Source organism: Phalacrocorax carbo, chromosome 8 (assembly GCF_963921805.1).
Source record: "Phalacrocorax carbo chromosome 8, bPhaCar2.1, whole genome shotgun sequence".
Classification (NCBI taxonomy): domain Eukaryota; kingdom Metazoa; phylum Chordata; class Aves; order Suliformes; family Phalacrocoracidae; genus Phalacrocorax; species Phalacrocorax carbo.
Genome location: NC_087520.1, coordinates 2,406,072 through 2,471,710, shown reverse-complemented (window position 1 = coordinate 2,471,710; position 65,639 = coordinate 2,406,072). Strand labels below are relative to the sequence as shown.

The 65,639-nt window shown below is 46.0% G+C and overlaps 1 protein-coding gene across 4 annotated transcripts; it reads right to left on the bottom strand.

The window, feature by feature from the left end:
• Nucleotides 1–33,493: 33,493 nt before the first annotated feature.
• Nucleotides 33,494–65,252, bottom strand: P4HA2 (prolyl 4-hydroxylase subunit alpha 2). 4 transcript variants are annotated; one of them, XM_064458283.1, is made up of 17 exons: nucleotides 65,184–65,252; nucleotides 63,801–63,889; nucleotides 55,892–55,991; nucleotides 53,490–53,586; nucleotides 51,207–51,358; nucleotides 49,545–49,682; nucleotides 48,060–48,299; nucleotides 46,154–46,365; nucleotides 45,184–45,360; nucleotides 41,541–41,611; nucleotides 41,209–41,308; nucleotides 40,036–40,089; nucleotides 37,613–37,672; nucleotides 37,481–37,546; nucleotides 35,306–35,374; nucleotides 34,760–34,856; nucleotides 33,494–34,014 (listed from the first exon to the last, which is right to left on the bottom strand). In XM_064458283.1, exons 3-17 carry the CDS (start codon nucleotides 55,971–55,973, stop codon nucleotides 33,944–33,946), a joined length of 1,686 nt encoding a protein of 561 aa, XP_064314353.1. In that variant the 5' UTR covers nucleotides 55,974–55,991; nucleotides 63,801–63,889; nucleotides 65,184–65,252; the 3' UTR covers nucleotides 33,494–33,943. The 4 variants fall into 4 exon arrangements, 3 of the variants coding, with proteins under 3 accessions (XP_064314353.1, XP_064314352.1, XP_064314351.1); XM_064458282.1 differs by lacking the exon at nucleotides 37,481–37,546; XM_064458281.1 differs by lacking the exon at nucleotides 37,613–37,672.
• Between the last annotated feature and the right edge of the window lie 387 nt (nucleotides 65,253–65,639).

The following is a 65,639-nucleotide window of genomic DNA, read 5'->3' as shown; positions in this document are numbered from 1 at the left end:
GATCAACACTCCCGCCCAACTTGGTGTCAAACTTACTGAGGGCACACTCGATCCCCTCATCCAGATCACTGATAAAGACATTAAACAAGACTGGGCCCAACACTGAACCCTGAATCACACTGTATCCCATAGCATCTCCAGCAGCCACAGCGGTGCCAGGGATGTGCAAAGTCCCGAACCACCCACTCACTATGAAGGCAGCAGAGATGGGGCGAGCATCTGAGTCTCAGGTGCAGTTCTGCTTCCCAGGTGTGTAATGCGTGGTGGCACTGGAAGGGTCCACACTATTCCTGAACTCACTAAAATTAGAACAGGGTTTTCTTAAAAGAGACCAGCTGTGCACCACGGTGACTGGTATTCGTGTCTGTTCACCTGCCATCTGGCTGAATTGATGCCAATCCCTTGACGGCACAAGGCAAAGGTGGCATTCCTCTGGCTGCTGCCCCACCAAGGTAACACACAGTGGTTTAACCTGAACTCTGCAGTAAAACTAATCTGCTGATTGTACAGAAACACTGGGAATATCAGGGTGACTCCAGCAAGGCACGAAAACTACCCCAGTTCCTGCACCAGCAGAGCCGGGACACACAGACAAGGGAGCACGATCTGCTCAGCACCTGACTTCTGCTTCCAGGGCAGTTCATCCAGCAAAGGCTCCTAAACGCTGCGGGGAATGGCGGGGAAGATGCCTCACTCATCAAATGATTACCGACGTGATTGAAAGCAAAGGACCGAACAAGACGGTGCCTCAGGGGAGGGAGGTGCCCGGCAGCATCTCCAAGACCTGGTTTATAGCTGACACGACGGTGGCGTCCGATGTAATTAATACCATGCAGGGAAACCGCTGGAGTTTAAATATGTGTTCTGTGCAACATCAGCTCAGGGACCGGTAGGAAAATGCCACGAGTGCAGGAAAAGCAGCATCCATCAATTTGGATGGCACGTTGGTGTGTGCCTCACCTGCCTTCGCCTTAGGGGAGGAGGAGCACCTCAAAGAGGACAGTCACTATGGCTATGTACCACTTGATTTTTTTTAAGGGCAGGAAAACCTAATGCACATTAAAGAATGTTAATTATATAGTAAAACTCCTGCAGTATTGAAATAGCAAAATATAAATTACGGCAAAAACATGTAAACAAAAAATTCTGAATTTTTGGATAGTGGAGAAGCAACGTCCTGCAGGCACGATCCTGGCAGTTTTCACCCCTCTTGGTGTGAGCGCAGAGGAGCTGTGCAGCAGGGCAGCAGCCAAGGGCAGCCCGCTCTCTTCCCCAGCAGGCTCTGTGGGGCTGGGGGGGGCAGGAGAGGGCTCTGCACACCCAGGACCCACCATGGCCTCCCCAGAGCCCACCCTGAGCTTCAGGAGCAATTCTAGCGGAATCCTCATCAATGGGATGCACCCCCATCACCCAAACTTCCTGCAGACAAAGTGTACGGAGACACCGGCCAAAAGGTTTCAGCCTCTCAGGAGAGCACAGAAACTGGGCAAATGCTCCTTAAACAGCAGCGAAGGAGCAGCTTTTCTGCCCCCCCACCCCGAGGTGCTGAGCTGCCCCAGCAGCCCTTGGCTGGTCCCTCTCCCCCGCACGCCGCTGGGCTCACACGGGCACCGCGAAGTCTCAGGAGGGCTCCCGAATGTGTCATTTATATGTGAGCATGGTACCCCCGAGTTATTCATGGAGCACCTTATGACAACCACACAGAACAAAGCAGAACAAATTACTAAAGATGAGAGCATTATTTAGTGTAATTGCAATATTAAGTAGAGTAAATGTGAATGTAAAGAGCTGAGAGACATTTAAGTAGCCCCGGTTTATCTTGCACCGAACTTCAGACAATATCAGTTCATAAAACTACTTCAGCATCTAAAATCAGAATGAGCTTAAAGATCTGAATTACGTAGCTCCCACTGAACTTCTCGGGGAACCCTTCTTTTAGAAACAAGTTTCCTCAATCAGATAAGAAACTAACAGCTTCCATTCTACAGGTGACTACTCGCCCTCAGTTTAGGCATATTTGTGGTGAAGTATTAATCATTTCCTTGCAACAGAGCACATATAAAAGGAAGCCAGGAGCCAGCAGTACCCAGTCCAAGGAGGAGAGCGCAGTCCCTTCACCACGATGCTGTGCCTGGTCGGGGTTTTGCTGTCCTGCGGAGTGCTCTGCATCGCGTCCCCCCTGCCAACCGCTGCGGGACCGGGCTGCACCGCCACCTCCCTCATCCAGGAGACCCTCGAGAACATTCAGAAACTAAACTCTACGGTTGTTCAATTTTCTTTGTGTCCCACGTCTGACTTTTCGCACTAGGGGAGAACCTGCTAACGTGATTTTTATCAATCTCTTTCAGGGCGGCGGCAAAATGCAGCATCTGGTAAGATCACTTTCTGGCTCACATTGCAATGTTGTGTGCTTGTGGTGTGGCTAGCGTGCTTTTTGAAATGCAAGGGGAAAGCAGCTATTGTCAAAGCCCATTCGGGTTGTCTGCAAGCTCTTATGCTCTTAAAATAAGTCTTAGATGGTAACCGTGTCATTCACGGGCTTTGCGGGAGCGCTGTGCTGGAGGGAGCCGAGCTTGTGGGTGCTGAGGGGTGACGTGCAGGGTGTGCTGAGAGGTGATGTTGGCTCCCTGAGACCAATCCTCCGCTGTCCATACTTATCGATGCAAAGTTATCTCCCTGAAAAACCAGTGCTCAGGGCGACTGCCTTCAGTACAGCGGCGCATAAAAGCTTGCTTCCAGCCAGCGCCGGTTATCTTTCTTTTTATGGAGTGGATAGAACTGACCACCTTCTGAAGTCAGGTGGAGGCAGAAGCCTTTCTGCCATTGGAAAGTGGGGGGATCGGCTGTCCCCTCTGCCTTTTCTGGAAAAAATTAGCTGTATTGTTAGAGACCAATGCCCGCAATGGCATCGGCAGCACAGCTTCGCGGGGGAAATGCGTGAGAGGCAAAGACCAGGTAGCAGGGTTGGAGGTCGGAGGTGCTCCTCAGCATCGCTGCCTTCCCACGCCCGTGTGCTGCTAAGGAGGCAATTAAAAAGCAAAAGGTGACCGATCCTGCCAATTTCACCTCCACAGTCTCGCTCTGCAGCTTTTGAAGGCAACATCAGCCTTCAGCAGGAGGAAAACACTATGTTGCAGGTTGGTTCCCTCCTCTAAGTCCAAACTTAGTATAAAATCTTGGCCTCAAATTATTGTGCAACATTATTTCTTGTAGTAGGCATTTTAATTGCGTTAACGTGATGCAACCAATTGTGCCAGCAATACAGTACAGAAAAGACAAAAATTAATAACTTTGTTTTTCCAGAACATGACGGAGAAGGGAGAGAACATAATCACCCACCTGGAAGGATTTATTGAAGTCCTAAGGAGTAGCAAAGAGAGGCCGAAGGAGATGCTAGTAATAGCCCAGAAGCTGCAGAGAATCACGGATGCTGTAAGGTCATGCTGCTGGTGTGTGGTACGTTTGGGCTGGATTTTCTGCCTGCTATTTTATGTTGTTTAGATGACTATAAAGGATGCTGTGGTGTTTGTCCTGATTGCACTGAGAGCGAGTGCCTGACTGAAGCACGCAGCTGCCTCCCGGTCGGGTGGCTGATGGAAGCAGTTTCCAGCCAGCAGCTGTCACTTGGCCGTGGCCCCGGTGCCTCTTCTGCTGTGCTCTGCCGTGCTCTGCTGCGCTCACCTCTTCCCGATGTCTCCTTGCTAGGAGAAAGTCCACCATTTGGCAGAGGTGCCCCGGCGCAGAAGGGGACCAGAGCCCCCGGTTGCTGCCCCAGCCCCAGGGGCGGAGGCTGCTCTCGCTGTGGGATGGCTGCACTAGATACAACTTGTTGTCCCACCCCATTATCTTCCTCAGAGCCTTCGTGGCCTTAAAATTAATTATTAAGAAAAAAAAACAACCGCAGTCAGGGAACAGAATGCAACTCGACGTGTCCAGATTCTGCTTTTTTAACTCTTCTCCTTTCTGTCTGCCCCAAGGAACAGAAGGTGTTTCTAATGGAAGAGGACAACTTTTTCAGTAAATTGGAACATTTGTTAAGGTTCCTGAATCATAATAGCCCTTTGAAGTAAACAGCGTAGTCTTCAAAGAAGATTGAAGCAGCCCCGGTCCAGCCTTCCAGGAGACCTGAGCTTTGCATATCCTCATTTGCATATCCTTACTCCATTGTGCAAGGCGATTTGAGATATTATTTATTCATATATCTATTAATATTTATTTATTTTATTTATTTGTCAAGATATTTATTTTTACAATGAAGAAATGCAATAATTATTTACTTTCATAAAACTGCCTTTTAATGGTCTGTGGGGAGGAGCCCTGTGGATCCAGCTTTGGATTTGCTGTCACACTATTTCTCTAGCAGTCTATCCCAAGCCACATCGCCAGGGCTCGGCTCTGCATCGCCCCAGTGCTCTCAAAGCCAGGGCAAAACCACCCTATGGGATGGGGCCGGGGGCTGCCGGTGCCAGGCTGGAGACGCTCCCCAGCATCTTCACCTTCCTCTTGGCCCCAGGACCAGCCCCGGGGCCGGGATGCAGCCTGCGGCACAGCCGGTCGGCTGCCAGCCTCGGCTGCCCTGAGCTGCCACCAAACACGACCGAAGGCGGCTCTCAAAGACGTCAAACCTTAGCAAACCCTTGAAAAGACTGCTTGCAAACCTAAGGCACAGCTCGTACCCACCTAGAGCGTGTGAATGTAAAAATGACTTTCACTCGGTCTTACGAGTGCTGCGTATGGAGAAACTGCCTAAATTAAACCTGGTGACTAAGAGCCTGATGCGTACTATATTCCATTTATTTTCAACCAAATAAAGTCTTCATACAATATGCTTTAATGCTGTCACACTCTGGCAATTTCAGCATTTTGTTCCTGCAGCTGAAGTTTCCAGATGCCTTCAGAGCAGTTTCACATCTCTTTAGGAGGTATGGGGCATGTTCAGAGGAGAGTCTTGTAAAATTCTTGCAACTGTTACTTTTAAAATTATGCTTAAGTGCTTATACTAACTGAAGAATATTACTACACTAGGAACGCAGCGACAATCATTTTAAAATGTAAAAAAATGTGAAGTGAAAATCGTGGAAACATGACTGTTCTCACAGCTGTGTGCTGCTGATACATCACGTGTATATTTTTTACAGTTAAATATTTGGGAAATTTGTATGCAGAACTCTATGAAATGTAACCGAACTCTACCAGAATCTATGCAAAATAAATCTCTTGCACAAAGGTGTAACCTGCAATTTTTTATTTTGCTGTGTTTTATGGTGAGTTAAGGAATGTTCCAGCTAAAAAAAAAAAAGTTAGATCGATTGAATCGGGGTCTTCTAGTTGTGAGGTTTGGGCAGTTTCGGGGTGGGGTGGGGTGTGTCTACTCAGAAATACATAAGCTGGTGATGTACTCCGTAGATGATCGATACCCCTGTGTAGAGGATCACCTGAGGTCCAGATACCGCCTAAGATCACTCGTGTTTTCAAATTTGAGCAAAAATAGCACTTCAATAGTTTTCAAATTTGGGTAAAAATAGCACTTAAATAGCTAGTTGGGATTGGGTTTCTTTCTTTGCTCTCACTTCATGGCAAACACTGCAACATCTCTCCTTTTCCACCTGGTTGGATATTCTGATTTCAGGCAGATTCACCCATAGAGAAGAAAGCAAACATTTAGCGAACAGCCATAAAAATCCCATTAGGGGCTGGGATGGGGGAGCAGCACTAGCCCATGGCGGTGCCTGCATCCCCGTGGGCCATGGGGGTTGTTGGGCACACACCTTCCCCTCCAAAGGGATTCTCCCACTGGAATTTCACCTTCAGGAAGCAATCCTAGCCCAGCCCATCATCTTTATCTACTTTTGCAGGCATCACTGAGCACCTGAAAAAATGTCCCGAAACACCGTGATTCATGGAGAATTTAGCCTTGATGTGCTTGTGGGATCCCCCAAACACCACGCTGCCTGCAGGAAAGGGCAGGTTGAAGAGGCAGGGAAATCCATGCTGAGATATATAGGGACTCCTTAAGGCAACTAACATGTCTGAAGAATTAGCTAATATTTTTAATAACAGCTGCGGAGGAGTTTCTTGAGGGCGGGGGAAGGCAGACACAGTAGTCATCGTATTAACAGGGAGGAAAAAACCCCACAGTAGGTTCAGTCATCATTACCCTGCCTCCCCAAAATACTCAAGAATAAAGCATTAACCAATACCCACAAAAATACAGAGTGCATCAAGAAGGAGGTTCATCTTTTTTAGCGGCTTTAGGTCAGAGCAGCTCATCCTGTGAGTGGGCGAGAGGGCAGAAGGAGGGTGACACCGGGAATATAGCTGTGCTTTGGGATGGTGCCCTTGTTGCCCCTTAGGAGAGCCTCGTGAGAGACCCGACGGGATGTTCTAGCCCCGGCGCCACAAGAGCATCATACGGCCTGCTGAAAAGCTGGTCTTAAAGAATCACACACAGAATCACAGAATCCCAGGTTGGAAGGGACCTCAGGGATAATCTAGTCCAACCTTTCTAGGAAGAGCAGAGTCTAAACAAGATGGCCCAGGGTAGTCAATGGCCTCCAGCTCAAAGGCTGAAAGCTCTTTGGAGAGCTGGATCACGATCCAACATACTGCATCCAGAGCCGCTCTCTTGTTTGGGATTGGGTGCGAGAGAGGGGAACGGTTCATAGAATCACAGAACCATTAAGGTTGGAAAAGACCTCCAGGATCATCAAGTCCAACCGCCAACCCAACATCCCCAGGCCTCCTGAACCATGCCCTGAAGTGCCACGTCTACATGTTTTTTGAACCCCCCCAGGGACGGTGCCTCCCCCACCTCTCTGGGCAGCCTGTGCCAGGGCCTGACCGCTCTAGCAGTGAATAAATTTTCCCTAATATCCAACCTAAACCTCCCCTGATGCAGCTTGAGGCCGCTTCCTCTCGTTCTATCCTCTCACAAGTAACTTGGGAGACCAACAATCCCCTTTCAGGCAGCTGCAGGAGCGATAAGGTCTCCCCTCAGCCTCCCCTTCTCCAGACTGAACAACCCCGGCTCCCCCAACACCCCCAGTTCCCTCACTGTGGAAGCTGTGTTGTGAAGTTACAACCTTCCAAGGAGGAAAGGGGCCACGACCCTGCGGGATGCGAGGGAAAAGCACGGCAAAAGGCTCGCTTTGCTTCCAAAGCAGGTTTTACATTTGGTCGCACAAATCTTCTGAGAGGAAGATAAAGCAGTGGGCCAGGACTACCAGGAGATGCCGTGGATGTGCATGGTGGGGAAGAAAAGTTGGAAAATGGTTCCCTTAGAGCAGACTGAACCCGCCGTCATCGCTGCCGGGTGCTTGGGGTAGAGCAGATACACTTACCCCAGACACTACCTTCCCTATCGCTTGTTAAAATGCTCTCCGTATACGCATTAAATTCAAATTAAATTGCTATCACTATAAACCAGGTCTTCTCACCCAGGCAACTCTTCAGGCTCTTAGGCTGGTGTAAATCACAGAGCCGGCAGCTCACCTTGCTCCAGTTACCACACACGCTCAGGATGTGCTGAGGTTTGGCAAGTGTTTCTTCTCCAAACATGAGAAAACAAAGACCTGTCTGCAACTAGCAGAGGCTGTTCTCTAGGTGGCAGCCCTTGCTTGCTGCATGTCCCTCCAACGCCGCCGGACGGACGGCGTGAGCTGGAGGAGACGGGAGGAGAAGAAAGGCTGCGGGTTTGTTACTCGCTCAGGCTTTTAATCAGCTTTTCTCAATATTATTCCAAAGAGCTCAGCAGTGCCATAGAAAGGTGAAGGAAGATTTCAGACTAGGAGGTCTCTGAACGAGCCTGAAAAAAAGGCTCGTGTGCCTCAGGCTCACCTGCAGCGCCCCAGCTAGACCAAAGGATAACTCCCAGTCCTTACTGCTCATCATTTTTCACTATTTTGAAGAATTTTGTGCGCTTGCTTGCTTACGCCAGCTTCTCAAAAGTCCCTCTACCAACACCCTTGGAAAGTCTTCAGCTGGTTACAAGTGTGAGCAGTCCTGTTTATAATATCTTTGTTATAAAGCAGCTTTTTGTTACCAAAAGGCTACGGATCAAAAGGGTTTAATGAAGTACAGCAGATTCTTGCCCCCGTTACAGAAAGAGTTGAAAGTAAAAGGGGCGCCTGCGACCCTGTCAGGCCTAAAGCCCCTCCGAAACGCTGGCTGTGAGCAGGAGTCAGTGCGCGGGTGCGAGGGCACGGCGCCTACATCCGGCCCCTGCAGCATCGCTGAAAGATGCATCTCGTGCACCACGCAGGCAGCTGCTTTCTTTAAGCTTCAGCCTACCGATAACATCTTGTTACTTCTCTCCAACAGTTTTAAAGCTATTTGACATTAAGCCAGGGCATATTTTCCAAGTGGGTGAGTATTAAAAGTATTCTTCCAAATGGTATCTGGTGTGAAAATCATTCAATAAATGGATTTAGTAGGTCTCATTATTTGCCTAATGGCTTAGGTGAAAGTACAGCCTACGTAGTAGTTTGTATCTGGTAGATCTGGTTATTAAATCCTTGGACAGAATAAGATGGCGGTTGAACCTCTTGCCAGCAGCTTCCCCTGGGGCAGATGATCCAGAGAGAAGAGAGAGAAGGTGCGGGGGAGAGGCTGCCCTGCCCTCTCCTCTCCCTGCTCCAGAGGTGCGGAGCAGAACAGACTCCCGAGAGATATTGAAGTTTGCACAGGAGAAAGTACAGAGATACCTTTGCTGGGCTTTTACATCTTCCTCCGTGCCAGTTTAGCATGTTTAAACATTCATTTTAGTGACTCATTTTAATCAGTTCTACATCAGGCTGTTGGCTGAAAAGAGCTTGCAGATGCTAAATGCTACCTGGTCTACTAACAGCCGGCTTGGGAAATGAGGGGGCCTGGACACCAGAGAACCGAGAGCAGTTTGATACTAAAATTTTGCCTTTTGAGAGAATGATTCAGGCCTTTCACCAGAGAGATGAATCAAAGCAGGGCTGGAAAGTGCAGCCGTGACAATCATTTCGCATGTGGCTGTTGCTACAAGAACCTTTTACATAGCACTGGAAAAGGTAAATAGCTGCTCTGCAAACTGGAGAAGTTAAATGAACGGTGAATAGCATGGCCATGGTTAGCATGCAGGCTTGTGTTTTCTAGCAGGGCCAATGCAAAACGTATCTAGGCAAAGAACTTAGACAACATCCACTCTCAAAAGTTCATATTACACTTAGAAGACTATCCAAAGTGAAGTGTATCCCTGACTCAGCAGCAAAGATTTCCCTAATCAAATCCAGTAAAACCCATCTGCCACCTCTGCATTTTGCCAGACATTTTCTATGAAATACTCTACCTAAAAATCAAATATAGATTTAGAATAGAAACTGGACCGTATGGGAAATATTCAGGCCAGACCCTCAGCCGGCACAGGTTTATAGGGATATTTGCAAAGCTCAGTGCTGATGTGCTCCAGCTGAGAGTCTGGCTCTTCGCTAACCCTTTCCAAACAGCACTTGCCAAGCGTATTTCTTCTGGCACTATAAAAGACTTCCTCACAGCTCTCTGCCGGCGTCAGAGCTGTTATCAAGCAAACAGCAAGGTGAGGCAGCTCGGGCGTTCCCGAGGAGGGTTACAAAACCTCCCACTACGCTGCCAGGTTGGCACTATTGCTCACCATTAGTGATTTCCCTTTTCTTGGTGGCTAGAAAAAATTTCTCACTGAGAGCTCCCTTGATGACACTTCTTTTATTAACCGTAGTATTAACTGCCATCCATCGTGGAACAAATTAGGCTTTGTTATTTTTTCTTTAGAGCTCCATTATCTTAGAGTTATCTAAGCCCTGGCTTTGCAATCGCTCTGGCAATTTCACTCTTCAAACACGGAGTTATCTAGAAGGGAGCTCCCTCATGTGTTTGCTCTTAGCTGATTGCACTGAGGAAAGCCACAGTCCTCTGAAAGCCGGGGAAAACCTGGCTCCCCTCCTGCGGGCACGCCAGGGTCCCAGCCCCGAGCATCCCCCGCCGCGCCGCTGTACAACGCTGCACTGGCGTTTCAGCCCCTCTCCCCGCTCACTGGTATGGCACAAAGCACCTCATTTCCTTTGTGAAATGCTACATAAGGGCCCAAGTATCATTAACGAAGCCCTGAACGTTTCCCCTGAGAATGAGAAGCTGCAGCTGACAGCTGAGATTGAACATTTGCACAGCGCTGTCATAAAAATTAACGGCGTCAGGGTAAGATCCAGCCCTCGCGCTTACTAATTACGATGGACAACCAACCTTTTGTCTTCTTTTCAGGCCAAAGCAAAGATATTTGCCATAGAGAAGATATTTGCAAGGCCGCTATACGTGTCTGCGCGCCCCTCTGCTCCCACACGCCTGCCCAAGTCGCACTCTAGAGATGCAGATGATTGATTAGGTCCTACGGGCTCCATCTTCGGCTGATATTAGCTCCAGAGGCACTGAGATCTTTAAACTGCAATAATTTACACAGCAGTACAGGATAGAGTCTCATCTGATGGGGAACAATCAGTTTCATGGCTGTGTTACTAGCAGTAGAGTAATTTTCTCAGATTTTAATATGTTTTTTGGGGTTTTTAATGACATCTCACACGTCATTAGCGCCCTTGCACATTGCTCTTGCTTGCACTGAAGCGTCGCTCAGGAGTTAGAGGCTTTAGGAAGATTACCAGAACATTAATCGTAAATGTTTCCCAAATCAGATATGCCACTAATTTGACTGTTCAAGTTGTTGTTGCTTTTCTATTTTAATGATTTATGAATGTGATAAGATAGCAATCACATCCGGCACTTACTCAGCTTCTCTATATAAGCAAGCTTAGCATCTGCCAAGGGAGACGAGCTTAAATTCAAAGCCCGTTTCACATAAAAAGAGTCGCGCTCCCAGATATAACACCTTTAAAATGTATCTTCACCTGCTCTTGCTACTCTTTAGCTCTGGGGCGTCCAGCTACTTTCTTCCTCTGAAGGAAACGCCGCATCTGCAGAACAAGACTAATTCAATTATCGACGAAATGCTTTGCTTGCTTAAAGCTGAAAAAGAGCACGTAAATGTAAATCCTCTTTCATTTTCCCCGCCCCAGGTTTGCTTTTCGAGATGAATTCCAATTTGTAACTAACGATTTCTGTCGTTTTCAGAATTCGTTCTTCAGACCGCTTCACATAAAGGTAAGAAGCTGTTTCCTATTCTCTTATTATCACTCCGAGGCTCCGAAGGGAGCTGGAAGCGTAACCTCTGGCGTAGCAGCTCTGAGGACGTTTAAGGCAAGATGCGAAATACCAGCTGAGACGGGGTTGCCAGCGGGGGAGCCCAGCCAAGGGGCCAGGCGGGGAGGCAGCTTCAGGGCTCGACTCCCCCCTGTCCCCTTAGAGGCAACTGTGCTCCTTCTGCTGCCCCGAAATACCGACACAATGTCATGTTTTTGAAAGCTTATGCGAATGTGGCTAATACCCCGTTCTAATGGCTAGCTACGATAAACAGCGTGCCCTACCTCCGTTTTTATCGGTTCTTTCTAATGCTTTTCCGGAGAGGTTTCTGTTAGTGAAAGTAAAGCCTGCTCTCCAAATGACTGGCAACATAAGGAAAAATGGTTGAAGCAGCTCTCTGTAAGTGTGCTACTTCCAAGGCAAAGGCAAAAAAAAATATCGCTGTCTGATTTAGGTGGAATCGAATCAAATTCCCAGTTTTGTCACATTCACCATTGACAGAAACTGGGCCATTTTTATTGCAAAGTTTCCAGTTATAATGGTTATGAAGACTGGACTTACAATATGACTTCTAAAAAAAAAAAAAAGGTATAAAAAGGAAATCAGATAAAAGAAATTAAGATTTCCAGAGAAAAAGAACAGTTGCCATATTCAATATGATTTATCAACAGTTCTTTTAAGGAAGAAAAGCTTTCTGCTTGTAAACCGGAGGAACACTATTTACTTTCCCTTTTTTCTCCTAGAACTCAAGCTGCGCACATAATACCACCGAAAAATTTATTAACGAACTGAAAAAGATACCCCCGTGTAAGTGTATGAAGATAGTTGAAAAAGATATGGAAAAGCTAGAAGAAAACTGTTCCATGTTGAAGGTAAGCTTTTGCTATTTATTTGAGTTGAGTTTCAAACATCTTCTTGTCGTTATCCGTTTATCCAGGTTTTTTACACCTGGTGATTTTGCCCAAATGCCTGGTAGCTCGCTCGGACCCTCGCCGAGCAATCCAGCAGCTGGAAAGCCATGGCCCCTCCTCCGGCCGGGCAATGCTGCTGCAGCCACCGCACCGCGCCGAGGCCTTCCCCTTCGCTTTTGCATAGCAGGGAGGGTAAGGCATGATTCTCTCATGGAATCTATAGATACGCTGAAAAAATATCAGGGCCTCGTGGTTTAAAAGAAACCACCGAGATTCCCTGAAAGTTAATTTCCCCAACGGAATTAAAGCAGCATCAGTGGAAGCTGTTGAGTAACACTTTACCTGTCGCTTAACTTCTTGCTCGCTGTTTGGTAAATTCGAATCCAAAATTGTGAGATTTTTTAACATTAAAAAATTGTTCCTCCTTCAAGGAAGGATTTCCAGGTTTGTCTATCACGCACAAATTCATTCTTGTACGGACTATATTAATATAGTTCATTTCGACCTGCAGTAATGAAGATTATTTATTAGGTGCAATTAATAATGACCTGTACAGCTTGTCCTTCAGGAGGAACAGGGCCATTAATAACAGAAAAAGGAATACTACACAGAAAGGTATCTGCCTTTTGAATACAGAAGACAAAGCCAGAGAAAATAACGGAATAGAAAATAGGGTTTGCACGTGTTCTGCCAATGGCTGCACTTGCAGCAGTGGCTGTGCTTAGGCATCCCCCTGGAACAGAGAAGCAGGCTTTAGGAAGAAGACCAGACTTGCATCACTTTGCTAATGACTGCACGTGGAACCGTGTCTAAATCTATCCTCTAAGCAAATCCTTGCTGAGCTCCACACCGCTGCAGCTGGATCCCCTTCTGCTCAGCGCTAAGAACGAGCGCGGTGTGATGTTGCTGGCATCCCACCGTGCGTCCTGCCCTCCCCCTCTGTCCCAAAGCCTTGGATATTATGAGAGGAATGGTTTGACTTGACTCTCCTTCTTCCAGTTTGGCAGATAACACCCCTGCCCCAAAGAACAACCCAGAAAAACTGGCAGTTCCGTGAAAGTCAAAGACAAATAGCAAGGTCTTATTTGACTCATGATTTGTAAGAATTGTGTGAAATGGTTTGGGGCTCGTGAAGGGCAGCTAGCCGGCTTCACCCTCCATCCCAGTGAGCTGAGGAAGCCACGGAGAATGTGCAGCGTTTGGCTGGCGTTCCTCCGTAACTCGCGCATCAGGATCTACTCTCTTCCCTTAGGAATCTTCATCCAGCGACAAAAGATGCTTAGAGACGGCAAAAACAGATTTCCCACGATTTAAAGAGAGTCTGGAAGAATTCTTGAAATGGATCAATGGGAATAACAACTGCAGGAACATCATGGGAAGTGAGTCGGGTTCGTATCTGGATGGCAGATGCAGATGCCTTGGCCTGTGGGAACACCGCAAAGGCTTGCACTAGGGAAGATCCGCCCCGGCAGCGAGGAGGGTGGGTGGGTGGGTGGGTGGGTGGGAAGGGGGGGGAAGAAATGGCTGTTGCAAATCAGAGTCTTTGCTAAGTGTTAATGCAAGTAGGTGAATTAAAACTGTACACGGCAATTAAAACTTTATGTAACAAGCACGGCCAAGTATCGTCATTTATGTCATGCACGGTTATCGAATGTGAAACGCCGTTATGTCACCAGAGATACACAGTAAGGCTTGAAGCTTGTGGGTTCTTTGCAAAAAGGAACAGAAAACCCAACCCTGACCCACAGACCATGAGACCATTCAAAAGCTTTAGGGACTGGGGCCAGGAAAGGGTTCCTGTAGGCGGGTGCTGCCGGGTGGCTCGAGGGTCAGAACGTTCAGCGGGGATTTATGGATCCCAGCACAACCCTGCAGAGCAACCCCTGGGGAGGGGAGAGACAGGACACCCACCATTCTCAGCGTCTTTAACCCCACCCCCACCCCCGAACTAAAAGATTTGCTTTTAATTTTTACTGGTTTACGAGGAGCCTTGACATAAACCCAACCAAATAAACCTTGAGGTTTTATGTGCCTGCCACTTCCGTCGCAGTATCTTCTCCCAGCATAATAAATAGCTTTCGATTTTTTCAGTATAGAGCGTTTATACAGTTTATTAATAGATCCAAACTGGCGCTTAATTCCATGCTTTATAAATGATACAGAGCATAACAGTCCTTGCACGAGACCTCTCATACCTCTGCGTAAATCAGTACAAAGCAGGTGCCAGATGCTGCTTTTCTGATACAGATTTGTGCCTCTGCGAAACAGTCCTAAGTCTTAGGCAGAGAAATAAAAGGGAAGAAGTTTTTAAGAAACGCAAACTAGGTGTTAAGAGCAATTCTGGTCACAGCAACACCAGTACTCCCAGTCTGCAATAACAATACCAAGATACCAGGTATAAGAGGTCACGGATGATGGGTCTCCCGAGGGTTGCTTGCCCCATGCCTGTTTCCAGGCGCAAGGGCAGCAGTGATATTCGCAGGCATCACAGATTTCACAGGTTTTCTCCTCAAGACTTAGAGAAGATGGGGGAACCCAGACCGCTGACTTCTCTGGATACAGGTAGAATTACAGTTTGCCACAAAAGCAACCCAAAAGACAATCATCCTGTATCATAATGACTCTAGCTGGTATCAGTTAATCTGCAGTTTTTCTAAGCCCAGCAAAAGGCTGAGACAGGAATTTGAAACTACTGTGATAAAACACGATAGAGTCACCAAATGGTGTTACAACTCAGAAATATCGCAGATACCTGTTTGCAAGATAAATCTTATCTTGGTGCTCAGACCTTCGCTGCCGCTGAACACGCTTCACCGCTCCTGTGCTCAAAGCCTACCTAACGTCCCTGGGTTTTGAGCAAGGGGTTGTGCTGAAGTCACTAACAATCATGGAGGTGACTGGTCATGAAAGTAGGATTTATCACACGGGTAAAACCAGATATAATTCCTATACGCAGACAAACCTGAAGGCTTGCACCGTTTCCCGTAATGCCTTAATCACTAACCAATATCCAGGCTGGAGCGGGGTTGTCAGAGCTGATTTTCGCAGCTGCGTACGAGTGGTAAGAGGGCGAAAGAGGCACCACATTTATAAGTCACGTGGAGGAAAAAACCCTGTCCTGTTGTCATGCTTCAGTCCAAAGTAGTGGCAGGGACTTCTGTGGCATGCTCAGAAGGCCCCAAACCATCAGGCACCTCCAGCGGTGGAGATGGGGCGGTAGGGGTCTCGGTTTAACTATCTGCATCTTCCCGCATTCCATGCAAGGTGAGCGCTTTGGAAACACCCACATCGCAGTGATCTTTGAAAACCGATATGAAACGGTGAATTGACAAAGCTCAAAGCCTATGAAAACACTCGAAGTGCCAACAGGATTTGAATTGCAGCAGGGTTCTGAAGCGCCCTATTCTAACAACCAGGTAAAGGATGAGTTTTTGTGGTTGTGCGTGAAAGGATGGGACCTACGAAAAGAAACAAACCTGCTGAATTACTGTACTTGAATTATTCAAAGCATGTACAGTAAATGCAACCAGTAAATAACCTTCCACTCCGAGCAGCTGCTGAGTAATACCTGAATTTGCTCATATACTCAGCTCCACCTCACCTTCCAGAAGACTTTAAAAAGCACCAGCTTTAAAACCAACCACTGTTAAACGGGATATCTTCCAGTATTTTTCATTCCCGAAACCACTGTTTAATGTCACTTATCTGTGATTTTACCTTAGTCCCCGGGTTATACTTGAAGGGATGCGGCTCCCTCACCCGCCCAGCCCAGTCATTTCAAACTGGTTTAAAACCAGAAAGCCATTGAAGAGCACTTTTAGTTTAGCTTCACAAGCCCTAGAGATGAACAAAAGTGCTCCTGTCGAACCCTATGAGAAAGAACAGATCAAACCACCACATTTTTGGAGCTGGCCTGTTCAAACACACACCTTAAGGGCTGATCCGTATTCGCAGAATCTCACAAAACCAGAGGCAAGTACACCAGTCTGTGTATGAACTGGGATGGTTGATGGAAAAGTAGTGCTATGATCAGAAAGGTATTTATTCTGCAGGGGTCCGTGATTTTAAGGAGTTCTTAGCAGAGAGCACCTTTTTATTACCTCCTGTGGTCAGGTTTGCTGAGATACGTTTGGGTTTTTCTGCTGAGCACCCAGCCTGCACCAGCAGCTCCTCCAGGGTATTAACTCTAATGTAATTCCATTTAACTTTTACAGTTCCGAACACGACACTCGGCCTTACCTCAGAAACTGTGGTATCCCATTGACTGGACCAGAAAGTCCTGTAGCACCCCCAGGATGATTCATATTTGGTTTTTTAAGTTGATAAAGAGCGGGGGGGAACTCAACCACCTACTGGCACTCCTACTATAACCACTCTTAACTCTAGGTCACCAGCCCTGTATAGACGTTTGCTTTTCAATACATCTAATTGCAGGCCTTGCATCAAGCAAACGAAGAAGAGGAAGCCAACTCAGAATTCAGTCTTGACCATTCAATTGAGGTAGGTAGCAGCATTTTCCTCACCAACTTTATGAACGCATCTTTTGAATTTGCAGCATGTCCCATGTGTGTTTCCTGTACACGCACGTTTCCCTTTTACAGCTCCAAGTAGGGCCAGGCCACCTCTGCCAGGGCTCGCACAGCCTAAGGTAACTCCAGATCACGATAGTCGGTTTGTTTACCCCTTTTTCTTCCCCCACAACCTCAAATTACTTTTGTAATAAAAAATACTATTAACTCCTATTTCTTTCTGAAAGCTGGGCCCTGGTTTTGCTCTTAGACAACCGTGGCTACAACGCACAGAAAAGCTCCACAGCTCTGAGCAGGGAGAACGGCGACATCCCAGCTCGTTACACAAGGCTTATGGAAAAAAAACATCAATAATTTAACCTCAGCTTGGAAACTAAGATGCTTGTCTGAATCGCGAAGGACAACTGTAAGGCGATCTCGACGCTTGCTTGCAAGCTGTGTCCCATTCTGTTGCATCACCACCTTCTTTCCAGAGGTTTCCAGATCGCACGCGAGAAGCTTCCGATATTCAAACGGAAGCCCCGCTGATACCCCCTATCACCCCCCCCGCCCTGGTTTGACACGCTGTGGATACACGGGTTTGGGATCCCGGGGGAGCAGGACATAACGTCACACACCCGCCGGCTCCAACGCGCTCATCGGGCGCATGAACCCAGCCCTTCCCTCCCTTTCCACCCGCAGCCGGCTCCTGCCTTGCGTTACCAACCCTTACGAGCGCCAGCAAGAGCAGCTGAAACAAGAGCTGAAACAAAACCTCGCAGGAGGTTTTAACTGGAAACAAGGAACATCGCAAGTTTCTGTTCCGATAGATGAATCAGAATTTGGCTGCAAATTATAAATCGACCTTCAGTTCCTGCACTTCCAGCGCTGGCTGGATGCACATCACCAACACGGCAATGAGCGCGACGATTGGGCCTTCCTTTGCTTTCAGCTTTCTCATGTCACCTCAAAAAATCAGGTAAATAACAACCAAGTAAGACTTTCAGTGAACCCACCTGTCGTTTGTGCCAGTTAAACTGCACGGCTGGTGGTGGGGGGGGGGGTAATGGAAAGGTCTGCAACAGGTTTACTGCGCCTGGTGGTGCCGCCTCTCGCTCTCCGAGGCCAAAAACGCTTCGCAAACAAGCAAAAAATTAATACCACCCCACCGGCCTGGCTTCTTCTAAGATACCAGAGTGTGTGTCGTCATAAAACAAGGAAAGGTGGGCACAGTTTTTTAAAAAAAAACCTCAGACGCAGGTTATCCTTAACATCAACGTTTCTATGGAAAAAGGAAGAGCAGAATTTAGGATGATTACTGATACCCCTCAGCGATCTGAAATTGCCTGTCGAAGCCCTCCCGCTCTCAGTTATAGCAGAGAGACTTGCACAAGCCTAGCCCACAGGATTTGACCCAAAGGAAACGCAGTCAGATAACTTCAGCGTGTAAATTATTTCTTCCCACGACTTTATCAAAGAGTGGGGAAATACAAGAGGCGCTGAGGTTACTGTACCTGTTTATCATAGCAGAACTATTTTGGGGTTGTTTTTTTTTTAAAGATACACAGAGCTGTTTGCCACATGCTTGAGTCGCAAATGCTGTGAGCGTAGCGGGCAAAGAATATATTCTTATTAAAAGAAGCCGCACCCTTCTTTAATAAAAACAGCACTAACTACAGGACAAAATGGAAAAGTCATTTAAAAGTAACATATTAAAAAATAAGTCAATGGAAGAAGTGGCAAGTATTAAATCATTCCTTTGAGCGAACGGCCCGTGAGTAATCTGTAGACTAGAAGTACCGTTACCATTGACAGTAACCTTATGTAAAAGGAATAAAAGAATTTATTTCCCAAGGACTTGAGATCTACAGAAACCAGTCTAATTCTGGTCAGAAACAATCGTGAACCAACCCCAACTCTCTATATCCAATTTCCTAAGTTGAGTCTTCATCCAGACTTTGGAGCTTTTTAAGAACAATGCTCTGAGCATTCTCAAAGGCAATGGAAAAAAGAAGAAATCTGGATCTAATATTCTTGGCAGCAGCATAATCTTATTTCTAACAACTTCCATAAGTACCGGCTCTCACGTCTTGAAGTGTATTTTATCTGTGATACACGTCACGTGCAAGGGTTTTAAATTTTTATCACTTGTAATTAAACATTCCTACTCCGTCCCCATGACAGGGTCTAAACTTTCGGTGCAGGACAGAGCTCAGTAGGAACCTCCTTGACTAAGCGCAGTCTTAACCACCTACCATGAGCAAACAAACAAAGCAGAAATAATGGGAAAGTCCCTTCCCTGCCTCCCTCCCCCTCAGCTATCTGTAAAAGCATCACCCGCGTTATCTCTCTGATCTGGGCTGCCAGCAATCCTCCTCTCAGATAAGCGCAAGGCCCGTCCTACCGAGCTCACTGCTAAGCCAGCACTAACCCACACCTTTGGACGCCGGTAACTGGCGTCCACCCGCCGTAAATCCAGACACATTATCCTCGAAAAGCCACAGCCGCCCCAGGACCCGCTTGCAGTTTCAAACATGCCAAAATAACGGTTGTTCTTCCTCAGCTTAAATACTACCTTCAAAAAAATGGCATATTTCGAATAAATGGTGAAAAAAAATTCAACAGCTATGGCCACGGGTGCAAAAGGTTTTGCCGGTGGCCAGAAGGCCGCTGGCTGTGTCTAGCGATCTCCAGATTACATCACGGAAATAAGCTTACCTTTTTGCTTCGTTTCTCTCGACAAGACGCCACCCAGAAAAGAGTCTCTTGGGATCATTTACTGAAAAACACAGCCTATGATGGGAGAGGTTTAAAAATTATTTAAGCTTTTAAGACGTTATAAAGGAAGGTTTATTAGCTAGAAAATAAAAAAGAAAGAGGTGTGATGCACTGAGACAGACCTCCCACAGATAGAAGCGTGCGATAAGGTTGTGGTTGAAGAGCAGCAGGAGCTGAGAGCACAGGCAGTGGTCATTGCTGTGCCTCAGCTTCCTGCGCCATCCACTCTTCATTCCCCGAAAAGCATCATAAAACGAAATTAAAACGAGCTTACTGCAGCCTCTGAGATGAGTGCGGTGCTGCTGAAGGGTTGGGGACGGAAAACCCTGGATGAGGAATTCTGCATCCCAGGGATGGGTCCTGCCTTCCGCCGCCTTCCCAAACCACACTGCCGCGACCGGGGAGTCTCGCTGCAGCGCCTGCGTGGTCCTCGTCCTCCGCCGGGCTGCTACGGCAGGGGAGGGGCCGGTCCTGTAGCACCAGGTCTGGTCTGCAGACTGGCAATCCAGCAGAACGTACAATGCAATTTCCAGAAGCTCAAACGAGCTTTTAGTTCTGTGGTCTCGCCAGGATTCAAATCAATCATCAGAAACATCCTTCATCCAGTTGTTACTCACTGAGCTTCTCGGTTCTGCAGAACACATCCTTACTTGGCAGCTCTTCTGCTTCTGCAGCTTCCCAGCTACAATAGCATCTCTTTAGTTGAGTTAAGATGCATTAAAATGCAACGCTAGGTACTAACTATTACCACTACAGCTAGTATTATTTATTTGCAAGGCAATTTAAGTTATAGTTGATCAATTTAATAATGCAGCACGCCACGTAGTTACACATCTACGAGCGATGCACGTCACGTGAAGACCTTTGCTCATGACTGACACTTGCAGAAGCAAGGGCTGCTCTGCCATAAAACATCGCTACTCTAAGGCACAGTTCTAACAAGCGTTGTAGCTGGTTCCAAGTAGTTTCTGCAAGCACTGCTTCGCGGCTGGCACAGCTCTCTTTTATACTAATGAAACAATAGCTCTTCATAGTAAAATTCCATTTTCATTTCTAGTCCATTTTAATGGGATTTTAGTACTGATTTCTACATGTAGACCTCAGCCAGGCTTAGCAATTCAGCGGGAGGCCTGCAGCAAACAGCACGAGCACAGCTGCTGGGAAAGGGCAGGACTAAGCCCTTGGAGAAGAGCAAAGGGTTTCTGCTGCCACGACCTCGGCCAGCCCCGCAGAAAGCTCCTGCACCGGCCGCCGTCCCTTTGCCCCGGCTGCACTCGGCCACCTTGCCTTTAACAATTTAGTCCTCTCAGAAGTGTGAAACAGCGTTTTGCTAGTAACAAGCCAACGAAACTGCGAGGTCCTCCTTACCCCCGTATTCCAGGAACACCGAAACAAGGCAGGGCTTAAGGTGAGAGATGCTCTCAGGGGAAAACGTTTTTAAAAGTCAGACTGAGATCTGTCTTGCCTTGATGTGCTTCCACCGCAGGATGACTCAGATCACACCCCGCAGCCTTTTCAGCTCAGGGCAACCCTACCGTGGGTTGTAAAAGCTGCTGAAAGGGGGCAAAATGTCCTATATTTACTACAGGTAACACGCCAAGGAGGCAAGGTCATTTCTATTTCCTCCCAGCTCCTGAAAGGGTATTGCGTCAACTTACTGTGTAGACAGAGCATAATTATTGAATGCTTTGGCTTGTCCTAGGGAAAACATCTTTTCTGCTGTGCAAGTCACCACTGTCGCTGTGTCCGTTCGCCCCGGCCGTGGCTCGGGGGCACCACGGCACATTGACCTGCCAGTACAGCACTGGCTCCTCAAAGGCAGTACGGGGATGAGAATCAGCCACAGGTAAGAAGCCAGGATTTTCTTAACAAGGAATTTCTTTTTAATAATACTTGGTCTATTTTAAAGTTGTTTTTTTTTTTAAATAAAAGTACTTTAAATAAAGGAAAGCTGAGTTCTAGGAAACAGTTCAGCCCTGGAGCGGTCAGACAGTTGGACTAGATGATCACTGCAGGTCCCTTCCAACTGAACTACTCTATGAATTCCTCCCTCCCAAGCCCCGAACACCCTTTCTCACACTATTTGAGCTGCAATCTGCAGCTGATGTTCTGGCCGACAGCTCGCCCAGCTGGATGCGATCAGCCTCGCCACTCCCCGCAAGGCTTTCGAGCAGCGCTTTGTGTGTACGTGGCACCCCGAGCACGGGTCGGTGGCACTTGCGCTTACAGAGGGCCCGGAGCAGGGGACATCCCCCATGCAGGGGTCTCTTCGAAGGCGGCTGCGGTCAGGCCTGAGTGAGGGGAAGCGTTTGACAGCGCTGGCTTCGAAGAATTTCCCAAATTAAAATTTTCCGAAGAACTAAATTCAAATTGCAAACCGGTTGTGACTTTACACGGGGAAAATAGATGGGTCAAGCGTTCAGCTACGTATCAACAGCCCAGGAAGCTTTTCTGATGACACTAGCGTGGTTGGGTAGATCCTTATTTTGAGCAAAGGGATTTCGTGGCCATCTGTGTGGCCTGAGACACATGAGGGATGCGATCTGGCAAATATTTAGAAGAAAAGCGGAATTAGTACAGCACTGCTGGGGTGACTCTGGGCGCTCTTACAGGGCCGAGGCTGTAGCTCCTTCCAAACCACGCGGCGTTGCTGCTCAGCCCCTCTGGGTTCGGGGCTGGCTCACGGGAGTTATCTAACCCCCGCATCGCCCCGTCTGCATGCTCGGCTCCGCAAACCCGGATCCTCACACTGAGAAGTGCTGAGTTTTCCCACCTTTAACTGATAGAGCTGGGAGATGCGATCACCTATATCTGTATATCAAGCCTGAGAGCCACGCTGAGGAGTTTCTTCAAGAACATTTAGTACCTATTGGTGGTTGCTGTGAACAACAACATCTTGCGTTAGGCTGCCTTTAGGCAATATTTCTTAGACACAAAAAGCTTCCTTGCCCGTTGTATCCGTTTTCAGCTCTTGCGATAATTTTTTGTGCTAGCTCAGTAAAAACCAGACAGCTGCCACTGAATAGCCACGGAAATGAAGGAAATTATTTATTCACAGGTTAGGTAGGAAGATTACGCACTTGTTCACCCCGGCCTGATGGTGTAATTTCTGATCTAACAGAGGGAAGGGTATTTTACTAGTTATTTGCCAGTCCCTACAGCTTCTCTGTCGCAAGGAAGGGTCGGATTCAGCCCATCCTGTGGTGTTGACTCCAGCGAGAGCTGGGAGTTACCTGCTCTGCTGGGAGCTGTCGAGAGGCCCCTGGGAGGCACCAGCTGCTGTCGCTGGATCACAAGCCTGCGATGATGCGGGGTGAGCGATGGCAGAGCGGATGACTCCTGTGACGGGGGTGCCCCATCGCTCCCAGAAACGCCGTGGGAGCAAGCCCTGCCATGCAAGTCAGGAGCTCTGACTTGAATCCGACCTCAGCCTTGAATCCAAAGCCAATGCGCTGGCTCCAGGACTCGTTGCCCAGGCTCTTCCGTAGCCAAGAGAGAGGCAGACATTGCCAGGATGCGGCCATCTCCCATGGGAGATGCACAACCCCCCCAGGCCCAGCAGTACCCGCTTTCCTCCCCCAGCTGTAACGGGGCACATGGGGAGATGATCCCGCCAGGCTGGCACGAGTCGGGCAGCGCGGGAAAGGGAAGCCAAAACCTTGTACTAAAATAACCAGGAGAGCTGGAGGAAGAGGAGCACTCCTGGGAGCACCAGCCCTGCTCGAGGCAGCGGGGAGTGGGGTTTGACAGGCTTGGGTTTTTTTAAGTCCAACCTCCCAGCTGGGTACAAGACACGCTTCTGACTTTCTGAACTTGGAGCCGCTGTTTCTGAAAGACATGAAAATGCAGCCACAGAGAGAACAGTGCCCTGGCAGGAGCTGAACGCCAAGTGTAAAAAAAGAGGCACTGATTGCAAGATGGTTAGTAAGCAGCCTCTGATCTGTGTGAAGCTTCAAGTTTGTGGTTTCCCAGGTATGAGCTAAAAATGGCTTTCAATCATGAAATCATTTCCTCTTAACAGCTCTCCGGTTCTTTTCTTGACCAACAAAAGCTGTGTCTTGCAGCGCTCCCCATCTGTGTTCCAACCAAGGAGGCAAACGCTGCTGTCAGGCCCTAGATTTCTTGGTTTTATTTGCAGAATCAGTGCCATGATTTAAATGCTTTTTCACCCTAGGCTTTCCCAAGGACTCACAAATTGCTAGAAACAAAATCAGCCATAGTGGCTCAGAGCCCAAGAGGAGACAAGCACGGTCAGCACCAGCGGCAGCCGTCGAGGCCGGCGCAGGCGATGGGGAAAGGAGAGTCGGGTGAGGATGTGCTGAGTTACTCTCCTGACTGAATTATTGCAGAACCAAAGGTGCGGTGCTCACAGGGGTGATTCTCCCTGACGCTTTCACTTGCTTTCGGAAGGTGTAACAGCTATTCAGCTATGAACGTTTTCGCTCATCTTAATTGTAAAAAGAAAATATTTAACAGTAAGATCTAGTGGCACGAAGCAGAAATCTGTCTCACAGAAGCAGACCATCCCAATGCTGTCAGTTAACACCGCTCTCCCACTCCTCAACTCTCCCAGTGAGCAGCAGCACAGCAGTGGTTAATGCACTGACCGCGCTGCTGCACACCTGGCACCGCTCCTGCAGCCACCCGCTGCCATCACCCATCGCTCACGAGATGCAGCTGGCGACCGGCACGCTGCCCCAGCCTTTGGCATTGCTGCCTGTGCTCATCGGGGTCAAATCAAAACTCATAATGATGGAAATATTACTCTGAGCTTGTGTAAAAGCCCCCGCTGGCACCAGCTCCGTCCCTGGGAAGGGCTGGCCGAGGGGTGCCGGCTCAGCCCCCCGCAGCTGCTGTTAGCTGAGCCGCTGCCGCGAGACGCAGCTCTGCTCGCCGAGGAGGCAGGTGGGGCCAGCTCAGCCTACAGGCTTTGGCTGCTGCCCTCCACCTTTAAATGCACCCGAAGTTGTTCAAATGCTTCTTGTGTACCACTTCAAAAACAACTACAGCTTGCTATTTCCTCTTTCCTGTGAGTAAAACCGTGGTAGTTATCTACAATATCCAAGTTATCATTTACTTACAGCAAAACACACAGATGAAAAACCACAGCAATACGGCCTGTGCAAAGCTTCTGACTAAAAGTGCCGGGGGGCGGCTCTTTTTGCCCATGGGCAATGCAATCACAAGCCAGCTCTTCTGGGAAGGAGTAGTCAAAGATGGGAGCATGGAACAATTCTGGTGCTCAGGTCTCGCTCACTTGCAATACCGAGGCACTGAGCAATCTGAATTTCTATACGACAGGTTAGTGCAAGAAATTGTTTCTTTTTAGTGATCTGCATGATGCACAAACTCATTCTTGCTTGAATGTCACACAGTAGGACGTTTCCACCCAGCGACAGCGCCCCAGGCAGCTCTCCTCTGCCTGCGTGGTGTGCCTGAGCTGCCCCGTATCCTCCCAGTCCCCAGGGGTGGCAAGCAAAACTCTACTGGATGCAAATTATGCTAAAACTGTATTAAGCAGGTCAGTAGTAAGATCCGGCCTTTCAAATATATTTTCCACAGAGACAGATATTTCATTACAAGTTGAGCTGACTCAGTAAAACAGAAACTCCTCACTTGTTAAAAGATCTGGTCAAATTAGAAAGGTTTTGAAGCATTTGTGCCGGTGCTTTCTCAGCCTCTCCTTATTCACAGGAGCAACTCTCATTACTGTTCTTACTCATTTTTTTTTTCAGATAAATCCAACAGGTGCCTAAACCCCATTGATGTATTCGGTTGCTTATTCGGTGTCCGTAACGTTGCCCAAAATGAGGGTGAAGTACAGATTTTCATGGGATCATAGAATGGTTTGGGTTGGACGGGACCTTTAGGGGTTGTCTCATGCAACTTCCCTGCAACTTTAATCCATTCTGTTTGGATGCAGATGACGATGATCTTACGGAGGTCTCACCTGCAGCAGGAGTGAGAGGTGCCTTCCTGCCGGGGAAGCGAAGCAGCCCTCGCAGCTGCCCCATGCTCAGAGCCACCCCAGGGCGAGCACCCACCCACGCAGACCCCCGCCTTCCTGCCCTCCTCTGTTCACAGCCCCAAAATACTCTGGCAATGCCCTCGCACACAGGAGAACCCACAGCCCCTCGCCTCCGGTAGCCTTTCTCCTCAGGGTGCCTTTTCAAAGCATGGAAAAGCAGCTCCACCATGTCTTTGGCAGCTTTGGGAGGGAGCGTGGCCGGGGGCACGGGGCGGCCCCAGCCCCGGGGAACAGCGAACCCAACACCCGCACCTTCAACGAAAACATGAGTTGTGATGGTTGTTGGGAGATACCAGTAGCGGCGCTGCCCCTGCCGCCTTGCTGCTCCGCTCAGCTGCGCCCTGGGCTATAAAAGACCAGTTCCCCTAACATCTGCGTCCTCCGCACCGAGCACCAGCCCTCCCGGACCCGCCAGCGCCCTTCGCCAGCTCCCGCTCACCCAGCGCTGCTGCTACGGGGCTGCTCTGAGCCAGGAGCACCCAGCAGGTGCTCGTCGTCCCCTTGCCACATGCACAGGTCAGGCTGCTCCCCGACACAGGGGCGTTAGCAGGATCCAGCTGCAGACGAGATCATGCGGATTTTTGCAAGCAGAGTTTGGGAGGGGAGGTTTGTCGGTGAGCAGAGCCTCGGCTGGGCCAATCGACCCAGTAAGAGATTTCCATCATTTATATTGGCAAGGGTAAAACTACGCGAATAGGAGCTCAATGACCTCAGCTGCGTTGCCACCTAATTCAAAGCAGCTCCCTCCCTGCTAACCCAGAGCAGCCCACGAGAGGGGCTGGGCTGCGGAGAAGGTGGGATCTGACTGTGACCAGCTTGTCCAGAGAAAAAGCACATGTTCCCAGCTGCTGGGGAAACTGGGAATAGCCATGTTGGAAGCAGATGAAACCTCTGCACAGTGAGGGAGGGCACCTGCAAGAAGCAGACTCGGCACTTCCTTGACACGGTCGCCCGGCACAGGGACATGCCTCCTACGGCAAGGGCTGCAGAGCTGCCGCAGGCTGGGCCAGCCGCAGCCAGCACCCTCCTCCCTCCCGCAGACGGGCGCGTGTTGCACATTTCGCAGTATTTCTCCCACCAAAATACATGTGTGGAGGCAAAGTGAGACCAGAGGATGTGCATAAATTAACACTTTTTAGGAAGTGACAGTCTAAGGCCACATGTGGTATTAGGGTTTACAGATTCATATACCTCACTGAGTCAGAAATGTTTCATTTGTTCGCCCTCATTCAAGAAGATTAAAGCGGAGGAAATCAACGCAGAACCAAGCGAAAACATTATATTGCGGTAGGACTTGGGAGGCACAGCAGCCGTGGCCGCACGCTCTGCGATGCCCCGTGGGCAGTTGTTCGATGCTCATCAGCTGAGTGCAGCTGCCACGCTCAAATGAAATCACTTACAAGTGCTCCACAGCCAAAGGAACAAGCAGTCCCATGGGCCCAACTCATCTCCTCCAGAGGATGGAGTAAGTGGCAGCATCAGCCACTACTCCAGCTCCTCTTCCAGGTGATGAGTCACTTGGAGACTCTCTGTCCTGGTCTACAACTGGATGCGGGTAGAGGATTGCTGAACCTCGGGAGACCACGGCTGGGTGAGTCATTTCCACCCTGGCCCAGACAAGCAGAGAAGATTCAGAAAGCTCATCACGCCCCATGAGGCCTGTTCTCTGATAGCCTGGATATGCAGCGTGATACGTCCAATCTTCCATCATCTTTGCAGATACAGACGACAGACACCGACTGCAATGTTCTCTGCAGCTATAAGGAATGATAGAGCCCCGAGGCCCCCCCCAAAAAATTACCACCCACACAAGGGGCTGTTGGTATTTGCTCAGCTTGCTCCTGTATAATTTTACGTCACCATCAGGCTTCAGAAGTTGCAAGGCTCTCACCTCCACGTGGGAATACGAGGCTAAAAGGGGATCTTTGAATCCAGGCGCTGTTTTGCAGGTGGGGGCCTGATACAGCAAGCATCGAAGGAGAAAACACCTCCCAGTCAGGGGTCAAAGAGGTGACCCCTCCTAGATTTGGCTATTCTACTTTTTCAATGAATGTACACCAAAATGTCAGTGTAGTGAAACTCTTCTGGTCGTCTTCATCTCCTGGGAGCAGAAGCGTGAGGATGTCCTGAGCGAGAGCTCAGCCAAGCCAGCAGCACAGCCCCACCTGAAGCCTGTCCCTTATCGCAGCACAAGGGAAGGGGCAGCACTCTACCCTTTTCAGGTCACAGGAAGGAAAAGCAGGATTGTTTCATAAACACCACTCAGAGGTGCCCCAGAACAAACAAGGGACTCAGGAACACCTGGGCTTACAGGTGCATTGGATGAGGGCATTTAAGTCTGCCATTTCCTACCCACATCTTGATCCAAAACACCTGGCAAAGTGTATTTCTAGCCCAAAAACACATGCTGCAAAACAGCTTCACCCATGCTCTCATTGGCCAAAAAACAGCCCTACGCAGCTTTTTTAACCCCTCAGTATCTGGGCTGCATGGAGGCTGACAGCAAAGCACGCCATGGGCAAGCGCTTAACCAGAGGTGGGAGCTGTGGCCATGGGGCTGCCCACCGCCATCGTGCAAGCTGTCACCACATCCCTCCTGCCGCTACTGCCCACCTGCCCCAGCAGCTGGGAACTAAAGCTGCAATCCTTCCTCCCATCAGAGAGGTGGGTGCTGCTTCACGCTCTGGATACACCTGCCCACGCACAGCAACACGCTGCAAGGAGGGCTCAGGTCCCCGGGACCCTGGTTTCCCATATAAGTTGCTGATGCAGTTGTGAGACCTCAGAACATAGGAGAAAACCTGATCTCAAGGAAAAGTAATTCTTCAGCTCTGTAGCAAGTTTTGACCCAGTTGATGCTTGATATCAAGTGAGCAGCTTGGCTTTATCCTTGACTTACTTTCAAGGACTCACTAGAAATTTCAAAAGAAACATCCTAGAGCCTATGCTCAAGCCAAAGGCCATCTTTGAAAGCTAGAGAACGCCTGGGAGGCCTTTTCTCCCAGGGCTTTGCAAATAAAGTTTGTCTTTGTGGTGATTCTGTGTGCAAAACAGTAAGCAGAGGCGGGTAACAGGCCACGGACTGCCTGGCTTTGCTGAAAGGTCAGCTTCCAAACAGCACTGCAGAGGGTAGGCCAGATTCTCCTCTTACCTGCACAAGCATCCCAGAGGGTACGTGCGAGGCGCTGGGGTTAGCTTTGTGTCTTCGGGTAGTCCAAGATACCCAGCATCTCTCCTGCGCTCATGAAAACTCTCTTTTGTTATTCTCCCTTACTGTGCTTTACTCACCCTCTTCACACAGCAGGTAAACACATGAACACATCCCAGCTACGGATGATCAAAGCTCAGAGACGAGCTGGGGTTATCCTACAATTATTGAAAACTTATTGTTTGTTACGGATGCACGAGCCATCAGCCAGCTTTCCGCGTACATCACTGAGGCGCAAGGTACACGCGGGTTAACCATACCATAACATTACTCTTACTTTGTATGATCTTCACGCTCTTGTCCAAAGACACCAGAACACGCTTTCTTTCTGGGCAGGGTGGCCCGTGACAGTCTGCAGAAAGATCCTGACCTGTGCACTGCGTACCACTGCAAGGTACATGGAAGGCCAGGTATCCACCTTCGCCCTCACGCTGCTGGCAGTGCCCCACAGATGCCTCTCCAGAGTTAAGGCGATGTTGCAGACAAGAGGGAGAATAGAGGCCAAGACAGGAGTCGGATCGAACATAAAAGGATTCCTGGGGCTGCACCGATCTGGAAGCACTTAACCGGCACCATCCTCCTTTTCTGGTTCACCTCCAACTCAGAGGGGCAGCAGACGACCATCCCCAAAGGGCAGCACGGAAGCAGTAACCACATGAGCATTTAGGAAGGGATTATCTGAATCTCTATGGAGGACAAGCGCTGACCTTGTTAAATGAACACATCCTCACCCCACACAGTCTATGGAGCCTTTCCCCTACAGGGTGAGACAGATTCAGTACTAAACATGTGAAATTGGTCTAAATTCCTGCCTTTAAAATCACCTAGAGCTCACAGGTGCCAGGTTTAGGCCCTTTTCAAAGTCCCTGACAGGGATTCCTCTTATTTGGGCCAAAGGAGCACATGCTACACTGAACCATACCCCAGCATCATCACTGGTTACAGGAGGAACAGAAGGAAGAGGCTTGGGGGATAGCTATATCCTAGGCTGCCTTTTATACACCCCACCACCATCCTCATCTCAAAACTTGGCATCATTGAAAAAAGACCCTTCCTCTTCTCCCATTGGGGATTCTATAGCTCAGCTGAGGTACCCAGCTCTTGCACAATATAAACACGGTCCCCCTCCCAGCAGAACACCCCCATTGTGCTCTGTCACGGCTCACGTGGCTTCCCTCGTCCGTCACAGCCAAACCCTTTCTCCACCCACAGTACACGTTTTAGCCTGGATGCCAGTTTCCCCCCTCTAAGGCAATTAGAGAGATGATTTCCCCATGTTTTTCCACTGAGACAGAAAAGAGAAGTAACTTCTAATGCAGAAAAGATAAGTACTTCACCAAGTCTACCCAGCTAATCTTTTATGCTTAGGTGATTTCCTAGCCCAGCTGGAGGGCTGCATAATTGCTCAGTGACACAGCGTATGTCCACACAGTAGTATTCAGGCCAGCAGTTAAGAAACCACATGCTCGAACTGGATGTGGATTACGGGCATGGGCTGGGGGTGGTTGTTGTTCTTATGACTACATAAGCCATGATAAGAGACCATCTTTACATGAGAGTTCACATGGTATCTGCTTTCATCAGTACCTGTCATGCAGAGCAGTGCCTTAGAGACCACATCGGCAAGCTAATGTCAGCAGATGCAACCTGAAGATCTCTCCGAACGGTCCCAAAGCACTTTGAAGCGTCTGGCAGCCACTTGTCCACGGGAAGCCTTTGTAGTGTGTAAAATCTGTACTAAGTACTTAAACCCTGTGAAATAAAGAAGAGTCAACAGGATGTCAGAAGAAAAACCATTTCAGTCTAAGCAAGACTTAAGTACTTACCACGCCAGAGATACACTGGCAGAATATACCTCGATGGAGGAAGGCTTATTTGTACCACCATATGAATCTTCTCTCTTTTAGGTCTAGTAACTAGCCCTTAGGCTTAATTTTAGGCTAATTGCTATATTCTATTCATCCTCGAGAACGAAAGGAGACAGAACAGGGAATATAATCTGCCAGGCTACACAAAGATGCCTGGGAGGTCACTGAATGCCCGTGAGTCTCATACGCTGTTTTCCCTAAAATAGCTACTATTCTTCAGATGGAATTAGCAGGAAGCATATCCTGCACACAGCACACAGAAAAGCTTAGCATTCGAGTGGTTCTGCATCCATGCTCATCACATCCTGCTTCAGGGACAGACTGAAGCAAGGTTGGAGACAAACCGGAGAACATCACAAGAGTTTTTCCCAGAGAAAACAAGCAAGTAAAATTAGCCTAAAAAGATCAGCACAACACAGCTAACAACGGTATTCTCCAGCCATCTACACTATTTCAGAAGTGGGATGTGCAGCTTTTTGGCCAGAGTCCTGATGTGAACTTTATCTGTCAACATACCACGTTGACAGAAAGTCTAGATTCCTCTTCCTCCCCTTGAAATCCAAAGTGTTCCAACCAGAGACCGTGGGTTTGGCTCATCATCACTTCTTCTTCGCATCTGCGAGGCTGTCACATGCCGAATGCTTTGTTATAAAGCAAAACTCTCTATTTCTTAAGTTTATGTTGAACTGAGAGATTTTACTAAGAAAACTAGAGGTCAGCGATGAAATATTCTGAACAGCCAGCCAATAACCACAACATTCATGGCAAGTGAAGGAGCACTGTGAGAGATTAGAGAGCAAATATCAAGCTATGCTGTGTTAGGTCATTAAAGCTTTTAGGAACGAAATCTGACGATTCCTGTAGCTACCTGCTATAACTGTTCACGCAAAGCTTATTTACAAGACTAGATGTTCCTCTCATTTCAGTATCATTAACAACTGGGGCTCAACAAGTCTCTGCCTGGGCAATCCAAGACTTCTCTCTTCAACCAGTTGTTTACATGTAACAGAAAAATTAAAACTTTAATGAATACATGTACTTACGTGCTGCATCTTGCAAGAACAATCAAGTTCCTAAATTGCTCACATGTAAAGCTCAGGGACAAACATATTGCCAAGTCCCACTGCTTTATTACCAATACATAAAACCCTTCGGTTCCACAAGTGTTCCTAAGGAAAAGAGCAGGTGTGTTGCTTCTAATCCTGCGTGACAGTTGGTTTAAGCATTACTTCATTGCAGGTCATTCAGTCACAGAATCCCAGACTGGTGGGGGTTGGAAGGGCCCTCTGGAGCTCATCCCACCCACCCCCTGCGTGAGCAGGCACCCCCAGAGCAGGGGCACAGGGCCGCGTCCAGGCGGGGGGTGAATGTCTCCAGGGAAGGGACCCCACAGCCTCCCTGGGCAGCCTGTGCCCCTGCTCTGGCACCCGCACAGGGAAGGGGTTTGTCCTCATGTTCAGGTGGAACTTCCCGTGTTCCAGCTTGTGCCCGTGGCCCCTTGGCCTGGCGTTGGGCACCGCTGAAAAGAGCCCGGCCCATCCCCCTGACACCCACCCTTCAGATATTTATAAGCACTGATGAGATCCCCCCTCAGCCTTCTCTTCTCCAGGCTGAACAAGCCCAGGTCTCTCAGCCTTTCCTCACAAGGGAGATGCTCCAGCCCCTGATCCCCTTGGCAGCTCTGCGCTGGCCTTGCTCCAGCAGTTCCCTGCCCTCCTTGGACTGGGGACCCCAGACCTGGCCGCAGCCCTGCAGTTGTGGCCTCACTGGGGCAGAGCAGAGGGGGAGGAGAACCCCCCTCACCCTGCTGGCCTTACTCCTTTCCATGCACCCCAGGGCACCGCTGGCCCCCTTGGCCCCAAGGGCCCGGTGCTGGCTCAGGGTCACCTCGCTGCCCCCCGGCACCCCCAGGGCCTGCTCAGCAGAGTGTAACACAGGGCAGTGGAGAAGTACAGGGAAACAAGCATTTACACTGACCGTGACAATTGAAATTTCTTTCATTTTCTCAAGCCAGTTTCATATTTGGTATATTAACAACTGCCCAAGCTAATGGTTGTACAACTATTACCATTTTTGGCTTTAACTTCACCTGCATCACCCATATTCCCATGAAGTCATGCCCATCCTGGAAGCAGCCAGTGAGAGATCCAAAGTCAATCCATGCTGCACAGTGACATACCAATACAACAGTCTGGTCCTAACAGCAAGTCTCTACATTTCTGAAACATTTGCCTGTTTCTTCATAACCTGGCTCTTTTTTTAGCAATTAAAATTCAGAAGAAATGAGAGTTAATTCAGAAATGGGGTTTCCTTTCTATTGTGGACAACACTGTCCTCCATGTGCTGGCACATGGCCATTACACACACGCTAACAAAGCAGAAAGGCAAAGGAGAATCTGAATCCTCGTGTTCAAGAGGCACAGTTATTCCCAGCCTGTCTGAAGGGCAAGAAAAAAAACCCTGCTCCAGCCTACAAAAGTAGATTAAGGTTTGCTTGCAAGCCATCCTACTGACTTCAGTGGGTGTTGAGCTCAGCCAGATCAGGTGCTCCGGGGGTAAAAATGGAGTGTTTCATCAGCAGAGATGCCTATGTTTAGAATCAAGCATTGTCAAGACTTGAAAGTCTTCAAAGGCTTCAGATCTTTGTAACTGATTGCATCAAAAATAGATAGTACTCCACAAGAGAAAAGTTATCACAGGGAAAGGATTCTCCTAAGTATAATACTGAGATCACAGTTGCCATCAGCCCAAGACATGCAGTCTGCCTGCTCCCAGGATACGTTATCATTTCAATACACAAATTAAACCTTTCCAGCTTCAGCAGAAGGTAGAACAGTCGTGTGTCACATGATGGAGCCTTAAATAAGACACTGTCCCAAACCAGGATGTATTTTCTACATAAAAGAGACAACAAAGCACAGTCCCTCAGTAAAAACAAAGGCCAACTGCTCCCTCTAATGAAGCACTGGTATACCTATTAAGGACACAGAATAGAGCATCACTTTATGGAAAGAACATTTATTTTGTTTTAAAATTGGTGATCCATAGAAATACAATAAAATCAACATGTACACAAAAAATTTTAAAAAAACCCTTTGGTTCAAAGAAATATTTAACATCTAAATCTGAGGTACGAAAGGCACAAGACCAGGCACCCAAACATACTGAATCGCCCACAGCACTGTTTGCACCACTAGTACAGAGGCATTTGGGGAGGCAGAAGGCAGCTCAAAGGAAGATGGCAGGGGGAACATGGAAATAAGAGCAACCAAAACACAAGTATGTGTACAATGCCATTTACTTTCACAGGTGTTACATATTTTGATGTCTTTTTTTTGGTAAAGTGCCAGGACTCTCAGAGGAAAAAGGTGGATCATTTCTTAGAAATGAACTGGAACAAACCAACAGTAGAAAAGGAGACAGAGAAACAAAGGCCCGCAGCAGGTAGGGTTTCAGTCAACCTCTGTTCTCCCACAAGGTCTTAAGAATTCGTTTCCTCTTTCGTGAAACCATTTGTTTGAAACTGCAGAACAAGGATGTGAAATTAGTTACCGCCACGTACCAGTGTGTGTATCACCACAACCCAGGTGGTTACTTCAAGTAAAACTTCATCTCTCAGTTCAAGGATCTCTGCTTATACTTCTCTACCCACCCAACAGGGAAGACACAGGAAGATGCAAAGGGCTGGGGAAGAAAGGATCTTTCCAATTGCACGATTCTGGGGCCAAACAGTAACAGTAGTGTGTTCTGGGTCTGGTATCATTTACAGATCAGTATGGTCCAGCACTCCAGGGGAATACCGTGGAGGCTGGGAGAGGTGGATAGGGGAATGGATGACACGAAGCTTGAGAAGCTTCCAGCCATTAGCAGAAATTCCCAGTGTCCAGACATTCACGTTTACCTTACAAGTTCTCCTTTTACAGTTAAAACTATGCATAAATCTTTGCAGAAACAGACCTGATTCTAGTCAGGTGATAAATCAAGCCGTCCTGATGCCGACAAGCTACACAAACCCAGCGACATCCTTGTGCATTTTGTGCTATCAGTGACACAAAACAAACTCACTACAAAAACTACAGCTGAACGATGTAGCTGCTTAATACTACTTGATATCAATGGTGGGAGTTTTCATTAGGGCCTAATGACTCAAGTAGTTAAAATGGCAACACCCAGGTTATTAAATGCTGTTATAAGGGTTCAGTATATCACCAGCTTGGCGTACACATGAGCCTTCCTTCAGGCTTTGTTCCTAAAGGAGCGTTACTTACCCCATTTACACCCTACTAGTACTGGACAAGCTGCATGCCTTGTTCTGTAATCACCCTCACCACTTCTGAAGAGATTGTACCAAAACACTGCTGTTCCCTGAAAAGTGAAATCAGATCTGGATTAGTCAGAGCCTATTCAATACAGTTATTGAGGTTACAGGAAGGAGGGGAAAATGCCTATGAATTCAGTCGCAGGCTTTTATGAAGCATTTCAACACAGGCCACCACTGACAGCACATAAAAACCCCTTTAGTCCCACTATTAATTCAGCCATGTTCAGAGCAGAGAGGAGATCTACCTGAACACAGGTTTTTATTAACAACAGCTCCACACAAACTGTTCACATTATACATTGTAAAACAAAGGAAGCAGCCCTGCAGTCTACAAGATCAGCTACAGCTGCCTTAATACACAGCACCGTGTCGATCAAGGTGCAATGAGCAGCACTTTGTCACATTAGCTGACTTTTAAATGGACGCAGGACTGTACTAGGAGACAGTAACAGGAAAGAAGAGAAATCAAGCAAGACACAAGAACAAACTTTACCTTCTTGGGCCATATTGCTGCCCCAAAATCTGGGAAAACTGTAGCTCCGCCAGCTTCTACATCACTCATCTGAGAAAACAAAGTCCGCAAACTCTGTCCATTTACAACGCTTTTTGCACACACAGTCCCAGAAACTAAAGTCCCCCCAAGCCCTAACGGTCAGAGGTTTCTACCTGCACCTCTACAAGAGGCACCAGTGAGGAAAGGATGCACTTCAACTAGCACGAACTACAGAAGTAACAGTACTTGCTGTTGAAGGCTTTTATTTCAGCTGAAGGCTTTTGTTCAGCACTCCATCTAGATTATATATGCATCTATTGCACAAACCATTAGCCATAAGAAGTTGTGTACCTGCAGTGTTAATGAGCTAGTACTCTAGAACAAGGGAGAGGACTTCAGAGTTAATCAGTTTCAAGAATGGCATTCTAGTTCACAATCCAATTAGCAAGACAAGTGTCTGTTAAACCACAGGTTTCCTCATAAATTGAAACCATGTCTTTGGAAGTGATTTTCATAATTTAGTTTATACATCTTGGTCAGCCACTTCAAAAACTATACCAACTATTAGAAAAACCTCACTTTCTGCACTGTTCCTGTGTTGTTCACCAGTGACATTATGCCACTTGAAGTGCTTTATGCATCTCAAGCTTTGATACATACAGCTACATGACTCCAGAGAAAAGCATCCATCTTTGTGCTTTGCCCTTCTACACTGGAATGAATTTAACCCTGTTGAATTCATCAGTAATAATGGATTCACTATAAATTCTAGACCCAATCCAAAAACCCACCGAAATTCCTGGAAACACTCCCATTACAAATAGAAAGCCTTTCCACTGATTTCAGTGAGTTTCTTTTCATTAGAATCTGATCAAAAACAAGTGAGTCAGATCCAGCTCCCACCAAATTTAAACAGCAGAACTACTATCAATAGACTCCCCAAGTCCCCACATTCTCTGTTGTAACGTGGATTTCTGTTTAAAGCAGATGTTATTACCACTCTGGTGTCCTCCTGCTTGGTACCTACAATAAAAGGGCATAAGATGCCATAGGTGCACAGGTTTTTTGCCCCTTCCAACTAGAAAGCATGTGCATGCAACTTTGCAAGTTAATACCTATGTCTCAGCAACACAACCACTCTTTTTAGTAAGGGTGCTGGTACATGTATGATATGTTCTACGTGGGACATACAAGGGTAAATCACCTTTGACCATGTACAACTGGCAAAGAATAAAGTGCATTCACTTTAAATCAAGGCTTGTCCAAAAGGCTTAGAAGCAAACAAAACCCAGATCGAGACAATTTAAAATTAAAGCCTCTTAGCAGACTTTCACTGCTACTTATTCCAAAGATTCCCCCCCCCATATCAAGTTGAAAGTATTTCCGGTTCTGTTTGAGCTGCATTTCACACTGAAGATACCAGCTCAGCCATCAAATTTTAAATTCTGTGATGAAATATTAAAGTTGCCTCATTCAAAAGACATAGATTAGGATCACCTAATTACTGATATAGTAAGTACAGATTGATAGACAAAATAGTTTTCACAATAGTCTTCTGACACATTAGGCCAGCAGTGGCAGTTATGTTTATGGTTCCAGTGTACATGGTCTGTAGGCTGTATAATGCATGCAACTAGTGAATCTTTTTAATTCTGCACATGTAACCCACTTGCACCGAGTTTATTAGCTATGTCTCCTCCATTTGCTGAAGCAACAGCTATGCCAGAGTAACTCTAGCTTCGACAAACAGCTAAAATGGAGGCTGACAGACCACAACATCAAGTGCTGTCAAACAGTGGTGGAAGAGCATGACTGCCTTGCAGTAAATGCCCAATAGTCAAGTTCTCAAACAGCATACCACACGAGGAGTACCCCAAGCACCCATCTTTGAGAAATAAGCCAAATTCTCCTCTCCTACCATCAGGAATCCAAAGTCAAAGATTTCATAGCAGATTGGCCAAAAGGGGAAGCTAGGCCCTATACTCAAATTTTCTGCTCTGAGGTTAAATACCACCAGAATTCTATCAAGTCAGACGGGACAGCACCTGATGCTGCAAGAATAATGAAATCCCTACTTCCAGATGCCAGGGAATCTCTACAAATAACCAACTGCACAAGCTGTAAACAAGATGCTGCTAAAGTTACACTCAATGCATAAAGGATCATCATACTTACATAGTTTAAAAAAGTGGCCACACGATTTCCAGTCCCTAACCGCTTGAAAGCATCTGGCTCATCTTTCTATAAAATTAAATGAGAAAAACTGCAAACTTCAAGCTCACAGACAGCAGACAAAGAGGTACTTACATAGTTAAGAAACGTCGCTAGCCTATTTCCTTCCGATTTGAGTGTGCTGTCAAAGGGTCGCTGTAACAGACAACAACTTTAACCCAAGTTCCAAACAGGCTCACACTAGTGTTACATATGCGTAGCTCTGCAGAGAGATCCTTAAGCCCAGTTCAAAGAGTTGGAATAAAAAGGAGACAGTTGATACAGGCCAACACTGAAGCCATTACAAATTGCAGCCAGGGTGCATAAACACATGCATATGGCATTCGGATGCTGTAAGAAGTAGCACTGAAGCAATTCTTTAGGGCAAAGTAGAAGCAATGTTTTCAGGGCCTGTGGCACAGTTGTTATCCAAGTTAAGGTTAGCGACAGGCCGTTACTGTACTGGACAGTGATCCAAAGTAAAAAACTGAGGTGAATATGAAAAAAACTCATCTTCAGTTGGCTTTAGGTAACACTAGATTCTTGTAAGTGTGGCAGTGACTCCCAGAAACACTGTCATGAGAGGAGAAAATGCATTTTTTTTGCCAGCAGGCAAAATTGCAGAATAGCAATAACAAACTACTTTCAGGTGGTTGCCTGTCTAGGACTAAGGACCACATCAAAAAGATTAAATTGTCTTTACTCTGTAGTAAACATTGAGTTTTGTTCATTGAAGTATGAGATCATGTTGGTTCCAGTCTAGAAGCGGAAAGAACATCTAGAATACCAACGTGTGTCTCCTCCCTTAACGAAAACGCAGTTGAAAGTTTATTTACATTGCTAATAGGCAGGAAGTCATTTCAGCCAGGAGACATTAAGGTGCATTCTCCTACACAAAACCAATAATCTTCAACATTTAAAGAAAGGCAGAAATCAGTATTGGAAAAAATAAACAGCAAGGAAAATGACAGCCATCTCTAAAACATTAGAGCTCAATCTACTTGAAGCATATTTCAAGAAATAAAAGGTCTTTCCTGAAATGGGTTCATAAAAAGTAAGACTCTTGCATCTGCATATGCAAAGGGATTCCCTGGTTTCTGCCACCGCTGCCAAACCCAGGTCCAGCCATGCATTTCTGAACTTCAGTAGCAAAAGATTTCTCTAACATTTGAGCAACCAATAAAACATCACAACTGTAATGTGTAACTATTAATATGTCCCTATTTGAGAACCGCAAGGGAACAAAAGGCTGATCAGGAGATGGGGAGACACAGCAGTATCTCTGTATTTCAGTACAGAAATCTGTGATGCACAGAGAGCCTGGAGGACCAGTCCAAAACTATGGCAAACTATGATTGCCTTGCCTTAACCGATGACTGCAGCCAAGGTTATGTTCCAAGTGGAGCTCTGCCCCAGCTGCCTAATCCAAAAGTAAAGTCCACCCTGGCCAATTTGATGGCTGAGGTCCTTGAGTTCAAAGGCTTTGAAGAGAATTTAAGAGCATTTGCTTGACTCAGGAAACAAAGCAGTCTTTAACTTAACAGGAAAATTCTCTTAACAGGCCAAAGCTAACGAATATGAGCTTCCACAGTGTTGAAGTTCAGGATTTTTTGTATTTTTATTTTTTTAAATAGCGCTAAGTTGGGTGGCTTTAATTCTGCACTGAATTACTCTGCTGCAGCAATCCCTTCTACCAGGTAAAACCACTGGGACAGCCTGAATTAAGCCAGATTCCACTGAAATGCCACGGTTCTACTGGAAACCAAGGCGTCAGATGGATTTTATATTTGAAACTACCAGTCACCGTAGCTCTTCAGTAAGATTAGCACGTTCGTATACTGTTTTAGGGTGACAATTAAGTATTTCTGTTCCTCTTTTCTCCCCACTTGCAGCAAAACAGAGCTGTTACCTGCCAGGTAGAGCCCTCTAGTGCCTACTGGGTACCTAGCACCAACCAGCTGCAAGTTCTGCTCGCGGTAGCAAGTGCCATCCAGAACACCAACCCAAAAAACCTTCTTTGGACCCTGAAGCTGCAGCCACACTAGCGTTTTGCCAGAAGGGCTCTGACACGTGAAGATTTCCATAATGGCTACTTTTCTGAGGGAAGGTGGGATGTTGTATCCTCCTGCAAAGTGCTTTAATATCCACCAAAAGAGGACTTAGTCAACCTTTCTGAACTCAGAAGCCTCATGGAACAACGTAGACTCACAACCCAGGGCTTGCAGACCTCAGTTTCCAAATAAAGTAATGGAAAGAGCACATTCTAGTGCTGCATGACTATCTTTTGATGTCTCTATACCGTGCAAGGAACCAAGGTGACAAAGATAAGCAGATTTGTTCACTGTTCTCTTGACCTTTCAGCATGAGATAAGGCAGCGCAAAGGCTTTTCAAAAGTCATAATCCACCCATGCAACAGGACTTTACATTAAGTGTTTTTACAGAAAACAGTTTCAAAAGTTTTCTGTCAAAACAAACTGTTCCCCTACCCACTAAGAAAAAATTGGAAGTGTGATCTTACCCTAGAAAAATCGAAGTGTGGCTCATACTGCCCTCCCATTCCATAGTTGGCAACCTACAACGTGGAAGAAGGAAGCATAAGCATCCATTGAACCGCAGGTGACTGCTGCAGAAGATAACATTTGCTATCAGAGATCCAAAACATGCTTTGAGAAACAGCACTTTGTGGCAAGATTCATATCTACAGCACACTTAATTTCTCTTTAGATTGCCAGAAATGAGGTATCTGGATGAGAAACAACTTAAGTGTTCTTTCCCTTTCATAGTTTAAGGGTTTCACTGAGAATATTTCTCAGTACCAAATGTTTTTCAATGGCAGGACTCTTTACTTAACACTACAAAGTGTTTAACATGCATGAGCAGCAATAGTTTTATCACTTTCTTGCTCCCTCTGCTGAAGAGGCGGGAGCGGAGCGCATGTATTTCTCTAGTATGTGTCCAAACTAGGAGATACACAACCTGGAATGAGCCTGTGTCACACATGGATGGCCTGTTACATACACATGCCCATCCAGGAACACAGAAGGCTCGAGGCAGCTTAAATGCACCCCTTTGCTTACTTTTTCTGAAGATCACATAACTTATGATTCGTTATTCTGAGGCTGCGCTTAACATGTCTCCCAGATCACTACACAATTACCTGGTTTCTGTGGATATCCAGTAATCAACACTTCAATCAGGCTCTGAAACAGGAATTCAAGGAGTACAGAGGAACAGGCTAAGGTACAGCTGTTCTTGCAGTGCTGTACCACTCCTACTCTCCCTCCTCTCCCCAACAGACAGCCAAAGATCAGACTTCATATGAGAATATAGCAGGTCTTTGAAAGGTTCAACTAGGAAGAAGGTTCAACTTTTGCAGACTTGAAAGTAAGTGGCAAGCATCTCCCCCAAAACAAACCGGTGAATCACAGATCCCTGCAAAAAGTTCTCTTTTATTTCTTTGATATCTCCATCTGCCTCTGCCTGGCACACAAAGGGGAAACATCTACCTGCCAGGTCCTTACAGCTAGCAGCAGCTGGGAATACCCCACACTCCATACACACTTCACTTCCTCCACGTGCTGCAGCAGCAGACAACAGAACTCCTAAGGGGGACCGGATAAGAGCCACCAGACCACCCCGGCCAGCAGCTAGTTTTACTAGGGTGAAGGCTGGCAAGACAAGTGGTACCAACCTGCAATAGTTCAGCTGTTTTCACTGTTAACCCTGTGATCTGCTGCATTCGTTGGTTCACCTTGGCCACAACAGGATCATCATCTTCCTCCAACCATGAGCTAGGATAAGGGGAGGATTCAAACATGTTATTTTGGAATACCAACCACAACAACCCATTTCCCAAGGCAGAAGGATTCTTCTGCCCTCAGCCAGATGGCTAAGGGCCATTCACCATGCATTTATTGTGCAAGCTTTTGCTGCATGCAAAGCACTTCAAGTTTTCAGCTGTAGGTAGCAGATGACAGCTGTTAAGCACAAAAACCTTCAAGCTAAGCTCTTCTCTATGCTTACCTTTTTGATACCCTGTAGCTAGCCACTGTAAGGACACCAGTTTTGGGATCACGTACTGTGGCTCGTGCCAGCTGTGTCAAAAAAAATCCCAAGGGGGAAGAAACAGATCAACTACAGGTTAGAAAAAATTTCTCTCATTTTAACCAAAATCAACACCTATTTGTTCACCTTTGGTATACCACTGGCTGAAAGTTACAACTCCAACCTAGAGTTTGTTCTGATTTCATGCTAGAACAGTGCGTGCAGAAACACAAGTGCAATCCATCACCTGCATCTGATCCTGGAAAAAGAGTTTGACTGACTGTGCAAGCAGTTATATTCATTAAATCCACAAGTGCTGCTCGCTGAACAGGTTTTGAAGGTACTTTTTTCAACAGCTGGAGTCAATATTAACAAGAGGGAACAACAGAAGTTAACATATGAAGCCCAAGTTCTTGGCAAAGAGGGAATTATTGGATACGCCATAAATCCAATCAGCCTACTCCTCACGTGGACTGAAAAAACCCAACCTCATTCCTCAGTGAAAAAACAACAAGTGAAAACTTTTACAGAATGAGTTATGAATTCTGGGGCAGGGAAATCCACAACGGTAGAAAACTCCTGAGGGCAACTCTCAACATTACAGTGCTCCGATTTTGCCATCTGGAAGATGCCTGGAACATCTAATTCACAGAGCCAGTTTGAGATAATGCTACTCCATTATGAAGGTAACTCTGCAAAAGCAGAGTTCACCTGCACATTTTAAACAGCAAGTAACACATTGTCACCATTAGGCCACATCACCACATTTGTAGGAAAAACCTGGAGCTTGGCAAAACTGATCAGATCTGCTTTGGTGTCAGAACAACAGCCTACTGCTAGCATCGCACAACAGGTCACTTTGGTTTTATGCTTGCAGCTGAGAACAAGAACTGGGACGCTCCTTTCTTTGACTGTAAACTCAGACCACATTTAAATTTAACTCCTGCAAACCACAAACACTTTAAATCATGCCTCCTTCCTTCCACTTAATTATAGGTCACAGAAAGCCTTTTTATTTGCATTTTCTTCAGAGCATGCAGTCATTATTTCCTTCATTTTTCCTCAAATAAGTCTCCAGCCAGCTTTACAATCCATGTCAGCTGTCTTGTCCCTATACAAGGGTTCTTGGCACAGCTGTTCCTGTAATTCTGAGTCACTGTTATTTTGTTCCAGATTTCTCCTGCATAAATCATAACAGAAAAGCCAGGCTGACTGAATGTTGTTCTTCACTTGTATAATAGAGCAGAGCTTTTGGGATATAATTTAGCTTCCCGAACTTTTCATCCCACTGCTGTTTTCAAGCTTGTATATGCTTGCTTGATTTCTGCACCTAGCATTTGATCTAAATAAATCAGAACTAAAATAAGCCTGACTACATTCATATTATTCCATATCTCCTCTGAGAACAGAGCACTACTACTGATAGGCAGGCTTCTTCATTTAAGATATCATGGCAGACTTGTCCCAGTGCTATCGACACCAATAAAGTTAAGAAATTTCTTGACCCTTCCCAGTCAGCTCTGACGTATTGTCTGAAAAGTTGGAACTACTTTTTGGAATTGGAGTAAAAAGTGATTGCGTTTTGCAAATCAAGCATGAAAACCAACTCAAATACAGCTACTCTCAATCACGTACAGATGTTGTTTCTCTACCAAACAAAAAATACTGGCAAGCATAAACTGCAGATAGCGTTAAAATGCTTGGACCCAAAAGCAGCAGTTTCTTGCAAATGCATTTTAGAACGAAGGAAGTGCTCATCTTTGAGCCCAAAACGAACATCCTACTTCAGAGTTCTGTCTGAAAGCTTCCATGATTGTTAACTAAAATTTCCTGGCTGAAATTAAGCTATATTTGTTAAGGACCATCTCACTGCAGGACTTGCGTTTTCCATTCTTTCAGTAGTACTGCAGAATTTAAAGCTATTCCTGCAGCTGAACTATAGGCAGATTTAGGAAAAAAAAACCCAAGGAAATTGTTGCTGTTTTTTAATTGAAAACTTCCTTCTGAATCTTAAGGCTACGATATCTACCTACTCTTACAGGGGCTGATCCATGTTCTACACTACGTAGATTACATGAAGAATTCCTGACATGAGTAATATAAGCAGCAACACTCAGTGAGTGAGACTTAGGACTTTCCATAAAACTTTGAACAAAAAGAAAAAATCACAAAAAATTAATAGCTGATTTATTTAGAATGTGCTAAATTTGATAAAATAGACGAAGTGATACGTTCTGTTTGGACGTTTCCATTTTATCTGAAGCTCTTGAAGTTTTGTATTATGATGTAATAGGAAAAAGTCTCCATTTATGGAGGTGAGAGTCCTCACTGGGACAGGAGTGTTCTGCCAACGCTCCCATAGCTGGCTGGCAGTCATAGATGTCCTGCTTCACAAACATATCAAGTTATTAATGTTCTTAGGAAGCTTCAGTTTCTCCATCTGTTTCTAACTATTTATGTTTACATTTAGATATACATACAGAAGAGTAATTCTTGACTGGAACTTTAGTGTCACATTTTATAGCAGTAGCTAGCAGAGCGCTAAAATGAATCATCTATAAAAATAGGAGTGTTTAGTTTTACATGCTTGTCAGACCTGACAGAGAAGTAAGGCACAGCACCTACTACCGACCTCACAATGCCACACTTTTTTTGACAGAAAGGAAAAACAGACAGGAAATTCCACCTCCAGAAAAATCAGAGGAGATAATTACTAGCTTTGCATTAGATAGCTGCTTTTTATATTGTGTGCAGAGTCACTAGAATTCACACCACGGGCAACAGGCATGGCATCGAAACTAGGGTCCCCACTCTAAGCTGCTGCTTTTGAGTTGGACCTACACTTCACACACTGAAGCTGTCACATCTGCTTCTCTGCTGCCGACAGCGATCTAGCTGGAAAAGTCAGGTCTAAAGCGCTTTGGGAGACTGACTGCATCGTGCATTCATCTTTACAAGGACTCCATCCTTCCCAAGTCCCAAGAGTAGGAATTACTTAAGAGCACTAATGATTTCTCCACTCTGTTAACTGTATCACATTATTCCCAGTGAGCTGTGTGTGGCTTCAGAACACTGCCGTTCCGCTTGTGGATACACCACAGCATCTAAAGGGCCTGCCTCTGTGCAGGTCTAGACTACAGTTTAAAAACATTACCTGAAGCAAAAAACCCAAACCTCTAGGTATTCTTCTAGCACAATTTAAAAACCCCATTATTTTTTCCCCACTTCCGTGGGGATTGGGGCTTTTAAAATTTTGTTTTGAAGTTTGGCTCCATGTCAGAAGGCAGACTTAAGGTGTACTGGACACCTACCCCCACCACTGTAAGCCAGTCAGTCATCTACTGTTTCAGGCCTACTCCCTAGTTTCCCAGAAGGTTTCTAAGCCACTTACTGGGAATTTTGCGTAATCAAGCGCAACAACGCATAAATATCTTCAGAACCCTGGCCTTTATGGTCCTACATCACCAGGCAGTTTTGAAATCATTCCCCTTAGGCTCACAGCTGCAGAGTATCATCTGTGGTATGAAACCAGATCTTTCAAATCTGTTGCTTAGTCTTTGCTAATAGAGATTAAAGCACAGAATTAGCAGTCATTAGTGAGATAGAAGAGGGGAAAACTTACCCTCGGCTTAGCTAGTTGTTTAATTTTCTCAATTTCTTCATCAGACATGACATCATAGTACCGTACAATATGAGGGCTATCCCATTCATCTTCTTCTTTAAAGGGTGCTATGAGCAGATGAGGGTTTCTGTTTCCATCGTGGTACCTACAAAACAGCCTTTTCTGTCGCCGAGGTGTCTGAAACAAAACACCAAACAAAATTTTTGTTGTTTGCTCAACCACTTCTCATGAACTTAAAACAGGCAAGACAAAAAAGACCTTCATTCTACAAACACTAAAAGCCATCAACTGACTAGCAGATTTAAAAGGTAAGCATGAGTGACTCTGCAATTTACTGCAAATAAAAACCAACATACACCACTCAAGATACCCATGAGCAACATCTGAAACACCAAGCTTTAGGAGAATTAAATCATAATAGGTTAGAGATTAAGCAAATAACTACACAAAGAGCAAGCTATAAAAAACAGTCTCATTCTATAATTAAGACTATGCAGGTGGAATAAACGGATTCCTTGCCTTTCACTGAGAATTAAAGTCACATTTGTTGAGAGGTAGTGGAGACTGGTTGGTCAAAATAGTCACCCCAGAAGGACAGGTCTTTAACAAGCAAAAGGGAAGGAATAACATGATTCTGTTAAACATGGCAAAGCACAACCAGCTCTCCTAGCATATCTGTACAGCCAGCACTTGAAATGGCTGAGTAGACAGACTGAGAAGAATCCATTTTCAACAACCTTTAAGAGGTACAGTTGAGCGCTGGTTTTCTGCCTAGGATTAACCACTAAAGATAGAGAGGCCAAGGCATAAGGTACAGAACATAAGGTTCTGTCCTCAGCCTGGACAGAACTACATTTAATTTTTTTTTTTAAGAGAAGTTTTTCCTTCTGTGAAGCTGTTAAGACGTCCCACCAAGCTTGATCACCCTTATGCAAAGGCAGCAGTCTAGAAATTCTTGCCTTTCTCTTACCATTTTCACCCCTTCACCTCTGCAAAGGGCCTCATAGATATCACGCTCCGGCAAGTAGTCAAGAGGCCTCTCATAGGCACTACTTTGCACCACTGGTTCTGTCATTGTCATGGTCTTGTTTATTGACTTCTCTTTCTCCTTCTCCTCTCTCTCCTTCTCCAGCAACTTCTCAAAGTACCGCAGATTACCTCCTGCTCTCTCGTGAGTACTGTCTTCATTAAAGAAAAACAGACAGACAAGTGATTGATGCAATCTTAGGAACTGTTAATACAAAAAAGTCTTTGTACCAAGATGGCAATAATTCTTTCCTCCTTAAAGCATTATTGGGCAGCCAAAGGCATTGGCTCCAGTCAGCACTGAAAACCAGCGCTGGGAAGTTTGGTCTGCAGAGGCAAGATAGGCATACTCTGTGAAAGAACCATTTCTGGAAGGATCTATCACAAAACTTGTATTTCAGGAAAAAAGCATAGGAGATGCTGCTCTTCACATTGCGCTCTCTCAACTTTTCTGCCCTGTTCTACCCAAGATAAGCAGACCATAGAGCTCATCAGCAGAGATCAAGCCAGTCTAGTTGTTGCACCCCTCTCCACCATGCCTCTCACCCGCACTGCACAAGCATGCTTTAACCAAGGACTGCGGTGGAGTCCCAGCCAGACTCCAGTGCCAAAGACCTCCTCCGAAGTCAGGCAGCTCAGAAGTACATGTTACCGCCTACAGCGTCCATCTCTAGATGTTTAACAGGTTTATATGGGAGGGATCCTGGATCACTAGCATCATTGGACCTATTATTAGTGATTTATTAATTATGTTGGTATGAAAAAAAATAAACATCATCAATAGATCTTTATCCAGCAAAATGGAGGAACTACTCCCTGTTCACCACAAAGTGTTTCTGGACACTAGCGCCTAGAAGAGTGTCTTTCCCTTCTGACCCTCTCCAAGCTTATTGTGCTTATCTTATTCAACTAACCCAGAAGGCCACAGGAGTAACCACTATTAGAGCATAGGCTAACGGGGGCAGATAAGGAAGTTGAGGCCAGAGCAGAGGAAGCTGCTGCTCCCAGAGGGGACTGCCAAGTCTGTTCCACTGTTTGGTGCTGATAAGGATTTGCATTCTGCTACCAGTGCTAAACCCTACTATTGCAGAAGGAGCTAGATTCAATACATATTTGTTTTATTCTAAATTTTAATCTATGAATTCCAGTGTCTGCAGAAATTAGCCTGATACATATTTTTCAATAGAAAGGCTTCACCCACTCTCAGGATGCAGTTAGCACCTAAATTAAGAACCACAGCTGATTAAAAAACCATACAAATACCTAACACACTAGGTGTTAATTCTAATTGGAGATAAGCTTTTCCAATGCAGGAAGCAGGCAAAGTTGTATAGGAATAGCTGATCTGCCTACGCAAGAGAAAGCAGAAAACAGACCAGAGATAAAAGGAGGTTTTAAGGAATTCAATCTGTTCCAAATATTCAGAATTAAATACTTTAAGATCTCGGGCAAAGTATTCTTCTGGCATTAAAGAGTACCTGCACTGAGGAATAAAGAGGAAGTAAGCAGGACTTTACAGAAGCTACAGCCCTCTGCCTAAATCCATGGTAGCCTTGAGACAACCCAGGCTTTAACCATTATCAAACACAACACCTCAGTACACTGAAGCAAAGCACACAGGCAGACACACACTTGGGCTTTGGGTAATAACAGCACGGACTATAAGATAGCTTGTTAGAGATACTTCATGTATAAGTAGACTTTTTTCCCCAGGACCTACGTTTATTACAAGTCTTCTGGCAGGATATCCTTCCAGTCAGCTCACCAGTATGTATGGGCCCTGACTGTTCTTGGCTCTGTTGCTGGCAACACTCCCCAGTGCTAGAATAGCAGGTTTTTTTTGTTCTTACCAAGGGATATCAGACGTCTGGTAAGCTCCATGGCTCTGTGTAAATCCCCAAACTGGAAAACAGCATAGCTGAGATAATCTAGGATCTCCACTTTGCTGACTGTTGAATCCTCCCCCTCATCATGTTGTTTTAGAGCTTGTTCCATCCAGAGTACTGTGTGATAGTAGTCTCCATCGTTGTAAGCAGTTTTCCCCATACCAAAGCAGTCACCTACTGTCAAAGAGGATCTATACTTTGTTCCTAAAAAAACCAAAAAAGATCTAAGTAGTCCACACAGAAGCATCTTTGCCTTCAAAGACATGGGGCACATTGAGGAGTATCTGTAAATACATGCTTTTATAATCCAAAAAGGCTTCTAAAAGACAATGCTTTGACAATATTTTAGGTTCTGTACCAAAGCGATCACCCTCAGAACTAAGGATTACATTCTATCATAATTCTATGGCATTAATTGCTTTGGAAACCAAGAGAAGTTTAACATAGAAATTACAGTGTTAAGCCAGTGTTCTGTTGTAGACAAAGGCAGAGCAGACTAAGAGCTTAAAAGATTTTACTGAACCTACAAATCAACACTTTTAGATGATCAGAGAAGCCTGACTATATGCAGAACTAGCTTGTCTGCTCTTTACTGGAGATGTATGTTTGTGCATAAGCAAGCTGAGTGTTATTTAGACAAACTGGGTATCCATTTGACTAACCATGCGCCGATTTCCGGTTGCTCCAGCTCAGCAGATGCACAGATAAAAATTCATTTTAAGTTCATCGTTTTAACCTATATATAACAACTAAAACTGCTTTGTCAGTTCATCTACCCACACCCTCATGAAGCCCATTCAGTCTATAAGCAGCCTGTTGCTAGCAACTATAACCTGTTTCAGTAAGTCTCTTGTAAGTAGCAGCAAACACATATCAGGACTCAGCTGCCAAAACACTGAAGCATGCCAATATATCTGTGTACTTTCCAAAACATTGCTCTGTGGCAAAAACTGTTAGTCCCTGTTTCACAAAGAACAGGAACAAAGTGATTCAACCAAAGCCTCACTGGAAGACCACAGCAAACAAGAACAGAGGCCAAGCTTTGTAAGAGCCATCAGAGCAATGAATCTTGAAGCAGCTCCTTCCCTCAGTTCATAAGTTATTGGGGACAGGAAGTACCTATGGTATTTGCTTACACAGAAACCAGTGCAAGAAAGTGTGTTGTCCTTTGTTGTTCTGGTATAGCGATTATGAAGATCAGCATTTTCTTTTAAAGTAATACTAAAAAATGCTACTTGAGCTGATCATTGAAGACCACAGCGCCTTGGCTCAGGTGGGAACAGCCTCACAGGTGTTATCAAAGCGCTGAAGTAGATACTTTCTCAAGCATCTAAACCACATGGACTTTCAGCACCACGGTGGTTCATCACTGCTGAAAAATGATTTTTGGGGAGAGTTTAAGGATGTTCTCATTTGGTTTTAGAGCAGGGGAGACCCTCATGCGCTTACCCGGTAAGTTTCCTCGGGAGAGAGTTTCAGGATCCAGTTTGTACGTGTCCTGCAGGCGCATCAGAGCCTTCGCAGCTCCAGTCTCATCTTCTTCGGTTGGAAAAAACTGACGCTGAATTGTAAGATTTGCAATAAAGCCTTTGCAGTAAGAGGGAAAGATGTTACTTCCAGAGTTTGAATAAATATCTGTACTAGACTAACACAGAAGAGGAAACATCTGCTTTGTTTTGGGATTTGGGATCCAAATAATCCAGGTTTAAAGCCTTTTATTAGGCTCTCAAGTTAAAATGAGACAAAAAACCAATGTTTTTGTGAGAAATACAACTCATGAGCCAGAGATAAAGGATAAATAACTAAACCTGTTTTCATGTGCCACACAATCACTAAAGTACAATGTGAATCTAATGATCTTCCCGATTGTCCTGTATTGTGATTATCCTGTAATGTCTCCTCCTAGCATGCCAGCTTAATAGCTTCCATCAGTTCTCTTGCAATAGCCAGAGACAACTGCAGATCATAGTACAGCACAATGATTTCAGACTCTGTACTTCAACCTGTAAAGGCATGAGAGCTTTTCACATCTCAGTTCAAGGGACAGAGACCCTGATCCAGGATCCCCTAAGTAGGGATAGGACCTTACTGAGTAAGAGGCTATTAAACCTGACAAGTAAAAACAGGTGACATAGAAATAAAATTAAATGCACTACACAAACATATCAAGGCTGTACAGCAGGTTGGTTGGGCAAAAGTGGGGGCAACCAACTGGAGGGAAACAACCCAGCCATTTCTAGTCGTGCAGCAAGCAGAACTGGAAAAGGAAGCCTTTAGAAAAAGAATTAGTGACAGAAGTACTCAATAGAATTGAGTATTTTATTTCCATCTAGAACGACTATTCCAAAAGGCAATAAAAATCTTGGCTGTAAAAAGCTTCCAAGTACCTAAACTTTAGCATATGCAGAGTAGGAAGGGAAAACAGTGTTCTGCCTTAAGGAGTCCAGTAAAAATAAACCTGCATTTTAAAAAAGCTATGGAAACAAATTCAGGCAGATGTTTTGACAATATGATGCAGAAGCAAAGATTATTACTGGAAACATTTGATATAGAAGGATAGGTTTACAGATAGTAATTGTATATAATCCTGTTATCGTCAGACTGACTAGAGCATCTGCCAACTCTTATTGCTAGGGCTGATATGAACTCCTTCACCAATTCAGTGTGGGTCTCATTTTGATTCTTAAATCTTATCTACTGATGAACGTGGTCAAAACACCAGTGATTGCCAAGTGAAGCGGCAGACTGGGAAAGCAGATGAGTAAGTCTTTTTAGAACATAAAGCTCAAGACTAAGTGTAAAACAATAGTTGCCAACACAACTGACCACTTTAGTATATTCTATTCTCCCCAAACAGCACAAGCCAAACAAAAATGTGACAAGCCTAAGACATAAGTTTCTTTCAGTATTGACAGATGTGTTCCAGTGCCAAGTTTCACGCGCTTGGGTAACCAGTAAACAAGAGGCCACTCATTAGTTTAAGTTTCAAATAAACTTGGCAGTAACATTCAAACCACAGCCGAGTTCGCAGCTTTCCAGAATACGAGGAGGACAAGCAATTGTGTTCTAAGGCTACCTCCTATTGATACCTTCTCCCCTGTAACTCCTTACCATTTGTTGTGTCCTGAAGAACCAGGTTTTCCAATTCCAGCCAGTCAGTATTTAAGCGCTTCACCAGCTTATATGCATTTACAGGATGTGCCAGATACCCTTCTGGATCAGAGGTTGATTTGCTAGTCAGTACATCCATCTTTTCAGCCCAGCTGGAAGAAGCAGCATATGCCTCAGTCTGAGAACAATTTATGAATGCATGTCTTCCTTCTGAAGTCATCTCAATTACACAGCTAGAATCAATTTATTGCTGCTTTCGCCATCATAACCAGCTTTGTAGCTTTCAACCTCACAAGGATAAAGCGAAGTACCACTGATTTTTTGCATTACAACAGTCTTTCTTTTAAAAGGAATTTGTTTCCCTGCTTACTATTTTAAACCTTAATACAGTGGGCATGCATCTCACTTGCACTGAGTCTTTGCCATCAATTTTCAGCATAGTTTTTAAAAAAACTTTTCAGCATACATCAGAAAACAACAAGATATAGCACACAAACCCTGTCATTTATCTATCTTAGTAAAAATACAATCATAAATAAAACTAAGCTTTTTAGCTTTATGGAAACCAAGCCATAAGCTTTGATTTTCAGACTGGAAACCCTCAGACAGTACAGTGGCAGTGCTGCCCGTCATTGCACTGGCAGTCGGCTTCAAAGCAGTAGTGGGAAACTTCACCCTTTGTGCTATAGTACATTTAACTGCCAACTACATGGCTGATGCTACAGTGAGTATTTCATGTTATCCCTTAGCACAAACATCTGGCTCAGCTCTATGTTCCCCTCTCAGTACTCAGTAGGAAGAGAACACACTGCTGAGAAGCTAACAACTGAAGATAAGAAATCCCCTTTGAGCCTGTAATCTCAAACTCAGTAAGCCATGAATGAACTACAGTTACAAACAACTTTACGTGAACACAGGTAAATGTTGTCAGACTATCTGGCAGCTTCTCTATACTATGATGTTGCAACAGAACAAAAAATATTTTTCCAGAGATATTTTGCAGGGATATCAGTTTAACAACATAAAGACTGGTCTCATCTGCACTTTTTTTAGTTTAGACTTCCACTACTAATATTTATTTTGCAAAGTAGTAAATACTGCCAAGTTCTAGTCTATTCAATGCTTTTGAATCATGGAACTAGTAGATAACACAGTGAAAAGTGTTACCATATTCAAAAGATAAGATTTAGCACCTGTTACAAAGCACATACCTCATACACTAGCAGGGTGTGAAGGCTCAAATATTGACACAGTGGCAGAATACTCATGCTCACAAATACACCAAAATATAAGTCCACTGAAAATTTAACATATTAAAAAAGCACTTGTATATGTCAGCCCATGAAAAAAAAGACCAGTTTATATAGAGGTTGAAGAGAATGTCAGTTCAACAATACTCAGAAAGTAGGTTGCTTTTCCTCAAAAGGAAGGAGCAGCTTTTCAAGAAATGAATATTTGTGTACACAAGTGACAAGGGATGCATATCATTTCACTTACTCCATAGCCCTATCCCCACTCTACACCCCGAAAGGAAGATCAAGCTGCCACATATAGCCTAGAGTTCAGAAATTCTTTGGAAAGCACGGCTCCATTTAGAGGCACTCAGCTCTTCTGAACCTTGACCTCATTTAGACTATTCTAGTGTCACATCCTATTAGATATTACTTTCAGCTAGGTAAGTATTAACAGTCTTCCTAAGGGGCACAGAAAATATTGGTTGTCAGCAAGAGCCTTTCAAGTGATGTAAGCAAACAGGATAACGTCCAAGATGTGCTGTATCCAGGTCAGCAGATGAAGAGAACAAGGCAGAAGAGCCATCCCCGAGAGCCAAGCCAACATGAGAAGGAAGCCAGGGATTCGGTGTGTGCTCCACTAAATAACACAGCCGGCCCCTGCAAGCAGTGCTGGTGCTGTGAAACAACAGGTAGCACAGAGCACTGGCACCCAGAGGCACACAACTCACATAGACAAGGCTCCTCTGGCACGAGCAGTCTTCTCCACAGGAGCACTGTGATGGTACAAGGACAGGGAAAAGTGGAAAGAGCCCAGTGGACAATAGTCTCTAAACAAGCAGGCAAAGTTTAAAAGATATCTGAAGCAGGACCCTCTCTCTGCAGGTTTATGGGAATAAATGACAACCAATTAGTACCCATGATCTCACTGATTATCTACTGAGGAAATACTACCCAAATCTAAGAGCAAAGAGTGGTGACAGATGTGTAGTGTAGTTGAACACAGATGAGCCATTTTGTCACTCCTCAGCAAGCAAACCTCCCCCCCTACCTTTTAATTTGAGAGAGCTTGTTCTCTTCTGCTCGGATATATTCCTTTAGAGACTGTACCAAGTCTTTCTCTGCATAAATCAGGTCTGTCATTTGACCTAAAAACAGAGTACAAGCAAATGTTAGTCAGACCTAAAAAAGTAACAATTTCCAACGGCAGACAGACTGTAGATGCTCTAGGGCTATTAAAACCACCATGAAGGATAAACAAAAATTAAGGGTGTGCTCTTCAATGCCTCTAAACCACAAAAGCTATTATACATACAGGTCTGGCATTCAAATGCTTCAAGAGGCTTTTAAAATCCCAATTTCAGTGGTTCATGTAGCTTTGCTGTGACTCTTCCACTGCCTCTGAACTGCTTTTAGTATTAAACGTATGCAAAGCTATCAAAACGAAGGTTTAACATTAATACAGCTATTGAGTCAAAGCAATGAAAGATCCAAATAGTTGCCATAGCATCCGTTCTGCATATGGATACAGATTAGGTCACACTAATAATTTTTTAGTCTAACCATTGGCATCACTTAAAATTACAGCTTTTCAATATGGGTAACTGTGGAAACACAACCTAACATTAAACACAGGAATTTCAGCCCAATGTTTATAGACTGACACACACTCTCTCTCCTGATCAGCATTAGTGGAAATCACTAGCATGTCAATCCTAATTGCTATGACAAACTTTGCTTTTCAAAGACCAGACAAGATTTATAAATGCAGCCACAGCTTTGGTTTCAGCATTCCACAGTAATTAATGAGGCATGACTAAGCAGACGGAAGTCAGCAGGCTGTTATTTTCAGAGTTAGGAAAGTTCAGGAATAGGTAAGTGTTAAAAAAAGGTGATTCTTCCCAGCAACTTTGTACAAAAAGCTACTTAGCTTAAGAAAAAATAGGAGAACCAAGTAATACACATGCAGTTAAATACTGTTCAGCCAGCTCCAGAGCATGGGAGCATGTGCTGGGGGTTGGTAGCGAAACACCACTCTGCCTTGCTCTGGCCAAGCAGTTCCACACAGTGGTGCAAGATCAACCACCAGGAATTTTGAGCTTTACCATTCAGAAACACAGCTCCACTGAGCTCAAGGCACATTCTGGAGAACAGCCAGTTGTAGTTAATCAACCTCTATCATCCTTATGAGGGTAAATTCCCCACACTCTTCCATAGGAAGACATTAGACCAAGTGTCCTGATTTCAGCTGGGATAGTGTTAAATTTCTTCGTAGTAGCTAGTACGGGCCTATGTTTTGGATTTGTGCTGGAAACAGTGGTGATAACGCAGAGATGTTTTAGTTGTTAAGTAGCACTTGCACTGATCAAGGACTTCTTCAGCTCCCCATGCTCTGCCGGGTGCATAAGAAACTGGGAGGGGGAACAGCTGGGACAGCTGACCCAAACTGACCAATGGGATATTCCACACCATATATCATGCTCAGTATATAAAGCGGGGAGGAAGAAGAAAGGGGGGGGGACATTTGGAGTGATGGCGTTTGTCTTCCCAAGTAACCGTTATGCATGATGGAGCCCTGCTTTCCTGGAGATGGCTGGACCCCTGCCTGACCATGGGAAGAAGTGAATGAATTCCTTGTTTTGCTTTGCTTCCATGTGCAGCTTTTGCTTTACTTAAACTGTCTTTATCTCAACCCATGAGCTTCCTCACTTCCATTCTTCCATTTCTCTCCCCCATCCCACTGGGGGCAGGGGAGTGAGCAAGTGGCTGCATGGTGCTTGGTTGTTGATTGGGGCTCAACCACGACACCAAGTGACAGCAGAAAAGTAATTTTGTGCTTATTTTTAGGCTCTACCACAATCACACATGGTCATGTCTCAGCTACTAGAACACAGAAATCAATGTCATTATGTCATAAAAATCAGTTTTCAGGATTTATAACAATGCAAGTTCTTCAGCATTTACTTGGTCTTACAAAACACACATAAGTTATGGATGACATTAATTTTTCCTTCCTACACCTAACTCCAGCTTTTTGAGATGACAGGAGATTTCAGGTTTGGAAAAAGAAAATATTTCACATATTTATCACTTAAATTCTTTGCAGAGATCATAAATTCAGGACTAAGCTTTTCAGCATATGGTTTGTGCTGCGTTCAAGACAACAACAGGTGCACATTAATAAAACAGAGGCACTGGCTTATTTTACTGCCAGTCCCCAGAGAAACTTATCACATTGGCCACAATGTGCCAAGTTACCCAAGTGCAAACAAAGTGCCTTGATGCAAGACTTGCAATGCAGAATAGCATCAAGGATGCAGAGTAGCTCTTCTTAATGCAGACAGTATTTGATAGGGCCACATGAAGAAAACCATATGCTTCAACTTTAAAGTTTATCGGTTTTGGCAATCACATTAACTACATCACAACATCATGCATTGGTTCTTCCCATACCTATGGAGGTGAAGAACTCTGCTTCTGTGTGCCAGATCAGGAAAATGCAGGTAAAGAAGACCAACTGCAACCAGGGCTTCATCTTCCAGATAGCTCAAACCTGTAAAAAATTAAAAGGAAAAGGAGTAAAAATTATTAACTTATTGTAAGAGAAACCCCAAGGCATTAATCTTCATCTTCAGTCATTTCACCCTCATGAAAATGATTTCCATCCTTGAAAGACTGAATTCTAATCAGCAAAGCTTGAAAAAAGTTGTCTTTAACCACAGGAGCTGTGACTTAACAGTCTCAAATACTATCTGGGATTGACATGGAAGACACTGCAGTCCATGAAAAGCCCACATGAAGGAAGTAATGGAAGCAATATATTTGACCACAGAGACAGTGAGAATAGATCTTGATCTGCTCAAGGGCAGGAAGGCTCTGCAGAGGGACCTGGACAGGCTGGATCAACAGGCCAAAGCCAACTGTGTGAGGTTTAACAAGGCCAAGGGCCAGGTCCTGCCCCTGGGTCACACCAACCCCAGGCAGCGCCCCAGGCCTGGGGCAGAGGGGCTGGGAAGCGCCCGGCGGAGAAGGCCCTGGGGGTGCTGGCTGACAGCCGGCTGGGCATGAGCCAGCAGTGCCCGGGTGGCCAAGGAGGCCACCAGCCCCCGGGCTTGTGTCAGCACTGGTGTGGCCAGCAGGAGCCGGGCAGGGATGGGGCCCCTGTGCTCGGCCCTGGGGAGGCCCCACCTCGAATGCTGGGCTCAGGTTTGGGCCCCTCGGGACAAGAAGGGCCTGGAGGGGCTGGAGCGTGTCCAGAGAAGGGCAGCGGGGCTGGGGCAGGGTCTGGAGCACAAGTGTGCTGGGGGGCGGCTGGGGGGGCTGGGGGGGTTTAGCCTGGAGAAGGGGGGGCTGAGGGGAGCCCTTCTCGCTCTCTGCAGCTGCCTGAGAGGGGCTGGAGTGAGGGGGGGGTCGGTCTCTGCTCCCAAGTCACCAGTGACAGGATGAGAGGGAACGGCCTCAAGCCGCGTCAGGGGAGGTTTAGGTTGGAGATGAGGGAAAATGCCTTCCCTGCCAGAGCGGTCAGGCCCTGGCACAGGCTGCCCAGAGAGGTGGGGGAGTCACCGTCCCTGAGGGTATTTAAAAGATGTGTAGACGTGGCACTTCTGGGGTGTTGGGTTGACGGTTGGCCTTAATGATCCTAGAGGTCTTTTTCCAACCTTAATGATTCTATGCATAATTATAGACGGAAAATAGAAGACTATACAAAGTTGTATTATATTCCAATAATAATAAAAGCCCAAATTAAATGGTCAGACTTGTAGCATGCTGTGAAACTCAGTTATATAAAAACTGTCTAGAAAGTCAAACAGTGAGAAAGCCAAATAGAGAAATATAACATTTTGTAGTGTATAAGTGGCAGCAATGGTTGGAAAAGTTGAAAGTGAAATTTCCAACTCTGCTTATTCAAAATGCATCAACCCAGCATATTGGCCTCTGGGCACAGCCTTTATGACTTCTGTATTTCAAAGGTTGTGCCAGCTTAGAAACCCAACCCCTTGAGATCGAGACTGAAAGCAGACTGTTACATTTCTAAGAGCACAGCCCACCAAGGGCACTTAAGGGGAAGCCAGTGTGAGCAGACAGGCTAAGGGTGCAGCCAAGTAAGGGATGCAAGGTCTGTACAGAAGAGCCTCCTGGGAGCTGTAATTCTCCTGGTAGACCTGATGGGCAGGACCGCCTCTTTCAGGGGATTTATGAGGAGCCTGCAATGCACTTGGATCAGCCCAGAGCTCACTTCAGAGCTGCCTGTTTGCTGAGCAGGAACAGCCACCACAGCCAGCCCTCATGTACGAGCACCGCTGCTCAGCAAACACTGAGCTCTCCTAACACCCACACACAGTGTCAAAGGGAACACAACTGCTCACCTTAATCCAAGAAGCAATTATCCTTTTTTTCATACCCATTGTAACTGGGTAAACTGGTGGCTGGAAATGACCACTTCCAACCCACTCTTACTCCAAATACGTTAAGGAACATGCAGATATTTGTGGCAAAATGGAATCACTTAAGTCTGATGAGGAAGGGGGACAGAGGGGAGAAGGGAAAGGAAAAATACATGGAATACCCTAAAGTTTCAAGCAATGCAGCAAGTGGGAAGGTATTAAAACAATTCTGGAACAACTCTAGCTCGTCGTTCCCTTGGGCCCCACATATCTGCCTGCACAACATGAGACAGGAGGTGGCACGTGGATATTGCCCCTTCCTCATGGGTTTTTCAAGCCCACAGCATGATAGAAGCCCTCAGTAGAGCTCATCGGTGCCATGGACAGAAACACCAAACACCATCAGTGATACTACCAGCACTAAGGACATCAGAAATAGCTCTGTCCTCTGCAATGCATTATCGCATGGCAAGACGGTTGTTTTTAAATTATTCTTTTGATTGCTTTAATAGGCTACATGAGGAATCAGAAACACTTACCACAACAGTTTGCAAGCATGAGTAAGCAGGAAAACGTCTCACAGCATCATAACTAGTCTTCTCCTTTCCCTCTTCTGTTTCTCACCCCCCCGCAAACCACATATTCCCAAACTGCTTGTTTAAGTTAGTTCAGAACTCGGACATGGGTAATCTGAGAATTGAGTAAAGCTGAATGAATAGTACCATGCAGAGGTCTGCCAATATTAAAAGCCACAATAAGTGATGTAGCAGAACGCACAGCAAGTCAAGAGCACTTGGGAAGTACATTAATTTGGATATATTAAGCCACAACTGTCCATCTGCATAGTCTGTCATCGTTTCACAGAGTGGTTTTTTGGATGCACAACACAAGCCTGGCAAAACAATTACAAGGGAATTTTCCAGTTAAAACAACACAACTCTACATTGTCCGCCCTGCACCTCCCCACCATGTTCTCTCATGGCTGAGGATATCTGCCAAGGAGAACACTTTACAGCTAGCAGCTTGTCTTTATAGCAGATCTTTAACAGCTTTGCCATCCTACTCAGATTTACTTGAGTCAATAAACAGAAACTTCAGTAAACAGAGAAATCAGCTCGTGCTTGAACAAGCAGGACACCTGGCTGCAGGGTTTTCAGATTGTTTGTACACATTCTTTTCACAGCTGTTACTCAGAAAACCAGCTCAAATAATGAATTACAGGAGGCTGAGCATAATGTTATAACCACATTCTTGGACAGCACGAGCATGTGTGCATGCACACACGTATGCATGCCCACCCCACCGCAGCTATAAACCATCTGCTAACAAAGAGGGTAAGAGAGGCAGAAGGGACATTAGCACCTCCTACCTCAGTAACTAAATTGAGACAAATGTTTAATGAGTTTTATTCAAACAGAGAAAGGAAGAACTTTGTTGCATAGAAATGCCAGATAAGAAGTCTGTAGGACAAACACCGCCCACATTCCTGGCTTTTTTCCAACAGCCACAAAGTCATCATGCTGGACAGGTGAATTTAGGTTCTCCTTTTATTTAAGTGAGAATAAAAAGACTCCTCTGAGAAGGCCTAAGCAGAGCCACTGAGCTAGGCTCAGCCTCGGCCTACAAGACCCACCCCCAGTGCAGGAACTGAGCAGGCAGTGCCCTGAGCTAGGGCTACAGGACAGCCCAGGACAAGCAGCATGCTGCCCTGGCTCGTCAGGCTCTGCCACATGCCACCAGCACAGGGATCCTAAGGCCCTGTGCTCCTCGTGGACAAGCACTTACACAACTGCCTTACCCGAGGGACTGTTCTCACTGTAGCAAGAAGCTGCTCCAGCAACACTGATAGAGCTGAACCTCTCTGCATACAGTAACACACACTTAATGCTTTGCTCCTTTCTTTCCCTTAAAGATGCCCAGCCAGCCAACCAAATAGATATTGTACAAACACTTCTTTAGGAGTTTAAGACCTCAGTGAATCATTGCTCCCACTGGAAAGAGTGCTGTCAGACTTCATAGCACTACCAGAAGGAAATAATGTTCTAGACAAAATAGACCAGGATGAAAGTTTGACAAGTTCGACTGAACTCTTTGTTAAATAAGCTTTCTAAAAATTCTTAATCAAGAAGCTATAAAATCATGGACCTGTCTTGTAAAAGAAAAGCTGCTTGCACATCTACCAGGGTTCTCAGTTTTGCACCCACTCCAAATTTCACATCCAGCCATGGGGGATTCAAGCCAGCTCTCACACAAGCCAAAGGGAGGACTTTTCAGGTCAGAAGAGGAAACAAATACCTATTACACACCCAGCCCCTTTAGGGCTCCCTACTTCTGATCAAACTGATAGGCTGCAGTCTCCTTTGTATGCCACACAAAAGCATGCTCCTCACTGAGACAGGAGGCAGCACATCTACCCACATATCCTGAAGCTACAGACACTAGAAAACCATGAACCCCTCTCTTCCCCTTCGCCCCACAAAAGAGCCTCAGCAAGTACCATCCAGTTGGCACAATGGTGTATAAGGAGACTTGCTTTGCATTCTGCAGCTTTTTTTAATGTTATGGTAGTAGCACACATGATAGGTAATTGGAGATGCAAGTTGTACTACCTCATGGCTGACTATTCACTCCTAATGTCAGTTTTCATTCCCAGGTAAGGGTGTGCTCAGAAAAAAACTAGAGAAGAAACCCTTCAGTTGCCTAAGAGTTTAACTAAAAACAGGGACTAACAAAAGTGAGTCCTTCATCCAGGCTCCAAATCCGTACAGCCTTCTTATACAGAAGAATTAAACTAATTGGAACCAACATAAGACCAGTCCGTGTACCTTAAAGAATAGAAGTCACATCCTTTTTGTTTATTATGGCAAATTAGGCCAGAGTGACTGTTGCTCTATTGGGAACTCTCATTTTGATCACATTAGCTCCAGAAAAAACCCACAGTATTCTTCCACTCCACTGCTTTGACACACCAGTGCTTCCTTTGCTGTCCAGCTTCTCCAGGGGAGGTATGGAACTGGGTGTGATACAGCTGCTCCAAACTGCTACCAGCAAAGTCACCTCTATTTCCAAAGACCGGGGCGGGGGGAGAGGAAAGTTCACAGGGTTCATTTCAGCCCCTGTGAATGCATTTCTTCTTAAATCTATATTTCAGTCTCCAATCCACAAAACTCATATGACATTACCTCACAGCCACTCCAAGGTGGATGCAGCTGGATAACACCTAAAACAGATGTAACAGATAGCTCAGAAGTGAGGAGAAAGCACTAAGTGTGCAATACTTCATTGATCCATATGAAATTACAGTCCGAGCCCTGTGCACCATCACTGGACAGCAGACTGCCAACTCACTGCTTCAGAGTGTTACACTGAGCACAGATCACAGCAGAAGTCACTGCTCGTCTGTATCTTAGGTCAGACATTCTCTGCACAATGTTTTCTTCATTACAAATTTCAATTACTCCTAACAGCTCTAGTCTTCTATTTCTTCCAGATTTGTTGTTTAGTTTCCCCCCCTCCCCATACAGCAACAGTTCCTTCCGAACAATTAGGACAGACTGCTATTCCCTGGTTTAGTTCCATTCCTACAGACCTATACCCAGACTTTGCTTACAGGGGAATAAAGTTTGTGACACAAAGTATCATAACTAGATACTGTCAAGATCTGATTAATACCCCATTTTTTTGAACAATTACAATGCAACAACTTACAAGCTGATGATACAAATAAGGGTTACAGCTGGTCTCCTCTTCTGTGCTTGCCTATGCTATCAAAGACACCTGGAAAATCACAGCTAAAATAGCTGCTTCCACACTGTAGCTAAATTTGAAGTATCACAGTGAAATCTAGCAAGCAAATCACTACTTCCAAGTCACCTCAGGCCACAGATGGGTTCTTGGTATGTATACAGCCGAGGCCCACATGCCAGGCTCTAAAGAATGGCCCATCCTCAAACAGCAATTTGAGGTTGGACTCTTGGATGACAGAGGTTTGTTTGGGGCTTCTCCAAATGTCAGTGCCTTCCACCCACTGTCTTATTGCTTGCAGACACAGCGAGAAACACTGACCTGGCTGTGCAGCTGGCTTCATCCCCTTTCCCCTCCAAAAGTACGCAACAACTTGCTATCAGCATTGATGGCTGTAGATAAGGCTAAAGATATTTAAGTGGAAAATAGTACAAACAAAAAAACTGCAAGATTGCTTACATACTTATTTAGAGCCAAAAGATGGGCTGAACTGTAAACAGATTTTCAGGATGTTGCCAAGGAAAGCTTCTCTCAATACCTCTCTGAGAAAAGCAGCCATAAAAAAACATCCAGCTTGTAGAAATATTTCAAGTCTTACAGATTAGCCTGACACATTAGCCAGGAGATGCCTGGCACATTACAGCAGCTATGAAACTATTTTAAAATTATTAAATAGTAAGGAAACATTAATTTTATTCTAAGAAAGCAAACCTTCACAACTGGCTGAAGACTTTGAAACAAGTAATTCAGGGCCAAAATCAATTACCCAATGAACTCAGATGCTCCAGTGTTCAGCTGCTCCTCTCTAACCCAAAGGATTTTGGATTTAAACGCCTGTCAGCACCCCACCCAGACTGCTCTATCATGTCCTGAACCTCCTGTCAGGATTCATGACACCATCAGTGCAGCATGCAGTTAGTTACCTTGCCACAAAGAGCTAGTCGTCAGTCCTACCCAGGGAGATGCAAAAGGCATTGCTCCCTTTCAACATTAGGTGTCTCCTCACAAGTGAGTTCTCGTCTCCATCATCATATAACTGCTCCCCAGCTCCTTCCTCCAGCATATGTAGGATTTACTGCTCAAAACAGCTTATGCCAACACCGCTACCTTTCTTGCCAAAGGGCTTAATGTGCATCTGAAAACAATTATAATTGCCTAGCAAATAATACAACACGAGTGCCTTGTATTTTTCAAGGCAAGCCAAAAGAAAAGGAGGAAAAGCTGTTCACTTGCACGCATTAACAAGGATAGAGTACATTCACGCAAAACTGCATGCATTTCTTCTAATATAGAATGGTGTGTGTTATGCTTTGTTATAACAACCTTAAAAACTATAAGCATTTCGATCAGCTCCCAACAGTGTAGTTTTTTTTTAAAACCATAGCAAAGAATATTTCTTCTACACTCCAGCTGGCAAGAAAATTCATGCTACTCTAAGGCACAGAAAATCTGCTTGCACCTCACCCTACAGCATCTGCAAGTTATCCCATATGAAGCAGATGAGTCAAATCCCACACTGTTAGTGAAGACAGCAAGACTGCATGCTCTTTTTCCACTAGATCTTATTTTTCAGCATTAAAATCTAGACCACATTTTACTGTGCAAAGCCCATAATTTTAATATATCACAATACTTAGCATAACCTTCCATATGCTCATACAGCATTGAATTCCTGTTCAGAAGGTTTTTTTATATAAAGATGGTCTACCATCAGCGATCTGTTTCTTTCAATTAGTATCCACAATTTAATTAAAATCAGACATTATCTCAGAGGTACGGGGGTTGACTCTATTCTAACACCACCCTGGAACATGCTCCCTACCACACTCTCATTTCTCAGACATACAGAAAATCATACACAAAAATCAGAACTAGTCACAGGAAAAATATCTATGTTTGCAGCTTGCTTCTTTGGAAGTTTGCCAATATGCACAGCATGGAAATTATAAACAGACTGGATTCCTGACTTAAACCTAGAATGAAAAACTTTTTATACTAAATGGTAACTCATGCTCCCTCTGCTGTTATTATCTTTGAAATACATAGTAATACTCTGGATTTGTACTTCTTGTCCTTCTTACATTAAAAAGAAGAATCTCAAATTGTGGCATAAGCAAGAAGCAAAATTCTTGTCTGTTAGCATCACAGCAATGCTAATTTACAACTGTAAAATAACATTCTGCCCATAAAATATGGCTGGCAGTTATTGGTCGCTATATATATTTACAACATACCTGTGGGATTATTGCCAGAAAGTTGAAGTATTACCCTGGATGAGATGGCTGTGGTGGCCTTTCAGCTCAGCTCCGCCTTCACAGATCAACTATAAAATAAGGGGCAAGAGGGTTTTGTTACAAAAACATCTTCTTAGAAAGCCTACCTTCAGTACTTACTGTTGAGGAACAGGGGTGATGACTGGCTAGGAGTACCAAGCACCACAAAGCCAGGGAGCTCCAAGCATAGTCTATTTACACATCCTTGCTTCCAGGTTAGTAGGACGTTCTTTAGCACTTGAAATAAAATTATTCCTGCCCAGTCAAAAGCACGTTTTGCATTACTGTGACACAGCACGTTATTGTCCCCAGCTGGGCTGTGATAACACCCTATAGGCAGCACCTTTAGCTTGCACACAAGCCCACCGTCTGCCGCATTTGCACAACCCTTTTCCACCAAGGCTTCCACTACCGCACCGGGCACGGCTGGCTGTGCTCTGCTGGCTTATCCACAGCTCGGCTGCGCATCTGCGCCCGCTGAGGAAAATAAGGAGAAGCATTTTTTGGGAAAACAAATCTCAGGTTAAGACAAAGTGAGACAGGAGTAGAACAAGGGGGTTTTGAACGCCCTGATGAAGCTTAAGACATTGTTCGCTCTATATTGAGCCTATGGCAGGCTGGAAGGGTGCTTATCAATTAACGCAGCTGACACACAGTAATCTAAGCGGTAATATCAGGCCTATCTAAACCCAAGGGGCAAGGAAAAGGGGAATCAGCCCTTCTATATCTTTTGTGTAATGGTGACACTTCTAAAATCTTTAGAAAAAGCCAATTATCGGGTTTTTCAGTGCCATTTTCGCCCCCCCCCCCCCCCCCCAGCCGAGCCGCAGCTCCCCGGCGAGGCCGGCAGCAGGGAGGCAGGGCAGAGCCCGGCGCCCGCCGTCCGCTCACCCGGCCGTCAAACCCCGCAACGCGGCGCCGAACCGGCCCCCGCCGGCACCGGGGAAGGCGCCCTTCGGGGCCGCTCGAGCGTTTCAGCCGCGGCACTGCAAACCTGGGTCCCCGTTTCCAGTCAGCGCCCACCCGGCCCGACCCCCCGCGTCCCCCCGGAGCCCCGCAGGAGGGTGTCCGCTGCCGCACCGGGCTCCCAGGAGGGAACCCCTCCACCCGGGTCCCGGGGGACTCCGAGCCCTGAGGGGGGCTGTGGCAGCGGGCGCGGCTGGCGGGCCCGGGGGGAAGCTGCCGCCCCTCAGCGCTGAGGGCGGGAAGGAGGGGGTGGGGGGGCTTCACCTGCGCGCGCCCGTCGCCCCCCCCCCCAGCCCGGAGGGACCCTCTCGCCCCCCTCCCCCAGCCCGGAGTGACACCCCCCCCCGGAGGGATCCCCTCGCCCCCCGCCCCGCTCACCCGGCAGCACGCAGCGCCTCTCGCCGCGCTTCTAGAACCGCCCCGACCCTTCCAGCCCCGCCGCCGCCCGCCCGGCCGGCCGGCCCGCCCGCCCCTGGCCCCGCTCCTATTGAGCCGCCGCCACGTTTGAAGCCCCGCCCCTAACCCCGCCCCTCCCGCCGTAATGCCCCGACTAGCGGCGCACAACCACCCCCACACACACTCATCCCCACCCACCGCGAGGCGCCGCGCCCCTCCCGGGATCACCTCAGGCCCCTGAGGCGCGACCGTGGGGCCGGGGCTGGAAACAGATTCCACAGAGAAATTAAACCCCGCCTGTAAATCCAGCTTGTTTTCTAAAAACTGCTAGCTCACCTCTGAAAGCCTTCCCTTGCGGTCTCGCTGTTCCCGCGGCGCCGGCAGCCCCTGCACGGCCGCCAAGCCGGCGTGAGTTGGGGTATCTCCATCACCCGCCAT

Bases quoted from the DNA above. Each gene is read 5' to 3' on its own strand.
- P4HA2 (XM_064458283.1), bottom strand. From the start codon at position 55,973: ATGAAGCCCTGGTTGCAGTTGGTCTTCTTTACCTGCATTTTCCTGATC. The intron at 49,683-51,206 runs GTAAGGAGTTAC...CTTACTGCAAAG, and splicing joins TCTTCAGGACACAACAAATG to GCTTTATTGCAAATCTTACA. The intron at 45,361-46,153 runs GTAAGAGAAAGG...GTTTTGTTTCAG, and splicing joins GAGGTGAAGGGGTGAAAATG to ACACCTCGGCGACAGAAAAG.